This window comes from Salvia hispanica, chromosome 3, assembly GCF_029641045.1.
Source record: "Salvia hispanica isolate PSC_SH4W2 chromosome 3, Shi_PSC_v1, whole genome shotgun sequence".
Lineage (NCBI taxonomy): Eukaryota > Viridiplantae > Streptophyta > Magnoliopsida > Lamiales > Lamiaceae > Salvia > Salvia hispanica.
In genome coordinates this window covers 18,063,288-18,135,376 of record NC_142694.1, presented here as the reverse complement: position 1 = coordinate 18,135,376, position 72,089 = coordinate 18,063,288, and the positions used below count along the sequence as shown (strand labels likewise).

At 34.5% G+C, this 72,089-nt stretch overlaps 4 protein-coding genes and 2 long non-coding RNA genes across 16 annotated transcripts in view; 4 read left to right on the top strand and 2 right to left on the bottom strand.

Moving 5' to 3' along the window:
* The window catches only part of LOC125215878 (uncharacterized), a 4,755-nt gene extending 2,378 nt beyond the window's left edge, over nucleotides 1-2,377 (bottom strand). For 4 of the 10 annotated variants that reach the window (XM_089067682.1, XM_089067683.1, XM_089067684.1 and 1 more), the window contains exons 1-10: nucleotides 2,027-2,376; nucleotides 1,386-1,638; nucleotides 1,266-1,313; nucleotides 1,129-1,188; nucleotides 976-1,059; nucleotides 794-898; nucleotides 622-711; nucleotides 449-549; nucleotides 248-365; nucleotides 68-177 (exon numbers count right to left, since the gene is read on the bottom strand). In XM_089067682.1, the coding sequence (XP_088923808.1) occupies nucleotides 68-177; nucleotides 248-365; nucleotides 449-549; nucleotides 622-711; nucleotides 794-898; nucleotides 976-1,059; nucleotides 1,129-1,188; nucleotides 1,266-1,313; nucleotides 1,386-1,598 (929 nt within the window). In that variant the 5' untranslated portion in view covers nucleotides 1,599-1,638; nucleotides 2,027-2,376. Of the gene's footprint in view, nucleotides 1-67; nucleotides 366-448; nucleotides 550-621; nucleotides 712-793; nucleotides 899-975; nucleotides 1,060-1,128; nucleotides 1,189-1,265; nucleotides 1,314-1,385; nucleotides 1,644-2,026 lie in introns of those variants that run through there. The other 6 variants (XM_048117461.2, XM_089067681.1, XM_089067686.1 and 3 more) reach the window with 5 other exon arrangements.
* A 12,056-nt stretch (nucleotides 2,378-14,433) lies between these two features.
* On the top strand, nucleotides 14,434-16,526 carry LOC148930305 (uncharacterized). The gene is made up of 3 exons (XR_016136204.1): nucleotides 14,434-14,550; nucleotides 15,795-15,856; nucleotides 16,318-16,526. It is a non-coding gene; the product is annotated as an uncharacterized LOC148930305 (long non-coding RNA).
* Nucleotides 16,527-40,373: 23,847 nt separating this feature from the next.
* On the top strand, nucleotides 40,374-41,243 carry LOC125215879 (large ribosomal subunit protein uL3-like). The gene is made up of 2 exons (XM_089069422.1): nucleotides 40,374-40,787; nucleotides 40,985-41,243. Exons 1-2 carry the CDS (start codon nucleotides 40,387-40,389, stop codon nucleotides 41,241-41,243), a joined length of 660 nt encoding a protein of 219 aa, XP_088925548.1. The 5' UTR covers nucleotides 40,374-40,386.
* A 2,550-nt stretch (nucleotides 41,244-43,793) lies between these two features.
* Nucleotides 43,794-48,232, top strand: LOC148930304 (protein FAR1-RELATED SEQUENCE 9-like). The gene is made up of 5 exons (XM_089066419.1): nucleotides 43,794-43,981; nucleotides 44,909-45,108; nucleotides 45,939-46,194; nucleotides 46,817-46,921; nucleotides 47,029-48,232. Exons 1-5 carry the CDS (start codon nucleotides 43,794-43,796, stop codon nucleotides 48,230-48,232), a joined length of 1,953 nt encoding a protein of 650 aa, XP_088922545.1.
* A 1,525-nt stretch (nucleotides 48,233-49,757) lies between these two features.
* LOC125215881 (uncharacterized) lies at nucleotides 49,758-50,878 on the top strand. The gene is made up of 2 exons (XR_007175313.2): nucleotides 49,758-50,214; nucleotides 50,483-50,878. It is a non-coding gene; the product is annotated as an uncharacterized LOC125215881 (long non-coding RNA).
* Nucleotides 50,879-62,159: 11,281 nt separating this feature from the next.
* On the bottom strand, nucleotides 62,160-64,204 carry LOC148930303 (uncharacterized). Of its 2 annotated transcripts, none has more exons than XM_089069480.1 (10): nucleotides 63,959-64,204; nucleotides 63,726-63,773; nucleotides 63,591-63,650; nucleotides 63,438-63,524; nucleotides 63,243-63,350; nucleotides 63,068-63,157; nucleotides 62,872-62,978; nucleotides 62,684-62,801; nucleotides 62,506-62,618; nucleotides 62,160-62,421 (listed from the first exon to the last, which is right to left on the bottom strand). In XM_089069480.1, exons 1-10 carry the CDS (start codon nucleotides 64,184-64,186, stop codon nucleotides 62,394-62,396), a joined length of 987 nt encoding a protein of 328 aa, XP_088925606.1. In that variant the 5' UTR covers nucleotides 64,187-64,204; the 3' UTR covers nucleotides 62,160-62,393. The 2 variants fall into 2 exon arrangements, with proteins under 2 accessions (XP_088925606.1, XP_088925607.1); XM_089069481.1 differs by having other exon boundaries at nucleotides 62,162-62,421; nucleotides 62,878-62,978.
* Nucleotides 64,205-72,089: the final 7,885 nt, after the last annotated feature.

The following is a 72,089-nucleotide window of genomic DNA, read 5'->3' as shown; positions in this document are numbered from 1 at the left end:
AAGTTAAAGCATTTGCCTCTCAGTGGATTTTAAGACAGTTACAAACAGAATGTATCTTCTAATGTACCTTTTGATGTTAATGTTTATGGCCTTCAAGATTATGACTAATATTCCTCCAATAAAACCAAGTATCCCCACCGTTATTGGTTGTTTTGGAATGCTAAGAAGTTGCTCAACCTGAAAAATTCAATCTAACAAGTTATATCCTTACATTTGATGTTTGTTGTATTTGGAATGAGCTGTTTACGTCGATAGGGTGTTTCTGATTCCAGTATTTTGTTATTCCCGGTACGTGGCCCATTCCAACGATAGCAACAACGGATTCATGCTGGACTGCGACTTCTAGTAGCTTTGTTGACATATATCTATATACAAAAATGAAAACAATCAAATGACCAGAAATAACAATTGGTGAAAATGAATTAGAAAGTTAATTGAGATCATAAACTGATCACGCTCATCCATGAAAGTTTGTGCCCTCGTAGGATCCTGCTTGGCATACTCCTCGTTGAATCGATCAATTGTGCCAGCATGAATCTTTCCATGGATCTACATAAAGGAATAATCCACTTTTCTAATATTTGCCACCCTTGTAGTATATAAATTAATTAATGAGCATGCCTTGTTGCGGTAATCTTCTGGCAAACTTATCTCTCGTGGCACCATCAAATGCGTGAGAGACGTCTTGCCTATATATCTCATCATTGTAACCTACCAAAAAAAACTAATGTCAACGGTTTTAATGGGAACAAAATATTGAGGTTGGGGCTTGATTAAGAGATAAAGCTCACACCGGATATGGTCGATCACCAAGTATAACCTTGGCTCCATACTTTATTGCTTCCTCATTTGCCAAGTAAAACTCTCCATTATATATACCATCCCATGATTCATCACACTAGCAAAAATTAAGGGACAAAGTCAAAAAGATTTTTCTCTATACTAACTTAATTAACCTGTAATATAAAACCATACCTTTCTAACATACCACTCGAAAAGAATAAACGAAGCAGTCATATTCTTCCTCCACATATCCACCATTTCTCGAATGGTTGGTACCTGCAACACTAAGGAAGCATTATTGATTGACTGAGTAACTCTTCACAAAAAGAAATCAAATACATTTACCTTCTTAGGTTGACCCGTTATCATAAATTTGCGAAAAGAGCACAACTCCAAGAAAACAACCTGCACTAGATGCATAATCATAACATTGCTCTATTAATATTGGAGAGAATGCAAATAATAAATCACTTAGAAAGTACCTCTGGCTTGAAGAATTTCACTGCAGCCTGAGCTAAACTCCCAGATTCCTGAAGATGAAGAACAATTGAATTTAGCAATATTATAATATGATAACAATACTACTGTATTAAATTAATTACCAGACAACTGTGATTAGTTCCAACCAAATAGACATTGCAGACGCCGCTAGGCGCAGATGACTTGCACGTGAGCTCCACCACACCTCGCGTGAGCTCCTGCGGCATCCATTTCTTCCTTTTACGTTCATAACCGACTCTCGATGCGGCCGAGGAGTGACTCAACCGCTGCTGACAAGGTGTGGTGATTTGGTAGAGACGCTTTGCTCTGTACATCTTTGGCTACTTCCGTTATTTTTGTCTTGTGCTACAAAAACTACCCTATAAATTAGGTTCTTCCAACACTTAGCCGGCGCTCATGTTTTGCAAAAATAAAAATTCAATTTACAAACAGCAGGCTTTGTGAAGCAATTCAAACTACCACAAACAAGGAGCAAATCAAATCACCACAAAAATTTGTTAACAAACTCATGGCATGTGCGAAATTCAGAACATTATTCTAGTATCAGTTTCAGTTTCAAATTACCACAGACAAATGAAAGCACAAACAACAAATAATTGTACACTAATGCGCGTACCAAAGGAAGAAGAGAGGGAGCAAGAGAAGAAGTTAGCTCTGGATAGAATTTTCAGTGAGTTTGGGATTAAATTGTTATATTTTTGTTTTACAATCGGCAAAATCTCAATTGTAGGCGGAATCTCACCGTCAAATCTAAAATGGAGGCGAAACAATCGGCGACGGCGGCGGTGGCTGTAGCTCGCGGTGGTTGAAGGAAAACGTATTTTTAGATTTTGGGGCGCTAGGGCGCGATATTCTGCTATTTTGAAAGTACAGTATTATTTATTTAAGCTGGATCTCATTCCGTCAGTAAATATTTAACATTAAAAATAAAAAATAAAATATCTATTCAGCTTAAGAATAAAATACAAGGATACCGACGGTGGTTTCGTCGGAATAATGGTAATCACGATGGATTCCATCCGTCGGTAATTCCCTCAGTAAATGAGCAAATTTTTGTAGAAAAGATGTGTTAAGTTTGATGAATTAGATATGGATTGCGGAAGGGATCACCTCATGGATTATATACTCCATTATATAATACATCATTAAAAAATTGACAAGTAGATCTTATTTTATGGAAAGAAAAGTTGTTTCTAATATAACCTGTCCAGTTAATTAAAGAAATTTAAACTACACTAAATATAAAAAACGTACAGAATCAAATAAATTTCAGTTAATTATGCTTAATTTTAATATAAAAAAAGTAATGTTGGATCACATTTTATAGAAAGAAAAGTTATTTCAAATAATTTTTTTTGCACTTCGTTTCTTCACATCTTTTAGTTTCACTAATTCTCAATGTATTTTAATAACTAATCTTGTTTCTTTTCAAAAGTTATCTCCTCATAATTTTGTTAGCTGCTATATCAATAATATATGCCTATATATATGTGTGTGTGTCTATTAATTTGTATGTATTTTAAACTAAAAAAACATCGCAATTAGTATTAGGAACATTAGTCCATATATTAGTAATTTTTGAAATAAGTACAAATACATCGCAGGAATATAAAAATCAAAATCAAAATATAATAAAAAGAAAAAAATATTGGAAAAACTTCAACTAACAAGAAAGAAAATAGTAGTACTAAAACGTAAAAAATATTTAATACTATACAAAATTTTAAAAGTTCATATTTTATTTATTATAAACATAGTTTCTGCATATAATATGCTTGTATCAAACAATCATGTTTGAGTTCTAGAAAAAACACAATATCAAGATAATAAAATTGATTGAAATTACTTTTTTTTTTTTATTAAAATTGAGCATAATTTACTGAAATTGATTTCAATAAACACGTTTTTGATATTTAATTAGTGTAGTTTAATTTCTTTACTGATGTGGAGAGGATATTGGAAACAATTTTTCTTTCCATAAAATAAGATCCACTTGTCAATTTTTTAATAGTATATTATGTAATGTAGTATACAATGCAATGTATGAGGTGATCCCTATCGGATTGAGACATACCAATATTGTTCAATTAGTTATATCATGGCATCTGCATGTTGTTCAATTAGGTATATCATGGCATCTGCATGTACTTAATAATCTTACGATTGTACCACATAATATTAGCGAATGGATAATGAGTTTTGAATGAATCAAATCTGTAGCAACCAAAACACTCCTAAATGTTGACATCCAATGAGAGATTAATTCGGTACATATAACTTGATTATTTTAAGAAACAAAAAGGTCTCTTTACTTCATTCATAAATGTATCCTTAATTTGATTGACTTTTTAAACAAAAAAAAATGCTAACAAAAAGAATATAGAAACACGGGATCTGAAAATGAGTTTCAAATTTTATAGGCCAACTAGTTATTAAAATGCAAATAGATTAAATAAACTAAACTAATAAAAATAATAGGAACTCCAAGTAATGTTATCCCTATGAAAAATATTGGACTTATCGAAAAAAATGGAAAATACTCGATCCGTAAATTCATGAAACTCTCATTTTCATGAATTTCATACCCTTAGCAGCGATTAACCTATTTTTAAATATGTAACAGACTGGTTAGGAAATTTACATTAATAGTCTCTAGTTAATAGCAAACAAAGTAATATACTTTCAGTCCCCTTTGAAATTAAACGTTTTCCTTTTTAGTTTGTTTCATTATAAATGGAACGTTTCTAAAATAAAAATAATACTCTCTCCACTTTTTCTTCTCTATTATTTTACTCTCTTTTCATTAACTCACAAAATAACACTACCGAAAATCTTGTGTTGAAAAGCAAATGTTGCATATTTAATGGGACAGATGGAGTATAAAGGAACTTAGTTTTTTATTCTATTTTGGAGTGTCTAGGAGCATCCATCGTCCACCCGATGCATAGGGCGGGCTATCGTCCGCCACTGTAGCTCTGCGCCCTATGCGATTTCCAGTGGCGGAACCAGAAAATTGAACAAGCCGGGGCTGAAATTTAAAAAAATATATATAATATATATATTAAAATATTTAATTTTACATGTAATGTATGTTCAACTTTTACGACACACTAGATGATAACTGTTTTCGACGAGTCGCCATGTCTTGAAATCGCCGAAGAATAGTCTCATTTCCAATTTTTTTGAAAATTCCCCTCTCAATGTATACCACCATGATATCATTCATCAATTCGTCTCTCATTCTATTGCGCAAATCGGTTTTAATAAGTTTCATGGAAGAAAATACTCTCTAGCAGCAGCGTGCGCATTTTCTCGCAAGTCGCGAATGTCCTCCAGCCTCCAGCTCCAAGCGTGAGAAAATTTAGGCTTAATTTTGTAAGGGCTTAGAGCTAGGACTGGTATTCTTAGTTAGTTAGTTAATTAAATTAAAAGCCCTCATGATAAAGGTAGCCCAAGTTGTAAAATAAATAGCCTAAACAATTAAACAAATAAGCCCACCAAATAAGCCCACTTTCTTCTTCTTCCCCAATTTTCAATTGCAGTCTGTAGAATTTTCGTTCTTCCCCAATTTTCAATTGCAGTTTGCAGAATTTACAGGGTAACCGGTCGACGGAGTCAGGGCTAGCTCCGGGGCGGAAATCGGTCGGATCACGGTGGTATAAGGGTGATTTGAGGTCTGGTGCCGGGCAAGCTCCCGCGGGGGCTTGGCACTGTGTGGTTCCGCCACTAGTGATTTCCTTCCTCAGCGCCCTATGCATCCTCCGCACACGATGAACCATTTTTTTCATCCTCCAGCCAATCTTCTATATATATCACCTATTTTTTTTACTTCATTTCACACCTTTCACTCCACTCTTTTGCCATCTCAATTTCTCTTTAAATTCAATAATGAATTCTGACAATTTTCCATATTTGCAAGCATAAAATATAAAAAATAAATACCAACAATAGGATTTGCCTTTAATATGTGGCGTTTTTATATTTATTCTTGCTAATTGATATATTTGCAAACAAAAAAATAAAAAACAAATACAAAATAGAAATTATAGGGCGAGCTATAGAGCGTCCCATTGCAGGTGAATGAGATGGAGGATAAAATGCTAATGCGGCGAATAATAGAGCGCCCCATTATGAATGCTCTAATACTTTGATGTAATAGCAAATAGAAATGCTCAAAAATGCTGAGCTCTGTATAGTTGCACTCATACAACAACTAATCTATAACTATCTAAAGTGGCAATTGTGGAGATATTAACAAAAATGCCACTGAAAGTAGTTTGGGCGGGAAAACAAAGTCTATTTATTAGGAGTAAAATATTCATTGTCATCATGAGAAATGCGGGGAAGTGTAGCAGCCTATACTTTAGTATTTTTGACACCACTTTCCGATAAAACACACCCGAGGTGCAGGCCTATTACAATGAGATAATAAAAAATATATCTGCTTCTTCATAGAGTACATATCACAATAAAATTGACATATGCTCTCCATTTTCTTCTCCAGATTTATTCAAAGATTAGATCTTTAGTTGCTCAAGTAAAAGGAAAGGAAAGAGAAAGAGAGAAGTTGACGCCGGTGATGCTCGACAGGTAAGATGGCGAGGCGGCGAGAGAGGACAAGTGAGGGAAAAGAGAAAAGCGCCGGCGTTGGAAAATGAGGAAGCTGGTGTTCAGCACGATGGTAAGAGGGAGAAGATGATTTGGTGAGCGCAGCAACGCGGCGTCGCCGGCAAGGTGGTGGGTGCAGTGGCGGTGGGCGCGGCGACGACAAGTGTGAGAGGAGATGTGGAGGCGTGGTTTAGTGTATTAGGTTAATTTGTTTTATATGGGCTTTTATTTTGATACATAATTTTAATTTTGGACTTATTTTTGGGCTTTTAATTATACTAATATATGGGCTTTTATTAATATACAGTACATAATTTCATTTTGATTGTTGCATGGCATAATAATATAGTAAGTACTAAATTTATATTTAAATATATTAATTTAAGTAAATATGTTGAAATTACTTATAAATATATATTTATAGTCCAGATATACAATTTATAAATATATTTATACTTAAATGACTAAAAATATAGTACTGCATGGCCTATGGTTTTCTATTTGTTTTTTTTTGTTTTTATCCATATTTTCCATTTTGTAAATACACCATATTTTACCTTCGTTTCTCACGCCTTCCAATCTCTTTCCTCAACTCACTTCCTATCAAAGAAATTTTGTCATGTAACCGTTGAAATTGTATTTTTTTTTAGTATTGCGCATTGTATCTTTTCGGCTTTTTATTGAACGAAGTTTTCCATATTGTGGTCTTAAATTTATATATAAGTTGTGTGAGTAATTTTTGTTTCTTCTCACAAATTACAAATGTACTTAAATTTTGTTACGAATATGATATTTTTTTGGATTAGGACTAGAGATCATTCTTTTTTTTTTTATAAAGTATATACAATGATAAAAAAATTTCCGGCTTATGTACAATTTGTATTCATTAGTTGAAAATTCTTTAGTCCGTGCATAGCGCGGGTGCTAACACTAGTCATAACAAAAACTAGAGTCTGGAAGGCGTTCCCCCAGCAACAATTATTGTTTCTCCGGTCACATAAGCAGCATCGTCAGAAGCCAAATAAGCTGTGACAACAGCCATATCTTGTGTAATTCCAAGTCGATTCAGCAATGTCTTCACCTCAGGGCTTTTTCCTTTGTAAACATAATGACAATAACGTGTGAATCCAGAGGAATCAATTTCAGAGCACTTAGGCCTTCTTGGTATAGTGGAATGGAATGGAAGAATAGAATGACATTCCTACCTGCATTCCATTTGGAATGGTCATTCCATTCCACATGAGAATACCCATTCCATCCATTTAGCTAAGGAATAGTCATTCCATTCCATTTTCCTTTCTTCTTATTTTAAAATTTAACAAAATTATATAAATATTACTATAATCCCTCCGTCCCATAGTAGATGTCACACTTGGGGATTGACACAAGATTTTAGGAGCTGTTGTTTTGTGCATTAAGAGAAAAGAGAAAATAATATATTTATATTAATGTGAGAGGGAACTTTTTCAAAAATAAAGAAATGTTACACTTTTGTGGGACAAACTAAAAAGGAAAGTGTGACATCTATTATGGACGAAGGGAGTAGTATTTTTAAATTTAATATCATCACAATTTTATAATAAGATTAAAATTTTTAATAATTGCAAAATCCACACACACACAATACACATTTCACATAGTCACACACTACACGCAATTCACATACTACACACATTTCACACACTACACACTTCAGACACTACACAGATTTCACATACCACAAACATTTCACACAGTTCACACATTCCACACACTACACCACACAGTTCACACACTACACACACTACACACACTATACACACAAAATACACACACTACACACAAATAATTACACTAAATACACTATACACATTGTCTACTCATTACACACACTTACAAATTTTATACGAAATACACACACTTCACACAAACTAAAATTTTAAATTTAGTACAGTTTTTCGGTTAGATTCAGTTTCAACTTTTTAAAATTTTCAATTTTTCGATTCGATTCGGTTTGAATAAAAAAAAAATCTAAGAGCTGAAAAAAAAATCAAAAATATGATGCTTGAAATGTGAGTCGTGTTTGTAGTGTGTGAATTGTGTGTAGCGTGTGAAGTGTGTGAAATGTGTGTAGTTTGTGCTGTGTGTGAAATATGTGAAGTGGGTGTAGTGTGTGAAATGTGTATAGTGTGTGTGGTGTGTGAACTGTGAAAAATGTGTGGTGTGTGTAGTACGTGAACAGTGAGAAGTGTGTGTAGTGTGTAAAGTGTGTGTAGTGTGTGTGTGTGCACGCAAACAATGTTAATACAACGCACCCTAAGTAGAAAATATTTCAAATGAATCAATATGTACCTTTAAGTTTTTGGTTTGGGTTATAGAAATAAATTTGCAAACAATGTTAACACAACAAATAAATTGATGGTATACATAGTTCAAAGTTCAAATTATATTAATCTCAATAGTTTTTGCCAATTATCTTTAAGTTTTTTGGTTTGGGTTATAGAAATACCATTCTATATAAGTTTTCGTTTCGTTTGAATTAATGAAATTATTTCATAAAAGATTGAATATGTTAGACTTTGTACAGTTTAAGATTATATAATAGGAATGTGATCAAATGAAAACTTTAAATATTGTACAAACTCAAAACTATGATTTGGACTATTGAAAAATATCAATAGATCACAAAAAAGCATTAATAGGAAAATGTCAACAGAATTTCAACAGTAGTCAATGATTGATATTGTGTTGATACTGTGTTGACATTAAAATCTTAAGATTTTACACTGTATTGATATTTTATTAAAACTGTGTTGAAGACTTTTGAGTTCGTACGATATATAAATTTACATTTTATCACTGCCGCTATACTAATATCTCTATTGCTCAAACGACTATATTTGTTCGACTTTTGATTGCCTAATTTAGAGTTTCTTCCCATTTAGACCTAAATATGTACTTCTACTATATTTTTCCTTTGAAAGAAAATAGTCAAATACACCCCCTCCAAATGTTTATTCCCAGATTAAATAGCTTCTAATATATATCTGGGCCCAAATAAGCTCCCAGATTAAATAGCTTCAAATATATATCTGGGTCCAAATAAGCTCTTAATGTTAAAATCGGCATTTACTAAAAAAAAAATTTATGACAGTTTTTCAATATTAATTTAATTTAAGCAAATTTTCATTAATTTCTCTCTATTTCTAGATGTAAAAAATAATATATTTTATTAATATAGCTATTAATGTTAAGTAGTACATTCTAATATATTTTACCTTGGATTATTGTTAGTAATTATTTGTATTTTAATCTTAGAAATTATTATAATATTGATTACTATAATACTCCTTCCGTCCGTGAATAGGAGTCTCATTCATTTCCGACACATGTTTTGGTAAATTCTAAGAATAGTTGGTGGAAGAAAGTTAGTGGAATATGAGTCTCACATGTATATATTAGTTTTAAATGATATGTGATGCCTCTTTACCATTTATGATAAATATGAACTGGGACTCCTATTCGCAAATGGACTAAAATGGAAAAAAACATGACTCCTATTTGCGGACGGACTAAAATGGGAAAACATTACTCCTATTCGCAGACGGAGTAAAATGGCAAAACGGAACTCTTATTCTTGGACAGAGGGAGTACTTTTTTAACTGGATTAAAATTAGATATATAAAAGTTTATATATGTTATCTAAAATTCTACTAATAATATCCAAAATATTTAAATTTGTCATAATTTCTCAAATATTACTATGGTTTACATCAATTTCTCAAATATTAGTATGATGATTTACATCTATATAAAACATTTTTAGTCCAATTAGTTTGTTGTTGTAGCATAATTTCAGCCCCTAAGTTTCTGATCTTAGGCTTACAAAAGTACATTTTTCCCATTGTGGGAGGTGATCAATCGGGAGGTAAAAACTAAGATCAGGGTGACAAAGAAAGAAGAAATTACATTCCAGAGTACTTACCCGGACCGGGTGAGTTTGTCGCACAAACCACTTGCCCTGGCAAAAAGTGTACGTACCATTACAGAAACTCTACCCGGACCATTGAGTTGATCTCACAAACTACCCAAGCGGGGGGAGTTGTTCTCACAAACTCAACCATTTGATAACTTCAATTATGATCAAGGGCATATTTCTCTCACTGGAAATTTGCACAAAATTATGCGAAATTCGCCGGTGACTGCGAAATTGCGTTGGAATTGGCCGTCGGACATCGTTTTAGGTAGGCCTGTAAATTAGGGTACCCGCGGGTATCCAAACCCGAAAATTCGGGTACCCGGACCCTAAATCTTAAAAATATCATATCCAATACCCGACCCGCATGTGAATTCGGGTTCCCGAACCTAACTAATCGGGTACCCATAAACCCGAAATTAGTATTTCAAATTTATTCTTTTATATAAATTATATTGGATAAGAATAGAAATTATTGAAAATAACACAATAATACTATTTATTGACTATTATTAAAAGTCTAAACTTCAATTCTAATGCTTTAGCTTTCTCTAGATTATGATTCTATGACTATATATATATATATATATATATAGGGATGTATTCAAATCCTTTTCATATCTTTTGTCCTTTTTCCTTCTTAATCTTAGCCCCACGATTTTGTCATCTGACGGTTAGATTAATGTCACGTGTCATTTAATAATACACATTTTCATTCTAATAATGCACAGCGGCTAATAATGCAACATTATAGACTAATAATGCACATTTTCATTCTAATAATGCACAACGACTAATAATGCAACATTATAGACTAATAATGCATTGATCACAACCATCCAATTCAAGGATCCAAGGGTTGAGATTAAGAAGGAAATAGGACACTTAGGGTGCAAAGGAGCCTAACGGGGAGTGATCAATTGCTAACTCATCCCTTAGTTGCTAACTACAACTAATTTAAGACCATAAGATTTTAGAAATCTTGTGGTCTACAATTTGCCATGTGTAATTTCGTTTTTTATTTTTTAATATTAAAAAGATAATAGCAACTATTAAATTTAGGGTTTAGAAATACAATGTCAATACAGTGTATGAAATACATCAACACGAAGACATAATAATGTCACCACAATTTCATATTTACATTTTACAAGCATAATGTTGACATATTATGTAAGGTGTATTGACATAAATCTGGTCGTAAAAAATACGAAAATTCAAAAAAAAAATTAATTTTTTTTTCAAATTTTGACGTCGGAACATATGCATGTAATATATCGTTGGAATCCTTATAAATTATCTTTAATTTGATAAATGTTATATGAATTTAAAGTTTTGGAATTTCTTTTAAAAGTTAGTTATAACTAACTTGACATTAATACCCCTATTGATTTTTATTGGAATTAATCCTATAGCCTTATTGACGTTTTTTGTTGATCGTATTGACATTTTGTGGTTGATGATCTAGGCCTTTAATTTGAATATCTAATGGCTATTATTGAGTTGTAGTTAGCAATTAAGCATTGAGTTAGCAATATAACACTCCCCTATATATATATATATATATATATATATATATATATGATTGTGATCAATCTAGATTATTTAGGCTAATTGAGAAATGAGATGCAATATCAGCCACTCATTTTTATTAAATGAGTGGTCCAGATTTTGCCACACAATAAATATTTTTAGATTAATTTATTATGAAAGGGTATAATAGTCATTTCATGTTTTAATTTAGGATTCTTCAGCTTTCATCGGCGATTTCGGTGAGATTTGCGATTTGTTTGAGTTCTCTGATCAATTGATTCCAAGGATTTATGATTCAATTGATTGAAAAATTAGAATTCAGACGATTTCAACGATTTCAACTATCTCTGATTCGACGATTCCTAAGCATATCAATTTTCAAAAAATAGACGACCAGTTCGACGGATTTCGGTGTTGATTTTAAAGTTTTTCGGTCGATTTTACCACTTTGATTCTGTTTTTATGTTTTATTTGTTGATGCCCAGTCAAATCTGTTCCTAATCAGTTTTTTTTTTCTTTTTCATCTTTAGCTTCGATTTCAGTTCATAATCAATACGTAAGTGTTATCTGATGGATTCTTCATCATATTCAGAGTCGACGTCGACGAATGGTGGAGGTAATTTTGTTTGATTTTCATTAACATGATTCTTTTGTGTTATGTTGGTGAATTATACTCTGTTGACATAAATGCAAATTTGTTGACTTGATGTATGTTAGTTGTTAAATATTCTATGTAGCTATACTCTTTGTTGACATTCTGATTACATACAAAATAGTTGTATCCAAAATGCATCCTCTGGCTGAAGACATAAATGCAATTCTGTTGACATGATGTATGTTACCTGTTAAATATTTATTTTATGTAGCTATACTCTTTGTTGACATTCTGTTTACATACAAAATAATTGTATCCAAAATGCACCCCCGGTTGTGGTGTTTGTTGGTGGAGGAAGGGGTTATGGATATGGTTGAGAGTCCATGGTAGGACTCTATGTTGAAATTTTTTTGAGATGTACTGTTGAAATTTTGATTCTGGATTTTAGAAACCCTCTATGTTGTCACTTAAGATATGATAGTTGACATTATATGTTTCAGCTTGTTTCGTCTCTCTCACATTCATATAGTGTCGCTCTTCTCAGGTGAATTATGTTTCACTGTTGCTTTTGTTTTAAAATCTTCAGATACTGTTGTTTTATTTTTTGGATAATAACTTGTTGGAGTTAATTGAATATTTGGTTGGGATCAATTGTCATTTATCAGCTTTTTGCCGAAGCCGTTCACACATGATTTTTTTCCGGTGAGATTTGTGCGTGTTGTTTCTTCTATACAGAGTATGTTTTTGGTTGTTACAAACGAGATTCTGAACAAAATTTTGCTCAGTTTTGTTATTCTTATGCTTGGAAGGCAAAGACGAACTGTCGAATTCCTCCGATATAATCGATCGCAGCTGGAGTAAAAATGCAATAATGAAATTTTGGCACAGTTTGTTGTTTTTTGTGTTTGGATAGGGAAAAAAGTGATGAGGTTCGTGAATTCACGAAGAAAATCATGAGAGAAGGAATCAGAGCTGTGCCGGCGATCTGTGGCTGATTAGGAGCTCGATTCCGTGACTCTGATGAGGAAGGAAGTTGCCGCGATCTGCAAAAAGGTTGAAATCGTGATGTGAGATGTGAAGATATTGGGGATCGACTGTCAGAAGAAGTTTTGATTTGATTATTTGATGATTTTTCTTATTCTATCTCTGATTTCCAGATTGATTTATCTCTTTCTTCAGATTTTGTAGGAGAAAGAGTATAAATAATCGGCTGAGGCTTTCGATGATAAGAAGGAAAAGGCGCAGCTCCTCGCGAAATTAGTAGAGGTAGATGAAGCTCTTGCTTTACTGATTTCAATTTTTGCAGATTTGTTGTTGACCTTGTTCAATTTTTGCAGTTGGTGAGTGAAAGCGAGAAGCTGAGATCAAGTAAATTAGAAGAGCTCTGCAAGAACATATAGTTGACGCTCCAGCTTCTCGGTGAGAGATCTGAAGGTGAGAGGGAGATCTGTGGAATTAGAGCTCCGGAGAGTAAGGAGATGAGGTTGAGAATTATGTTTGAGATGTTGGTACTGGTGTGTTGGTGCTGCATATTTTGAGACATAGTTTTTGAGATTTTGATTATGGATTTTGGAAATCCTTGTTGACACACTGTTGACATTTTGCTATAAGTTGTGGACATTTGATATTCTGGCTATTGATATATGAATTATAAGTGTTACTTTTTAGTTGTTGACATTTTAATACAAGTTGTTGACATTTGATATTCTGGCTATTGATATGTGAATTATTAGTGTTATTTTTTAATTGTTGACATTTTATGTAACACCCGTCTTTTTAGTACCTTTTCACGTTGATTTTTGTTTTGAGAACGAGCGAGTGATAGACCTTGATTAAAATACTGTCTTTGTTTTGACTAGTTGCGAATGGAAATAGTGGGTGCTTGTTTTGGTCATTGATTAATTATGTGGTGAAAATAAACGATGAGTTTGACGTGAGAGTCATCGGTGGAAAATTGTGCGTCCGTCTATGTACTTGGAATAACACTAAAGTACTTTAAAGAAAATACCACAATTTAATTAATATTCTCTAAATCAAATATTTGGGCATATCACTTTTATCTCTCTTATTCTAGCATTTTATTCTACTCCGTAGTAGTAGAATATTAATTAATTATTCTACTCCGCAGTCAAATTTTTGGTCAAAATATTTCTCCCAATTCCATCACCCAACGGTTTCTTCCATATCTCCACCTCCCTTGAAAATCTCCAACCAAAATCCATTCTTCTCCTTATAAATTTCTCCACAACGCAGCTTCATTTTGTATCTGCAGCTATATTCTTCCTCCCATCAAAAAGCTTGAAATCGAGAGTGCTGTGATCTCAATTCCTCCCGATTGCTACAAGTTCTGCTTCTTTCCAAAGGTATAATCTTTCCCTTCAATCCAGTGTTTACAACTTTCTGGATATTAAATCCATAGCACCATTTATGCCTTGTCACAGTTGAAAGGAAGAACAAAATCGAGCAGCCTGCAAATCCCAATTTGTTCTCCTCATTTCAAAGTTGAAGGAGAAAGCAAGAGAGTTGTGATTTTCTTCAATACCTTCTCTTCTGCAAATTTTGCTTCTTCGGGAAGGTATATCCACAATTTTTGAAAGTCTCTGCATTCAATTCCAAGTCATACTTTCATACATACACTTTAGTTCACTGGCCGAATCTGGAATAATTTATTTTGAAAATGTCTGCAACTTGTTGAATGATACTCCTTTTGAAAGGTTCGATCTTTAAAGCTTTAGAAGCTGCCTTTTGTTTCTCTTCGATGTCAAATTCTGAAAATTTCTTGCCTGCCCAATAATTTTTTGAATTGAACAAATGAGAAAAATTAATGTAAAAGTTTAGAATGAGAAAAAGGGATGGGACTTATCTGGCGCTGCTCGGCGACGGAGAGGCTGGACGGCAGCGGCGGGAGTGACGAACGGAAACGACAATAGTGATTAGTGAGAGAGGGGGATGAGATTGTGCATTGATTTGGGATCTGTAGCTTTGTTTTGATACTTAAAATTGGAGATAGGAATCAGGATTTAGGTTCTGCTTGAACGAGAATATGAGAATGAGCTTGTTGTGAGTGGTGAGTTACAGAGAGAATCTGAGTTTTTGCTGAAACAGAGATAGAGTTGAGAGATATGATACGTGTTGGTGGCAGGGAGTAATATAGTACTGTATTAAATTTTGTTCTTATTGAATATAGTTGTTTGAGGGAGGATATGTGATTTTTAAATCAAAGTGGTATTGAGGGGGGTATATATATATGTATATATATACACGTGTATTGGATTAGGGAGTATACTTTGGTATATTATTTTAAATTGTTCTTTCTTATTATATATATACGTGGTGGCTGGGCAGTATACATACAATACCTATTTTATTTCCTTTACTTTGTTTTACAATGTGGTGGAATGGGAAGCATATACGTGTAAGGATGAGGGAGTATGTAAATATTATTTTACCTTAGTTAATTTGCTACTTTATTATTAAATTAAATACTAAAGTTTAAGTGGACTACTTTAGTTTAGTTATATGCTTGAAGCAGTAGATGGATTTTGTTCTAGGCAGATTAGTTCTCGACGATTTTACTTAAGGAAAGAGTTTAATTTTGGGCTATGTGATTTAAATTCGTGAGTGTCCCTTGTACATGAGATTAAAGCCGACGGATGAGAGTATAATTTTAGTGATGTTGTTTTGTTTGATTGATTATATGAAAGTTCTTGATGGAGAGGATGAATGAATAATTTGACCACGCACACTTAGGATGCATGCATTGTTAAATTAATTTATTTTGCAAAGTCTGAATTTTGCATATCTTGTTATTTCAAAAAGGGTGAGCTTGTGCACGTTGGTTGCGGTTGGAATAAGAGGTGATTGAGGAGTAAGCTTGTGAGGTGGGCTTTCGTTTTAAATAAGGACTATGTCCTAAATACTATTTTATGTGAAAGGAGGTGAAAATTGTTTGTCTTGCCATGTTTTGTGTTTGAATGAACCTATCTGAAGTGGCTATGCCATGTATGTTTAATCGAATTCGGGTCCCAGTAGGGCCGCAAACCCTGCTCGGACTAGTGTACACCCAGTAGATCGTGCGCTATCTCTTTGGAGTTGGCCGGTCTAGTGACTTGGTTCGTGGCCACGTTCCTTGTCATGTATGTTCAGATATGGTGATGGTGATGGTGATGTGGATGGAAAATGGTTGCAACCGAAATTTATGTAAAGATGATTTTAGTGACTTGGGTTCTTTTCAATTAAAACCCCCAAGATCACTCGTTATGGCTTGACAAACTGATTTGGCATGTGTCCACTGAGTGCATCAAGTACTCAGCCCTGCATATTTGTTTTTCTTAATGTGCAGATTGAGCGACGACGGGCATGGAGGATGTTGAGCAAAATTCATGGATTATTTATGTTTGGCTTAATATTGTTGGATATGTCGTGTCTTCATACTCGGCATTTTCCGTGTCTTGAACGCTTCCGCTAAGTGTCTTTTCTTTAAAATTGTTTTAGTATTGAGAACCTAACTCTTTTCAAAATTGTCTACTTTCTAGTCTTTATTTCTTAGAATTGGTACTTTGTTGAATTGATACTATGTTGTTTTCTAAGTTATTTCAATTATTTAAATATTTTGGTCAAAGATGTGTGTTTCCCCCTTTCTTCCCCGCTTCTTTAATCATCCCCTAGTCGCGATCAACCGTGTTTTCTATCCTTAGAAAATACGGGCGTGACATTTTAATACTGCGTTGTTGACATTTGATATTCTGGCTATTGATATGTGAATTATAAGTGTTATTTTTTAGTTGTTCACATTTTAATACGAGTTGTTGACATTTGATATTCTGGCTATTGATATGTGAATAATAAGTGTTATTTTTTAGATGTTGACATTTTAATACGACTTGTTGACATTTGATGGATCTTATTTAATTTTGCACTTTAGGCACATAATTAATCATTTTGCTTATGGAAATTTTACTTCTGGCTATGCTTTTCATCTTGAATTATTGGTTGAGGGCTTTTCAAATGACAAAAAATGGTTAACTACATATATAATCTATGTCAACTACATATACAATTCATGTCAACTACACATATAATGTCAACTACATATACAATTCATATCAACTACACACATATAATGTCAACTAAACAGATGTAATTATGCCAACTATTAAAATGTATTGTATGATAATGATGTCAAAATTTGTGTCAAATTAAAAAAATAAGAAAAAATAGTTGTATATATTTTTAGTTACAAGGATTGTTTTTGAGCTGTTGACATTCAATTCAAGCTGTTGACATCTCAATTCAAGTTGTGGACATCTCAATTCAAGTTGTTGAACTGATTGACAGTTGATATATTATTATAGACTTCATGGTTTAAAAATCAGATGTGATAATTGTTTTACATATCCATCTAAAAAACATGTTAAGATCAAATATTCAAACCACTTTTTGTTCAAATCAGAATAAGGCAGTTGTTTACTTCTTGCTTCTATCGCTAAACCATTCCTTGTACTTGTTTTGTAACTCATTCAATCTGTGCCTATTTGCATTTATCCAGTTTTCAGAGTCTTGTATCATTGTCAATTGCACATACAAGTCATGTCAACTACAGTACATATCGTGTCAACTACACGTACAAGCCATGTCAACAACAATTATAATTCATGTCAACTAAACTGTCAAACCATGTCAACTACACGTACAAGCCATGTCAACAACAATTATAAGTCATGTCAACTACACTTTCAAACCATGTCAACTACACGTACAAGTCATGTCAACAATAATTATAAGTCATGTCAACTAAACTTTCAAACCATGTCAACTATACGTATAAGCCATACCAACAACAATTATAAGTCATGTCAACTACACTTTTAAACCATGTCAACTACACGTACAAGCCAGGTCAACAATAATTATAAGTCATGTCAACTATACATTCAAATCATTGATGTTTGTGTTAGGTTTGGTATACTGAAAAGCATGTTTCGAGCAAGTTTCACACGAATAGAATCTTGCTTGTATACGTAAAACTCTACAATCCACTTTTAACCCGATTCAGTATTATTCGAGCAGTCTCGCACGAATAGAATCACTATTATTATTACATTGTGTTTGCTTGTGCATTTATAAGATGTTATACAAACATTTAAATGCATAAGAAGTAAACAAAGTCTAAGTCTTTTGCTTAGTAGACCGGTTGTGGGCGTCGTCCACTTTAAGGTAACACGGTCCGATCTATGCAATGCTTTGCAAAAGAAAAAGAAGAATTTCACAACCTAGATAGACTTTGGCTACCTATCGTGAAAGGTTGCAATGTCAGTCCGCATATTTCTAAGCCTTACTGAAATAAGATGACATTGGTGTGGTATAGCACTGAACGGATCTAACAACAAGACATGTCTTTATGCTATCTACTGAAAGACTATGTCTTGATAAAATACTATTTCTTAATCTACATATGTTAGCATTGAGCATACGGTATTGATTATGCACTACTTTGACTTATCAAATGGTGCGGGTTTTTCGCAACCCAATAATCATGATATATTGGGTAGTGGTGATTAATATCTAGCGGTGCTAGGATTGCTATTATGTTGAAACGTGCGCGAGGTGAGTCTCGTTTGATAATGTCCTCAAGAAGAGCTCGAACAAGGTTTTATTATTCGAAAAACTGGCCAGTTGGAGTTTTATTACTCTATGAATAATAAATAAATGTTTCTTGCTAAGTCCACTCTTGGAATTAATAATACATTAATTAATTAAGTCCATAGCAGACATTAATTAATTAATGGACATTTATATCTTAAGCGCGGGAAATAAATAATAAAAGTGGAAACCCAGATTACTTGTAATTTCGGATTTGGATGGGGAGAGTTCAATATTACTTCTGTAGTGGCTGCTCGTAATATTCCAATTGAAATTGTGGGTTCAATTTAATTAGTAAAAAGTAAATTGGATGAGCCCATATCCAAAACCTTCCATAGATCCATGTCTGGGCCCAAAAGGAACTTAATATAAATAGGAGAATAAAGGAGACAGAAAGAACAAAAATTTCATTATTGAAATTTTTGAAAATTTCAGCTTCCCCAGCTGTAGGAATTTTCGAATTCCACTCCTATTCTCAAAAGGATTTCTTCTATCTTCTTTATTCGAGTCCTAGTATTTTGATAAGATCAGCCCACACTGATATTGGAGTACAGTTCGGGAACCAGAGAGAAGATCCGTGGTCTAGTATTGAAGATCATCACATGGAGAAGGCGCGAGCAATCGACGATTCTTTGGAGAATCAAATTGGTAACTCTAAACCGTAGTATTCATGTTTAGGATTTACTTTCAATGAGCATGAGTTATTTGCGTTCGAGCATGCAATTATCTGTTTAACATGTGAATTAATTAATCGCATAATCGGTCAAATAGATCCGTATCTGATTTATTTGTTTTGTACAAGTCTTCCGCTGTGCAAGGGGCACCAAACCCCAACAGTTTGTTCTTCAACTACACGTACAAGCCATGTCAACAACAATTATAATCCATCATCAAATTTTTGTACTCAATCATATAGTAGTTATAAGCCTCTGTTTTTATAAGAACAATTGCAGGGAATCAAGCACCATAAAAACCATCTCCATCAATCATGGCTTCAACATGGTCTCCTAAGTTAAAGACATGTTCAATCTCTGCTTCCACTTCAGGTGACAACTGCTGTGTTACAAGGCAAGAACATCTAGAGATAAGTCAATTTCAAATTTCACATTTGAGAAATATCAAATAACTGGTTGATTCAGTTACTAAGAAAACATTGGTTTAAGATACTTATTTACTTCTAATATGAAATCATATATATATATATATATATCTAACTTGAGCAATAGTTGTCAACAAAGCAAAATGGGACATCCGAGCATACAATAAATAGACTACAATAGTACTTATATTCACAACTTATACAAGTTCAAACAATTAATCATCAAGGCCACACATCACCAATTCGAATTCATAGAAGTATCATTTAAAGAATGCTTACATCAGCTTTATACGACGAGCAGGAGGGGTCCAAAGGGAGAACCCACCTCTTGTTGACCCATGATAAGGCTAATTTCATGCATCGGTAATGTGCGAAAAATGTTATAATTTGATGGGTCTAACACGTTTCCTAAGCCAGGTGTGTGAAGAAAATCGCTAGATCAAGGAAGTAATGAAGGAGATGGTCTAGCGAGAGAAAGGAACGAAATGAGCAGGATTTACAAGGAAAATTGGCGTGACAGAGAAGTCTACAGCTGAGGGCAACAAAGTCATTATCTATACCTCGCTGGGCCCACCCGAACGCCTATATATAGAGAAGAGCATGCAACGAAAGGAGATAGTTTTTTTCACTCTTCTTAGCTCACACACTTTACACACACTTGTGAATGGATCTGGGGTAATCGTGATCGGGAGGGTACTTTCTAGAAGATTTCGTGCTTGGAAACACTGTCCTAGTGAGGGCGAAGATACAATTACCTTTAATTTCAGTTGTTTTTTGCTAGTTTTCACCGTCGAACTTCACTTTTGGGAGTCGACCTTGATGTTGATGATGTTTAATTGTTTTATCGTTCGTGGATTTGCGTTTAGCTGTTTAATTTCAAGTCATTTTGCATAGATCTCTCTGTTGTTAGTTTATTCCTTCAATTGCTATGTCGATCTATGTTTATTTTGATGTTGAGGTGTTTGATGTGGAATTTGGTGACAGATCTGTGGTTGTTTGAGTATTAATCTGACGTGATGGAGAGTTTCTTATGTTTGGAGTTCATGTCGGACGCTTGGATCCGGAGTGGATTTAGCGTCTGAGGTTGGATTTGGCGTGTGGAAAGACAGTAGTTCGATAGATTTGTTTTATTTTTTTTCTTGGTTTCTATCTTACTTCGTCTAGGGTATGCAGATCTGCTAAGTTCTTCGTTTATTATGCATAAATTTGATTTCAAGTCAGTAGCTCTGTTTTTGTTTTGCTCATGCTGTTTTTCTTAAGAAGTTTTACGCAAATTTGGTTGTAGAAGACGATGTCACTGTCAGTTAGTACGAGAGTTAGTTATTCTGCCAACTTTTCAGTCGTACCTTGCCTTTTTTTTAGACATGGTCCCCACCGTAGATTTATTTCCTAGGTCTAGCTGTTAGTTTAAGAATTTTTAAAGGTTCCCAAGTCAAGTTAATTTTGATTTTTCTCAACCCAAGAAAATGCGTGGCAGCAGCCAACACCAAAAACACTCCCAAATCCTTGAACATGAGTATTACGCATCCTTCTCTGTGGGATCGATCCCTACTTCCCTATACTAGGTTTAGTAAAGTGGTTGAGGGTTTTTGAAAGAAAAAGTGCTCTGTGTGTCCGACGACCGGGATTCCTCGCGACCCACGAGTTCCTAGACCGAGTGATCTGGTGGACTTGCTGGATCTAGGGAACCTGCTATTTTCTTATTTGAACAACCATAGCACAAAATAAACCTTTCAACCCACTCGCGGTAAGGCCTCAACTGCGAGGGGGTGAAGGAAAGACGCTCCTCTGTCTTTTACAGTAACACCTGATTTCATCCGCCTCCTCCAATGTCTGGGTGATCTCTCCCTCAGCAGTAGAGACATGACTTAATCCATCAGCAGGGCCTTATTTGGCCAACCCAAAATCCGAGAGCTTAGCATTTCACTGCTCATCCAAAAGAATGTTTGAAGACTTGAAATCTCTGAATATAATCTACACGAAAAGCCATCTCTTTATATAAAGTTACGCTGCTGAGGTACGTTGAGGCGAATTTCGACAGAGAGAAAGTAGTTATACTTGAATTTTCATGCCCTCATGAAGATATGCTAGTCCTTTTGCAGCATCCTGCGCCACTTTTAGCCTAGTAGCCCACGGAAGAGATACATTTGGTCATGTTCATGTATTTGAGGAAACTTAATAAATTGTTATAATCATTTTTTGTGATGCAAATTGGTATGTGACTGCATTACTTTCCCAAATGAATAGCAACTTGTATCTGTTTGCACTCCCATCAATAATATTGGTTAAAACACCTTCTATGTTATGCCTGAGCAATCATGCATTCAAAACCATAAAACATTTTTCATAAATAACTAAACATGAATGGAAAAGAAAGAAATAAATGAAGATCAGAATTACTCTCTTGCAGAACACCACAGAGTAACCTCAAAGCGTTCAAAGCAGAACTTGAGAAAATCAGTGCAAAATGGCCTTTTAAAAACTGTGACATGAAAATACAAAATCAAGAAAAAAGAACATAATATCATAGAAAATATCAAAAGTGAGGAATAATACTGAGAAATTTTCCATAAACGACATCGGGGCGAATGCCTCGAACAGTGGCCTTATCCTTAAGGTGAACTCAGTTAAAAAGGAGGTCATTCCTCTTTATGTGAGTCTGTTCTTTATTCTAATTGTGCATCTCTTCATCTTCGCTGTTTATTCGTATTTCCTCTATACTTTTCTTTTATTTTTTCAAATTTTTTATTTGATCTACACTGCTAATCTCAATAACACTCCTAGTTTGCTTTGATATTTTTCTTTTCTCTGTTTTAAAATCAAACAGAATAAATCAATATCAATTATACACGATATCATGTCAATAACAAGTATACCCTGTTGACAACAAATGCATGTATGTTATTACGATTATGTCAATAGATAAAGTACATAATAAATCTATGTCAATAACAAGTATACCCTATCGACAGCAAGTGCGTGTATATTCTTAAAATTATTTCAATAGATAAAGTACATAATAAATCAATGTCAATAACAAGTATATCTCATATATAGCAAACACAATTATCTGGTTACTATTATGTCAATTTGACTATGTCAACAGCGATTCTAATAAGTATACACTATGTCAATAACAAGTATATCATGTTTAAAGCAAACATAAGTATCTTATTACTTTTATATCAATTGTTAAAGTTTATAATGTCAACAGCAATCCAAACAAGTATACACTATGTCAACAGTATACAATATCATCTCAATGACAAGTATATGTTGTTTATAGAAAACACAAGTCTATTATCATAACTATGTCAATAGCTATTGTATGAAATGTCAATAATATTAAAAATTTAAACAAATCCTTAACTGGAAGCTGGAAGCAGATGCATGTTCTCTTTCGTTTTTTCCAGCAGCCTTGTTGATTTCACTCTCTTCCGATTCTACCATCGCTAATCAACAAAAAAAAAATCAGCAGAAATCGAATTCAGAAGAAAACAAATCCAGATCTGTTTTAATACACTAAAATCGAAGCAATATGCTTAAAATTTGAATCAATTTCTTACCTGAAGAATTCGCTTCAACGACCGCCGATTTGGAATGCCTTTTTCTGGCTACAATCGGTGCTTCAGCTTCAACTACTTCTTCGATCCTCATTTTTGGAAATTAATTGATGTAGAAAACTGAACGAAGTCTAAGATTAGGAGATGAATTGCGACGAAGGGGAGAGAAGATGCAGAATTGTAGAAGAAATTTAGGAGAGAACTCAGAGAAATGTTCAAGAGTTTTGCGGCGTGTTTTGAATACAACTGAAACATTTTTTGAACAGAAATGACAAAAATACCCCCCTGTTGACATAAACCAGACGTTGTTGACATCGCACAAAGATTGTGAATGGGTGGCTGAGATTGCATCTCAATTCTCAATTAGGCCCAAAAATCTCAACCTAACAAGACCCTATATATATATATATATATATAGTCTCATAATCCACAAATCCACTCTTAAAGACCGAACCACCGAACCCTACCAAATTAAGGCTTTTAGATCTAGTTTTTTATGGATAAGATACAGAAATTTATAAATTATTTTCGCCTTCATCACGAGCCTATTTTAATTCATCCGAAGGTAAATAAGTCATACTAACATGTTACGAAGATTTAACTTCGTTCCAGAATATATTACTTCATTTTAGTAGGTTTTTACTTCATTCTAGTAGGTTTTTACTTCATTCCAGTAGGTTTTTACTTCATTCCAGTACGTAAATGTGGTTTCGCCGTCGCGTGCCGTTCTTTCTCTCTACAATATCTATCACCACCACCATGACGCTAATATTGGTTTAATAAACACATGGAATAATGTAATAAATTATTGGAATAAAGTATGTGTAGAAGCATTTGAAGTCCTACTGGAATGAAGTAAAAATCTTATCCAATGAAGTAATAATGTTCCTGAATGAAGTAATAAACTCACTTGAATAAATTGCATTTTTAAATGTTAATCAAGCAAAAACCCACGTCAATGAATTTGAATGAAATATATGTTGAATCATTTCAAAACCTACTGGAAGCAAGTAAAAACATGTTGTAGTTTCAAGGTATTAGGTACAGAATGAAGTAATAAACCTATACAATAAAGTAAAATGGGCTAGTAATGAAGCAGAAAAAATTTTCACAGCAGCACATCTCATCAAAAAAACTAGATCTAATGGCCCAGATTTGGTCTCTAGTTCGGTCTTTAAAATTGGTTCGACATTGATCACAACTATATATATATATATATATATATATATATATATATATAGGGGAGTGATCAATTGCTAACTAATTAGCAATCCCAAACTAAGACTAAATCTTAGCCATTAGATTAGAAGATCTAGTGGTTGAAATAATGCCACATGGATTATACTTTTAATTAAGAAAATTAATAAATAAAATTAGAGGGTATTAATGTCAATTCCTTATCATTAAAATCATCTTAAAACTTTAAATTTACGTAACTCTCTCGATTTAAATTATTTTTTCGCAAAAAATATATCAAATTAAAGATAATTTTATAAGGATTCCAACGAGATCTCAATTGCATATATTCCGACGACGTTCGGATGATGAAATTTGATATTTTTTATTTTAGTTTTCGTAAATGTTGATAACCAGATTTTTATCAACAAATACATCAAAAAATCTCAATAAAACCATGTAAAAATCTCAATAAATATGTGTTGATATTTTCTTGTACTAGTGTTGATATTCTTATGTCATATTCTTGATATTTGTAATACACTATGTTGATATAAAAAAACATTCACGAAAATTATCATATGATAACATAATGACGATATTACCCTTTTGTTGATATTTTGTCGACTATTTATTGAGATTCGTAAGATTTAATTTCATCCACTCATTTTAAAATCTAAGGGTGGAGATTTGGTCTTCATTTTGGAAATGCAGCCCAAATCTGGGCCATAGGATTAGATGATCCAATGGCCAATAATTAACCTAAAATACGAAATGTCATAATTAAGTAGTTTTAGGTCATACTATAAGATTTTGGTTTATGTCATGTTTAGATCATTTTAGGTCATGCTTTGTTAGCATGACATAAAAATAAAGTAACTATGACCTAAAAATGACCTACGTATGATCTTGTTTTTCGTTTCTGTATTTAAATCTAGTCTTTATGGATCAAAACCCTATATATATATATATATATATATATATATATATATATATATATATATATATATATATATATATATATAGGATAACACCATACCACCAATATAGTCCGTTAGATCTCATTTATGGACGCCTAGGATTATGTTTCGTGAAAAAACACGGGTTTGCAGCTGTATTAGATATTGCAGTCTACTGTATTAAATATTGCAGTCGTGGTAAACTGCAATATTGTTGTGGTAAGACTGCAATATTCAATGAACAACATTGCAATCTGGTAACGTAAAATTAGAAATTTCCTATTTTACCCCTTCGTGTTTTTACACGTGGCAGCATGACAAGCACACGATTTTCAGATCTAATGGCCTAAAATGGTGGTTTGATGTTACAATAAAGAGGGTTGTCATCTTAGTACATCCCTATATATATATATATATAGGTCCATGATCAATTGAGATTTTTTAGACTAATTGAGAAATAAGATGCAACATCAGCCACTCATTTTTATTAAATGAGTGGTCCAGATTTTGCCACACAAAAAATATTTTTAGATTAATTTATTATGAAAGGGTATAATAGTCATTTTATGTTTTAATTAGGTTCTTCATCTTCACCAAAAAAACCCCAATCCCTCTCCCCGCCACCCGCCACCATCTCCGCCATCGAAGCCCTAAAATCCAGGAATGAATCCCTCGAATTCATCGCCACCACCAACGCCGCGCCGCCGCCGTGCTCTGATTCTTAACCTGCGCTGCCTGATTCTGCCTCCGCCAGCGCGGAATTCGTCGCGCCGGGCTCAAAGAAAAGGCGCTCCGATCTTAGCCCGCTGACCACAACGGATTCCCTAGCTCGTCGTTAGACGCCTCGAGCAGATAGCCTAGATCCGGCCGCGATTCGCCGGAATCCGACGCCAATTCGACGATTCCTTCCTCAACCCCTCTGGATTCGCCGCAATCCGACGATTTCCTTCCTCAGTCGCTCCGGATCTGTGACCGGAAGCGGGAGATGCAGTGATTTCCTCCTCTTTGAAGGAGATTCTGTCGTCGCGGAAGGAGATTCTCCAGTACCTGTCGTCTTTGTTCATGCTGTACAATCTTCATTCTTTGTAGATGGATGAGGTCGGAGAGGGGAAATCACGCAGTGTAGAATTATGATTCTTGGCGTTTTTTGGATGAAATTCGCTTCAACTTGGAGATGACGCGAGTGTACAGATTTTCTGTTTGTGGATGTATGATCTCGATGCATACGTTTCGCACTATTGATTTTGGTAAACAAAGGCCTATTGATAATTGATGTATGTATACAATTGCACACGAGCAAACGAGGCGGAAATTATCACACTTGGAATTATTTGTGAAGGAGAGCTGCTGATTAAGTAGAAGCACTTTCTGCTGGTTTTAATCGATGCTTTTTTTTATTTTGTTGGTGTTTTTTAGTGGTTAGTTTGGATTAGAGGATGAATGTTTGTGTAAATTTTTTTAATCTATATATTGGGGTGATTTTTTTTATTTTCGTTGTTGACATGAATTATATGTAAAACGTTGTTGTTGACATGAATTATATGTAAAACGTTGTAGTTGACATAAATAATATAGGTTGTTGACATGAAAATATTTGTTGTTGACATTAATTATTTGTAAATGTTGATGTTGACATAATAGTTGACATAAATAACGTTTGATGTTGACATCGTGTTGCCATAAATAACGTTTGTTATTGACATAAATATTCGCTGTTGACATCGTAGTTGACATAATATCTCCATAGTTGACATCGAGAAAATGACAATTATGCCCCCTAGTTGACATAATGTCTGAGTAGTTGACATAGCGCGAAAATCGTGAATGAATGGCTGAGATTGCATCTCAATTCTCAATTTGATCTATGAAGACCAGATTTAAATACAGAAACGCAAAACAAAGTCGTACGTAGGGCATTTTTAGGTCATAGTTAGTTTATTTTTAGGTCATGCTAACAAAGCATGACCTAAAATGATGTTAATATGACATAAACCCAAATCTTATAATATGACCTAAAACTACTTAATTATGACCTTCCGTATTTTGGATTAATTATTGACCATTAGATCATCTAATCCTAGGGCCAAGATTTGGGCTGCATTTCTGGATTTAAATGCATTCTTGTTTTGATCATCTCCCTATATATATATAGAGTCTCATTATTCACAAATCCGGTCTTAAAGACCGAACTAGAGATCAAATTAGGGCCCTTAGATCTAGATTTTAATGGATGAGATTAAACCATGTCTTATGAATTTCGCTACTTCATTATGTAAGCAATATACTTCAAATCAGGGGTATTTCGGTCAAATTACATCTTAAGAAATATTCAATGTTGCTTCTCCTCATTCACGCTGCTACCCTTCTTTCTCATCTTTCTCGCTCTCTTCTTCTCCAAATCGAAGAATTCTTCTACAAATCGATGAATTTTCTTCCACAAATCGACAAATCTTCTTCTACAAAGCGACGCTCATCTTCTACTCCGAATCAACTCTCATTTCTACCGCAAATCGACGCTCAAACGCTGTTTCTCTGCCAAAATCGACGACTCCACAACTTCCTCTTCTACAATCGATGACATCTCAAGCTGATTCAAGTCGATTAGCCACAGATTCGAAATGGTTGACACACGAAAGTCGTTGACCGGTAGTCATCGATTAACCATAGATTCAGCATCTCTATCCGTCGATTTAAGCATCTCTATCTGCAAACTTCAACATCTCCATGGAAGGTGAAGGTTTATATTATATTGTTTTTCTGAACTTCCTATTTTGAAGTCTATGACTAAAATTGCTTCGATTTACTGTTTCAGATGGACGCCGATTGCGTTCTGGCAGAACGTTATGTCTCATGTAATACACTATATTGCAGTTTTATATTTTTCAAAATTCTACTTTACTTCATACTTTCTTACTTTTTTTTTTTTTTTTTTTCTGATTTTTGCGTAATTAGTTCATCAATCTGTGGGTAACAAGTTCAATTAGGGGTGAAATATAATCGTTTGCTGGTGGCTAATTTGCAGCAGGTCGACAAAGCTAATCTCGTGTGAAGTTCTTTTGCTGGTCGGCTTGAAGGTAAAAATGAAGTGATACCCTATTTGTTATGAAGTAGTAAACTCATGGACTGAAGTAATAAACAATGAGCTGAACTGCCATTGTATGCATAATTTTGCGAATAATTATAATTGTAATGAACTAAATAACATATCTGATGAAGTATTAACCTCATGTAATGAACTAATAACATGATCAGATGAATTTAACTTTGTTGTACACATAAGTTTCACGAATATCTAATATAATGAAGTAATAACATGATCAGACGAACTTAATTCTAGTTAATGAATTGTATTGTATACATAAGTATGCGAAAATTTGTACTAATTATGAGGCAAATAACCTAGTTGAGCGAAGAAATAACATGGTTGTATGATCTTAAATAATTTTTGAACGAAGATTTTTGTTTCTCGTGATTTTTGACTAACAACAGTTAATTTTTTATTACTTCGCAATACTTTTGATATTTGAGAGATTACTCCATCCTCTGGCCCCAACATCTGATTCAGGTAAGACACATTTGATTTTTTACTTTGATTTGTCTTTAGGAGATATTACTTCAACATTTGATTGTTGCATAAATCTATTACTTCTCTATACTTTTAATATTTGAGAGAAAATGTATAAAAAAAATTTGGGTGCGTAAATCGATATAGTTCATTTCACGAGGATATTACTTCATTTCACGAGGATATTACTTCATTTGATGAGGCTATTAGATTGGTGCTTGATTTTTTGTGTTTTTCCGATTGTATGTTGTTAATGTGTGCTTCTAGTTCATTTCTGGACTCATTTGAATTAAATGGCAAAAAATAATCTGCATCTTCTTAATTTAATTCATTACTTCATAATTTGGAGACATTGCTTCGTGGAAATCAAATCGCAAGGAAAGTTCATCTAATGTTAGTATCAATTTTATTAACTGTGTTGTATGCATATTTTGCTAAGAAATGGCATTGAATGAACTAACTTACCTATTTGATGAAGTAGTAAATTCATGGGATGAAGTAACTGTGTTGTATGCATATTGTGTGAAGAAATAACAGTTGAATGAACCAATTGAGCTATTTGATGTAGTAATAACCTCATGGAATGAAGTAATATAAACTGACCTGTTTTGTATGTATATTTAGCTGTGAATTATACTTTTAATGAACTAAAGAACCTAAATTTTGAAGTTCCGAACTATTTTAATGATGTAACATAAACTATGTTTCAGACGTTGAATTGTTGTTATGTGTTTCTTGTATATATAGGTGAAGAAAACGTTAGGGTCCTCCAACTCACAGCTGGGTGAGAAATCAAATTTGAGGAGCGAGATGAACAGTTTCGGGAGATGTAGTTGAGGCATGGTGACATGCTGATGAGGACAATTGTGCAGTCCGCCCCCACGCCTAACAAATGGGTGGTGCCCAGAATCACGACTCAGCCCATTGAGATGTGCTTGTGTGTCAATTTTGGATGATTTCTTGTATTGGACAAGTTTGTGTTTTTTCCTTTTTTGTGATGGAGAGTTTGTATTGGTTATGGGGTTTATATAGTGAGGATGGTTTGTTGCCGTTTAAATTTTTGGACGTAAAACAAAATTTCATTTCAAAAGCACATAATGAAGTAATACCTACTAGAATGAAGTAAAAATCAACTGAAATGAAGTAAAAACCAACTGGAATGAAGGAAAACCCTAGTTCAGTGAATTCGAATGAAATATGTGTTAAATCATTTGAAAACCTACTGCATGCAATGAACTAAAAAACCTTTTTGAATGAAGTAACGACTCATTTAAATGAAGTAATATGAAATGAAGTAAAAATCTGTTCATTTTCAATATATTACGTACTGGAATGAAGTAATAAACTTACTTGAATAAAATAAAAATCAATTGAAATGAAGTAAAAACCAACTGGAATGAAATAAAAACCTAGTTCAATGAATTCGAATGAAACATGTGTTAAATCATTTGAAAACCTACTGCATGCAATGAACTAAAAACCTGTTTGAATGAAGTAACGACTCATTAAGATGAAGTAATATGGAATGAAGTAAAAATCTATTCATTTTCAATATATTACGTACTGGAATGAAGTAATGAACTTACTTGAATGAAGTAAAAACCAACTAGAATGAAGTAAAAACATTTTCATTTTAAATTTATTAGATAATGAACTGAATTAATAAACTTACAGTAATGAAATAAAAAACTACAAAAATGAAGTAATACCTACTGGAAATAAATTACTTCATATTGATCTTTTTATTACTACAAGCGTGAAAAAATCGAATGAAACCTACTGGTGAAATAATTTACTAATGTTCTTCTTCTTCTTCTTCTTCTTCTTCTTCTTCTTCTTCTAACTTATATATACAATCCAGTACTGCTAATATTACTTCATTCAATCTGGTGATTACTTCATTCAGATAAACTATTACTTCATAGTGCTCTATACTACAAACGTGAAACAATTAAAAAATATACAACCGTGAAAACTTCAACAACAAAAACGTTACAGCAGCATATTACAAAAAGGAAAGCAAAAACGCACTGTAAAGATGTTGAGAAAATGATTGCAGCATATTTAAAAAATAAATGATGATTTTAGGAAGTTTTGGAATAGACATACATCTGTTTTGAGCAATTGAGAATAAAGTCCATGTTTTTTAATTTTGTTCATTATAAGTCTGAAATACTGCATTGCGTAACAGATTTAGTTCATTTCAGAGAAACTAATAAGATCTTAGTTCATTCATGTTGCTTGTTGCTTCATTTTTCAGATTATTCATTGTACTTCATTCATACCATTTATTACTTCATTCATGTTTCATGTCATTCGTACACTTCATTACTTCATTCATGTTGCCTGTTGCTTCATTTTTCAGATTGTTCATTGTACTTCATTCATACATTTTATTACTTCATTCATGTTGTCTATCACTTCATTCGTACACTTTATTACTTCATTTATGTTTCATGTTGCTTCATTTTTCAGATTCTTCATAGTATTTTCATTCATACACTTTACTTCATTCATGTTGCCTGTTACTCCAATTGTACACTTTATTACTTCGTTCGTGTTGCCTTTTACTTCATTTTTCAGATTGTTCATTGTGCTTCAATCATACACTTTATTAGGGTTAATTCTATTTTTGTTCTAGGCTACAATCGTACACTTTATTACTTCATTCATATACCTTATTACTTCATTCATGTTTCATGTTACTTCATTCATACACTTTATTATTTCAAAGATCTTAGTTCATTTCAGACATCTATTGACTGTTGATAGATGATTGACAAATGGAAAATATATCAAAGTAAGATTAATAATCTACTCCTACTATATATTTTTTCTATTATCTTTAAGATTAATAGCCATTATAAAAAATACTTCAATCTATTCTCTTTAAGCTTGAAAAAAGTTTAAACAAATTCAAATTCAAAATGTAAATGAAGTAGGAAACTACAGGACCGAAGTACAGAACCTAAGGAATGAAGAATAAAAATATCCGAATGAAGTAATAGTCTAGTTGAATGAAGTAATAATGTAACTGAATGAAGTAATAGTCTAGTTGAATGAAGTAAATATAGAAATCTAAATAACAATGATTTTTATACTTTTTCTTCTCCAAATCTGTAGCCAATAACAACACAATTTTCTCATAATTCTCAAAAACAAAAAACCCAAAACTCATCGTACCCAACCGCCGTTTTCCGTTCTCAATCAGATCAGCGGAGGCACCGATTCATGGAGAAATCTTCCAGTTTCTCGCTGTTCTTCAAGAGGCTGGACAAGAAGGGGAGTAGCAGCAACAACTGGAGCGAGAGAGGGAGAAGCACCTCCTCCGGCGGCAGCAGTTCGTGGCGGTGGAAGTTGAGGAGCTCCGTCGCATTGCGGTGGAAGAAGAGGTTCAATCCGCACCTTTGGTTTATAGATGACGTCCTTTTCAAATTCATCTCCGCCTTCGAGGCTGTGTGTTTGGTTTCCCCGCTCTGCTTCTTCTTCTTCTTCTTCTTCTTCTTCTTCTTCTGTTGCGGATGCCATTTCTGATTTCGATTTTTTTGTTCTCCCCTTCTCGAATTGAATCGTCGACGCACAAGCACGTGGTTCTTTCAGCGTAGTATGATGTCTGCTGTAATTCGATATCCGATTGAGGTAATTAATGCAACACAATTTTCCGATGATGGAGATCAATGAAGATTGAAGGAGATTACGAGAAGGAGATCGATGAAGATGAAGGAGATTGCGAGAAGGAGATCGATGAAGATTAAATAACAGATCGGCGATTGAAGAATTGAGAGAAGGGAAGAAACACGTATTTTATGTTTCATAATATTTTGATTTCCCAAAATACCCTTCAACAAGATTTTTCTGGGATAAAATAATGAAATAATGGTAAATTAATCCTAACCACAAGATTAAGAAAATGGATGGACAATATTTGGTCTCTAGTTCGATCTTTAAGAAGGGTTCGACATTGATCACAACTCTCTATATATATTGAGTTTTATACTGTGTTGACATTAAAATCTTGAAATTTTATACTGTGTTGATATTGTATTGAAACTGTGTTGACTTTGTGTTGAGTTTTGAGTTTGTGCAATATATAAGTTTGCATTTTATCACTAGCCTATATATATATATATATATAAAACTTATATATTGCACAAACTAAAAACTCAACACAAAGTCAATACAGTTTCAATACAATATCAACACAGTATAAAATTTCAAGATTTTAATGTCAACACAGTATCAACACTGTATCAACACAACATCAATCATTGACTACCGTTGAAATTCTATTGACATTTTCCCGTTGATACTTTTTTGTGATCTGTTGATATTTTTCAATGATCCAGATCATAGTTTTGAGTTTGTACAATATTTAGAGTTTTCATTTGATCACATCCCTACAATATATATATATATATATATATATATATATATATATATAGGATTGTGATCAATTGAGATTATTTAGGCTAATTGAGAAATGAGATGCAATATCAGCCCCTCATTTTTATTAAATGAGTGGTCCAGATTTTGCCACACAATAAATATTTTTAGATTAATTTAATATGAAAGGGCAGAATAGTAATTTCTGGTAATTTTAAAAAGCCACTCTAAGCCACTGCACCAGCTTCAGTCGCTTCTCCTTCAAGCTTCCGCCGAGCTCGCCTGATCAAGTGACGGCGATGAAACCGCACCGATCATCGGACTCCTCGTTCCAGGCGATCCGCCTGAAATCGAACCTCACGTTTCGCGATTTCAGTCTCGTGCGCTAGATCGGCAGTGGCGACATCGGCCACCTCTACCTCTGCCGCCTCCGCGGCGCGGCGGACGACGGCCGCCTCTACGCGATGAAGGTGGTGGACAACGACGTTCTCGTGTTGAAGAAGAAGACGCAGAGAGCAGAGATAGAGAGGAAGATCATGCGCCTCATCGATCATCCGTTTCTCCCTACACTTTTCGCCGAATTCGAAGCTTCGAATTTCTCCTGCGTCGTTATGGAGTTCTGCGTCGGCGGCGATTTGCACACGCTTAGGCATAAACAGCCGCATAAACGATTCTCTCTCAACGCCGCTAGGTAATATTCAGATTTTTCAAAATTGAATTCCACTTAATCGCAAATCCTCAATGAAATCAATTTTTAATTTACTAATTTAGTGTTGTTGCAATTATTTAATTAGTTAGAATTAGTGTATTTTTGCAGATTTTATGCTCCGATTTTGACCTCTCTCTATGCTCTGCCGCTGTCCCCGCCGTCAAGTACCCTGACTTCTCGCCGCATCTGCCGTCACCGGCGAAATCCTCCGCCGCGTCTGCATTGACTCCGTTCTCCTGCATCTCCAACCGCTTCATTTGATCTGTGATTTGGTGATGGTAGTGGGGAGGAATTGGATTGGATTGGATTTGATTTGGTGATGGCAGTCGGGAGGAATTGGATTGGATTTGATTGGAGAATCAAGCTTAATCATAATGCACTCTAGGTGTTTGGTGATATTCCCCAATTGGAAATTAGTTGCTAAGAGTTAGATTTAAGATTTAACTATCTCCCTTTTTTTAATGTTAACTAATGTCAACCACATACACAAATTCATGTCAACTATACACATATTTGGCTGAATTGAATTTTTTTATGCAGTTGTTCGAATTTCGATAAATCTCGTTGTATTTGCCTATGACTGAAGGTTCAATTCGTAGGAGAAATAGGCGTACATAGGAGTACACTGCATATTCGGTTCAATTCAGATCTTTTTGAGTTGTGTATATAAGGTGTTTGTGATATTGCCTAAAATATTATTGTTGACATAAATTATATAAGTTGTTGACATAAAGCTGTTTATTTTTTACATGAATTATATAGCTCGTTGACATAATAACGTTTGTTGTTGACATGAATTATATAGGGCGTTGGCATAAATTATATGTAAAACGTTGTTGTTGACATAAATAATATACGTCGTTGACATGAAAATATTTGTTGTTGACATTAATTATTTGTAAAATGTTATTGTTGACATAATAGTTGACATAAATAAAGTTTGTTGTTGACATGAATTATATAGGTGGTTGGCATAAATTTTATGAAAAATGTTATTGACATAAATTATATATAAAACATTGTTGTTGACATGAATTATATGTAAAACGTTGTTGTTGACACAAATAATTGTCACGCCCGCATTTTCTAAGGATAGAAAACACGGTTGATCGCGACTAGGGGAGGATTAAAGAAGCGGGGAAGAAAGAGGGAAACACACACTTTTGACCAAAATATTTTAGTAACTGAAAACTTAGAAAAACAAAGTAGTATCATTTCAACAAAATACCACTCTAAAGAAATAAAGACTGGAACGTAAACAATTTTGAAAAGTGTTTGACTCTCAATGCTAAAAGAATTTTAAGGAAAAGACACACTGCGGAAGTGTTCAAGACACGGAAAATGCCGAGTATGAAGACACGACATATCCAACGATACTAAGCAAGCCATAAATAATCCATGAATTCTGCTCAACATCCTCCCCGTCCGTCGCCGCTCAATCTGCACATTAAGCAAACAAATATGCAGGGCTGAGTACTTGATGCACTCAGTAGACACATGCCAAAACAGTTTGTCAAGCCATAACGAGTGATCTTGGGGGTTTTAGAAAGAACCCAAGTCACTAAAACATATTTCACAAGTTCGGTTGCAACCGTTTTCCATCCACATTCACCATCACCATATCTGAACATACATGACAAGGAACGTGGCCACGAACCAAGTCACTAGACCGGCCAACTCCAATGAGATAGCACACGATCTACTGGGTGTACACCAGTTCGAGCAGGGTTTGCAGCCCTACTGGGACCCAAATTCGTTAACATACATGGCATAGCCACTTCAGATAGGTTCATTCAAACACAAAACATGGCAAGACAAACATTTTTCACCTCCTTCACATAGTAAAAATATTTAGGACATAGTCCTTATTTAAAAGGAAAGCCCACCTCACAAGCTTACTCCTCAATCACTTCTTATTCCAACTGCTAACAACGTGCACAAGCTCGCCCTTTTCGAAATACCATCGTATGCAAAAATTAGACTTTGCATAATAAATTAATTTAACAACGATGCATGCATCCTATGCGTGTTCAATTTTCATTCGTTCTCATATAATAAAACATATTCATTATTTAAATACCAAAGTTCCCAGCATAGAAAACTCTCGGTCATCACCGAAATTAGGCAGCATGTAAACTTTCAATTAGCCCATGGCAAATCATGGCCCAACAAAAGTATTAAAAAATACCCAACACCTAAACTAAAGAAAAAGAAACAGCGCCTAAATACTCCCTGCCATTACACATATATACTCCTTTGACAACACATATATATACTTAACTAAATGCCTAGAATTTGTTAGTAAATAAAATGGCTCAAGCCATTAAACAAATGAACTAAAATATACTCCAAGCCATCATCAACGTATCTCCCTCCCTGCAACTCTCTCTTTCTCTCTATCTCAAATCTTCACTCTCTGCCTCTGTAAAACTCACGCCCTCGCACTCTCTATCATTCTTCTAAAATTCACAAATCATCTCTCAAATTTGGTGTCTCAATTTAGGAACTACAAATCTCCAAAATTAGAAGCACAAAGCTGACATCTTTCTTCCTCTCGGTCTCTCCTCATTCCTTACCATCGGTAAAACTCGCCGCCGCAAGCTCAGTTCGGCAGCTGCTGTCAAAACACTGCCGCCGCGGCCTACCGTCACCGAGCAGCGCCGCCTCTCATATTTTTTTTAGCCAAGCTTTCATATGATTTCTAATTATTGGATTTCAAATATTATATGGGCAGAAAAAGAATTTTAGAAATTTGGAATTGAAGAGAAACACAAAAGGCACATTCTAAGCATTAAAGATCGAAGCTTTAGGAGAGAGTATCATTCAACAAGTTTCCAAAAGTTTCCAAGATACATTTGTTCCAGAATCACAGTGTACTAAGTGTATGTATGTGGGTATGGAATGCAGGGGATTCATAAAAATAGTGGATTATACCTTTGGCATGAAGAGAACAAATTGGGATTTGCATGGTGAATTTAGATTCACAGGCTGCTCGATTTTTCCCTTTCAACTGTGACAAAACAAAAATGGTGCTATGTATTTAATATCCAGAAAGTTGTATACACTGGATTGAAGGGAAAGATTATACCTCTGTTGGAAAGAAGAAAAAAAAACTGCAATTTGTGGAACGACGCTGATTAAATTTAATGAGGTTGTGGGGGAGAGAAATATATGTATAGAGTTAATAGAGAGTATTTGGTTGGAGATCTTTTAGGGAGATGGAGATATGGAAGAAACCGTATGATGATGGAATTGGGAGAAATATTTGACCAAATTTGACTGCTGAGTAGAATAATTAATTAATATTCTACTACTGCAGAGTAGAATAAAAGGCTAGAACAAGAGAGATAGACATAATATGCCCGAATGTTTGATTTAGAGTATTAAATAAATTGTGGCTTTTATTTTTAGTACCTTGGTGTTATTCCAAGTACTTGTAAACATCGTCTAAATTTTTTCCATCGGCTCTCACAACAATCTCGTCGACTATTTTCACCACACAATTAATCAACAACAAATCAAGCATTCACTATTTCCAAATGCGACCAAAATAAAGACGATATTTTACTCGAGGTCTAACACTCGCTCGTTTTCAAAACAAAATCGTAATGTAAAAAGGTGATAATAATAGCGGGTGTTACAATAATATAGGTCGTTGACATGAAAATATTTGTTATTGACATTAATTATTTGTAAAATGTTGCTGGTGACATAATATTTGACATAAATAACGTTTGTTGTTGACATCGTAGTTGACATGAATAATGTTTGCTGTTGACATCGTAGTTGACATCGTAGTTGATATGTGAATTATAAGTATTATTTGTTAGTTGTTGACATTTTAATACGAGTTGTTGACATTCGATATTCTCGGTATTGATATGTGAATAGTAAGTGTTATTTGTTAGTTGTTGACATTTTAATACGAGTTGTTGACATTCGATATTCTCGGTATTGATATGTGAATTGTAAGTGTTATTTGTTAGTTGTTGACATTTTAATACGAGTTGTTGACATTCGATATTCTTGGTAATGATATGTGAATTATAAGTGTTATTTGTTAGTTGTTGACATTTTAATACGAGTTGTTGGCATTCGATATTCTTGGTATTGATATGTGAATTATAAGTTTTATTTGTTAGTTGTTGACATTTTAATACGAGTTGTTGACATTCGATATTCTCGGTGTTGATATGTGAATTATAAGTGTTATTTGTTAGTTGTTGACATTTTAATACGAGTTGTTGACATTCGATATTCTCGGTATTGATATGTGAATTATAAGTATTATTTGTTAGTTGTTGAAGATTTGAATGTTGATGATTTGAAGATTTGAATGTTGAAGATTTGAAGATTTGAAGATTTGAATGTTGAATATTTGAAGATTTGAATATTTGAAGATTTGAAGATTTGTATGTTGAAGATTTGAAGATTTGAAGATTTGAATGTTGAATATTTGAAGATTTGAATATTTGAAGATTTGAAGATTTGAAGATTTGAAAGTTGAAGATTTGAAGATTTGAATGTTGAAGATTTGAAGATTTGAATGTTGAAGAGATTTGAAGATTTGAATGTTGAAGATTTGAAGATTTGAAGATTTGAATGTTGAAGATTTGAAGATTTGAATGTTGAAGATTTGAAGATTTGATGATTTGAATGTTGGAGATTTGAAGATTTGAATGTTGAAGATTTGAAGATTTGAAGATTTGAAGACTTTGAAGCTAGAGTTGGCATAATGTCTCTGTAGTTGACATCGCGCGAAAAAGACAAAAATACCCCCTTGTTGACATGAACTACGCACTGTTGACATCGCGCGAAAATTGTGAATGAGTGGTTGAGATTGCATCTCAATTCTCAATTAAGCCCAAAATACTCAACATAACAAGACCCTATATATATATATAGGGTCTTGTTAGGTTGAGATTATTTACCTTAATTGAGAAATGAGATGCAATATGGGCCACTAATCCATAAGATTCATGTAATTTCAACAGATAACACATTATGTCAACAAGGGGGTATAGTTGTAATTTTATTAATAAAAGACAGAAAACATAAAATTATATTTCAAACCATTTTCTAAAATCTTCTCTAAAACTATCGCTGAAAACCTACAAATCTTCATACAAATCTTCATAAAATCGAAGACATGCAAATCTCGCTGAAAATCTGATCTTCAAATTTCAATTCGTAGACCTTCAAAATCGAAGAGCAAAATCGAACAGTTTCGTGCAATGACGATAGAAAAGCAAAATCGAAGACAATCGGCTGAAGCGCCAATTGTAGCTGAAGCAACGATCGAAGAGAATCGACATTCCAAATCGGTGGTGGTTGAAACGACTTCTTCAGGTTGATGAATTTTCAAAATCGGCATTCAAAATCGTCGTTCATCCGAAAATTGAAGAATTTTTTAACAACAGACAACTAATTCGATGGAGTTTGGTTGAATCTGAAGTTTTTAGGTTGATTTTATCGACTTCGATTCTGTTTTTATGCTTTATTTGTTGATGCCCAGCCAAATTTGTTCCTAATCAGTTTTTTTTAGGTTCGAGTACACTTCATAATCAAAGGTATTTTGGTTTGATTTTCATTAACATGACGTTTTTGTACTTTGTTGGTGAATTATACTCTGTTGACATAAATGCAGATTTGTTGACATTCTATGTGGAATTTATTGATATCATGTATACTCTCTGTTGCTATCATGATAATTTCTTGTTCACATAAACGCAAATCTGTTGATATTTGAATTGATGTGCATTTCTATTGACTTCTAATTTGTTTGTCATTCCAGTGGTAGACATGCTCTATTATATTACAGAGATTCTGTGTTGTACTAGGCTAAAGTTTTATTGAAAGCACGAAATGTGAATATTCTATATTGAAATATTTATTGCAGAACTTCACAAGAAGGAGACATGTGAAGCTGTCACCATGATTGAAACACCACCTATGGTAATTGTTGGTGCCGTTGGGTATGTGAAGACTCCTCGTGGTCTTCGCTGCCTGAATACAGTTTGGGCTCAGCACTTGAGTGAGGAGGTAAAGAGAAGGTTCTACTAGAATTGGTGAAAGTCAAAGAAGAAGGCATTTTCCAAATACTCGAAGAAGCTGGAGACTACAAGGGGAAGAAAGACACCCAGGCACAGCTAGAGAAATTGAAGAAATATTCTTGCGTCATTCGTGTCCGGGCTCACACTCAGGTATAAACTAATTTCTTTTTTTTGAAATTTTATCACTAATTATTTTTTTCATCAGATTTGACTATACGTTTAATGTTTTCTATTGCTATTAATTATTGTACAAATAAGAAAAATGAAGGGATTGAAGGAAAAGAAGGCACACATGATGGAGATACAAGTGAATGGTGGGACTATAGCACAAAAGGTTGATTTTGCATATGGTTTCTTTGAGAAACAGGTCCCCATTGATGTTGTTTTCCAGATGGATGAGATGATTGACATTATTGGTGTCACAAAGGTTAAAGGGTATGAAGGTGTGGTTACACGTTGGGGAGTCACCCGGCTTCCTGGCAAAACCCACAGGGGACTTCGTAAGGTTGCCTGTATTGGTGCAAGGCATCCTGCTAGAGTTTCCTTCACTGTTGCTAGGGCTGGACAGAATGGATACCATCATCGAACTGAACTGAACAAGAAGATCTATAAGCTTGGCAAGGTTGGGAAAGAAGAACACACACCCTCTACTGAGTTTGACAGGTTCCAACACTAGCATCTTTGCAATTTGCATTATATATACTTCCATCTGTCAATTCTTTCCATTGAAATTGATCATATCAGAATAAAAAAATAACGATTTGTTAGTTTGTAAATGAACAGATCCAAGTACAATCTAATGTATGGAAATACTATGTTTTTCTCGTTTATCTTATGACTTTTATGTTGATTGATTGCAGGACTGAGAAAGATATTACACCAATGGGTGGATTCCCTCACTATGGTGTAGTAAAGGATGATTACTTGATGATCAAATGCGGGTGTGTGGGTCCTAAGAAAAGGGTTGTGACTCTTTGTCAATCTCTCCTCAAACAGACATCTCGTGTTGCCCTCGAGGAGATTAAGCTGAAGTTTGTGGATACCTCATCCAAGTTTGGACATGGACGTTTCCAGACCACTGAGGAGAAGCAGAAGTATTATGGTCAGGTCAAGGCATAAATTATTTACTGAAAAGTAATTACATTATTTGGCATCTAATGGTCGGCTCATTTTTGCACTAGTCTTGGATAGCTTAGTTTTTTCTCAACTTGTTTTTCGTGATAGTTTGTGAGAGTTACATTGTTGTATTGAGTTGTAATCTTCTGATTGATTTTTCATTCTTTCCTATTGTTTTTTTAACCCAATTGTCTCGTAGATTTTTCAACTTTGCATGTTATGGCACATGACATAAAGAAATAAGGCAACAGGAATGAGTCAAGTTGGGCTGGAAACAAATGTCACTGAATCATATCAACTTTACATAAGAATACAAAATTTTCAAATATCAAATTATTATAAAATAGTCAAAAGCCCATGTTGTTGTGTTTGTGGGTGGAGGAAGGGGTTATGGATAGGGTTGAGAGTCCATGGTAGGGTTGCAGAATCACTGGAGAAGCTAATGGCTTGTATGTGCAGTTGGCATGACTTGTATGTGCAGTTGATACGATATGGCTTGTACGTGTAGTTGACATGGCTTGAAAGTGTAGTTGACATGGCTTATAATTGTTGTTGACATGGCTTGTATGTGTAGTTGACATGGCTTGAAAGTGTAGTCGACATGACTTATAATTGTTGACATGGCTTGTACGTGTAGCTGACATATTATATACCATAGTTGATATGACTTGTATGTGGAGTTGAGACGATATGTATTGTAGTTGACATGACTTATATGTGCAGTTGACACGATATGGCTTGTACGTGTAGTTGACATGGTTTGAAAGTGTAGTTGACATGACTTGTATTAAAATAACACTTATAATTCACATTTTAATACTGAGAATATCAAATGTCAACAACTAAAAAATAAAACTTATAATTTATATATCAATACCGAGAATATTAAATGTCAACAACTCGTATTAAAATATCAACAACTAAAAAAAACACTTATAATCCACATTTTAATACTGAGAATATCAAATGGTAACAGCTCGTATAAAAATGTCAACAACTAAAAAATAACACTTATAAATAGCCAGAATATCAAATGTCAACAGCTTGTATTAAAATGTTAACAACTAAAAAATAACACTTATAAATAGCCAGAATATCAAATGTCAACGGCTCGTATTAAAATTTTAACTTCGTATTAAAATGTCAACAACTAAAAACTAAACACTTATAATTACATATCAATAGCCAGAATATCAAATGTCAACAACTCTATTAAAATGTCAACAACTAACAAATAACACTTATAACATATCAATAGGCAGAATATCAAATGTCATCAGCTCGTATTAAAATATCAACAACTAAAAAATAACACTTATAATTACATATCAATAGCCAGAATATCAAATGTCAACAACTCTATTAAAATGTCAACAACAAACAAATAGCACTTATAATTCACATATCAATGGCCAGAATATTAAATGTTAACAACTAAAAAATAACACTTATAATTCACATATCAATAGCCAGAATATCAAATATCAACATCTCGTATTAAAATGTCAACAACTAAAAAATAACACTTATAATTCACATATCAATAGGCAAAATATCAAATGTCAACAACTCTTATTAAAATATCAAGAACTAAAATAACACTTATAATTCATATATCACTAGCCAGAATATCAAAATGTCATTAATTTATAGCAAAATGTCAACAGCTTTCACCGACGACGACTTCTATTGGCGTGCAATCAAAAAACTACAATTAGAGTTGAAAGACTAAACAAAACTGAACAATGTTTGTATAAAATAAACCTTGTTTGGCTACAAACAATGGTCAGTATAGCACCACTAATTCACAAACAGAATCATCATCTACTTTACTCATACCCTCAGAATCTGTAGCTTGTTCGAAAATGCAATCGCCACCCAATCCGGCTGCGAAGACGACCACTGCAGCTGCTCAATCTCTGCCCCGGCAGTTTACGTCACAATCGGGACCAATCCGTCCTCCACCGGCTGCCCCATCCACAAGAGGTCCCAAATCAAAGCCTGCGAATCATCTCCCACCGTGCAAATGAGACAGGAGCTATGCGACGCCCACGCAATCGCATTCACACCGACCTGATGCCGCTGCAGCTCCACCATCGGCAGCGTTGGGAAGATTCGAATTGAACTGAATATGAAGTGTACTCCTATTTCTCCTACGAATTGAACCTTCACCCATAGGCAAACGCAACAAGATTTCTCGAAATCTGAACAACTGCATAAAAAAATCAATTCAGCCAAACAAAAATTAATAAACAAAGACGGAATTTGCAGAAAGATCAAAGCAACAACAACTGGTATATCCAAACGAATAAAGAAGCCTCAGATCTAGGAAATTTATGCAGAAACAAAACCTCTCTTTACTGTAGAAGTATTCAATTGAAAACATAGGATACCTTTAACAATATGAAGATCATCAACACCACATTATCATCATGGTAATTGATTGAATTAAACAATTAATTAAACTCCTAATTCATCGAATATGAGATTCAATTTACCACAAGAGATATTCCTCGCCAGATCGGAGATGACAACAGCACGATCGAGTGGGCGATGGTGGAGCTCCTCCGCCACCCGGTGGCGAAGGACGAGTTCCGCCGCATCGTCGGAGAAGGCAACGGATTCGAGGAAGCGCGGATCGACGATTTGTCGTACCTGCAGGCGGTGGTGAAGGAGACGTTGCGGCGGAGAAGGAGCCAGCCTCGGTTTCATCGTCGGAAGAATCGGTCAGGCCAGAGCAGGTGAAGAAGCGGACGATTGCGTACAGATAAGCGGAGAAGAAGCGGAGATTAGATTTTTATGAATTGACGAAAAGGTGAAACTGAGAGATGAAGACGACGCTGGTGAACGAGAGCAGTGTTTGACGGCGATTAGCAACGATATGGCGGCGGAAATCGCCATTATCGTCGGCGAAATTGGAGGGATTAAGATGAAGATGGAGGGCGATTGGTGGTAGCGATTTGGGAAAAAAAAGAATTTTGAGAAGAGGAGAGATGGATGTGAATTACCATTATGCCCTTTCATATTATATTAATCTAAAAATATTTATTGTGTGGCAAAATTTGGACCACTCATTTAATAAAAATGAGTGGCTGATATTGCATCTCATTTCTCAATTAGCCTAAATAATCTCAATTGATCACAATCCTATATATATATATATATATATATATATATAGGAATGATCAAGGTCTAACTATTTTTAAGTATATAACTAGAGAATAAATCTCAGCTATACATCTTGTTAATCTAGACTAATCCTATGGTTTAAACAAACTTTCTTTCAGATTTTTATGAAAAAATACATGTCCAAGGGCATTTTGGGAATTCAATATCTCAACATGAATTAATGAATAAAAAAGAATATCATCGTGAATTCAATCTTCCGAATTCAATCTTCCCAAATCATGCGCAAATCTGAACCAAATTTAGCTAAGGATTTCTTCCAAAAATATGAGATTCCCAATCGAATTCATTCACGATAATCAAGCATGAATTACTTTGAGATTTCTAAACCAAATTCATGCGCGATATCTCAAATCTGAACCAAATTCAGCTTCCCGATCCAATTCATTCACGATTGATCAGCTACGTTTTATTCATCGTGAATTCATTTAGGATCGATCAGCGTGATTTGATTCTGATTGAATTCATTCTTCTGTGATCAGCGTGATCGTTCAGGATCGATCAGCGTGGCAAACCGAAGGTATCAAATTCGCTAACTATTTTACTCATTCTTCACGTTCATTCCTTCATCGCGACGTCTGGATTCCTTATCCCATGGATTCAATTCTGATACATTCATCGGAAGATTATTTCGATTCCGATTCCTCTTCATCGGGAGAGAAAAGAGAAACTGAATCTAAAGGTAATTATCAATTATTATCAATTAAGTGTTGTTGCTCAGCATGATTAGATTGTGTATGATGTGAAAAACGTTAGAATGAACTATATGTGACGAACAGTGAAGTAAATATGCTCAATATGCGTTGTAGTGTAGAAATATGTTTTTTAGTGAGTAAATATGTACTATCGTCTATTAAATATACTTTATAGTGAAGTAAATATTGTTTGTAGTGAAGTACATTATGCATTTAGTGATCTGTTTTCATTTTTGTGAAGTATATTATGCATTAGAATGAAGTAAAACATCATTTAAGTGAAGTATTTCAGTGCTAGAGTGAAATATTTGTGATTCATGGTTAGAGTGAAGTAAAACATGATTTAAGTGAAGTATTCCATGGTTAGCGTGAAGTGTCTGTGATTCATGCTTTAAGTGTTCTATTTTTTCATTTTAGTAAAGTAAAACATGATTAAAGTGAAGTATTCGAGTGTTAGAGTGAATTGTTTGTGATCCATGCTTTTAGTGCTCTGTTTTATCATTTTAGGGAAGTATATTATGCATTAAGTGAACTATTTTATGCTCCTAGTGGTTAGAGTGAAGTTTTTATGATTCATGCTTAAAGTGCTCTATTTTTTCATTTTAGTGAAGTAAAACATGATTACAGTGAAGTATTTTATGCTTACAGTGAAGTATATATTTCTTACAGTGGTTTACGTACCAAAATGTCCCGATGATTTGAAACCAAAAATTGGACAAAGTTTCATGACCCTTGATCGTGCATTGGACTTCTACAACAATTATGCTCGGTCCAACTTTAAGTTTTAGCTTACTCAAGGAAGTTCTTGGTGGATTAGATTATGTAGGGTGTACTGTTTTAGAAGTGCGCAACTACAGACGCGACCTTAGAGCATACGTGGAAGGAGCCGATGCACAAATGCTATTAAATGAGATGCGTAAGAAGAAGGAACTTTGTGCAGCATTTACCTATGAATTTGAGGTCAACTCAAAGGATAGACTGACACGTTTGTTTTGGTGTGATCCAACTGCCAAGAGAAATTATCATTTGTATGGTGATATTGTTTCTTTTGATACGACATACTCAACAAATAGGTACGTGCACACTAATTATATTCATATGCCTCATAGTTTACTGTCTTTCACTTCAATGAAGTATATTGAGCGTATAATGATATATATTGCTCATATAGTGAACTAGTATATGATTATAGTGTATTGTTTATTTCTGCATGCTTATAGTGTTGTTTTTCAATTCAGTGAAGTATATTGAGCATTTAGTGAACTACAATAAGCTTACAATGAAGTATATTGAGCATGGCTCATATTGTACTGTTTTTATTCATTTTAGTGAAGTATATTGAGCATTTAGTAAACTACAATATGCTTACAGTGAAGTGTATTGAGTATTCTTATATTGCTCTGATTTTTCATTTCAGTGAAGTAAAATGTGCTTAGAGTGAAGTATTCCTCGATTAGAGTGAAGTGTTTGTGATCCATGCTTATGTGCACTATTTTATCATTTTAGTGAAGTAAAATATGCTTAGACTGAAGTATTATAGAGTTAGAGTGAAGTGTTTGTGATCCATGTTTAAAGTGCTTTGTTTTTCCATTTCAGTGAAGTAAAACATGCTTAGAATGAAGTATTTCGTGCTTAAAGTGAACTGTTTGTGATTAAAGTATATTCTGCATGTCTTATAGTGATTTTAACATGTAGGTACTGCATGATATTTGCTCCTTTTACGGGCAAGGATAATCATGGTTGCCCTGTGACATTTGCTGCTGGCCTTTTGTCCAAGGAAAATGCAGACTCCTTTTCATGGTTATTTAAACAATTTGTGAAATGTATGGGTGTGGCTCCCAAGCTAACCGTAACCGAGCAAGACTTAGGAATGAAAGTTGCTATTGCAGAGGTTCTTCTTAATACAGGTGCATGTGGCATATAATGAATAAAGTTGCTGACAAATTGCCAAAGAACATGCTTGGTAGTGAAGAACTAAAGAAGGAATTGAATGCATGTGTTTGGTCGGAGTTGATAGAGTCTGATGCATTTGAAGAATCTTGGCATGCTATAATGGAAAGATATGGGCTGGCCAATAATGACTGGTTTTTATCAATGTTTGCATCTAGAAAGTTTTGGGTTCCAGCCTTTTTCCGTGATTTTCCGATGAGCTCGTTGATAAAGACAACATCTTTGTCCGAATCACAGAATAGCTTCTTTAAAAGGTACTCAAACTGTCGGGCTAACCTTATGCTATTTTATACGAACTATAACCATTCTTTGGAGGCTCAAAGAAGTAATAGTGCAAAGCTTGAATACTATGATTCAACAAAAGTGCCTATTTTGCGAACAGAATTGGAAATCGAGAAACATGCATCAACAATATATAGTGGTAGTGCTTTTAATGCAATTCAAGAGGAGATAGTTTATGCATGTTTCTCTTTGTCTTGTGCAACTCTAGGAGTGTCTACCAATAGAGCGAATGAAGTATATAACATAAATGACAAGGATTCAAACTCATGGACAGTGACTTACTCCATTGGCGATGACACCTATTTGTGTGGATGTAAAAAGTTTGAGAGACTTGGTCTATCGTGCCGCCATATATTTTGTGTGTTGAAATATAAGTTTGTTAAGTTGATACCCGAGAAGTTGCGTGGATGGAGATGGTTGAAGTCACAGTTTGTGAAGCCAATACATGGAGGTTTTTGTGATGATCATGAAATATTCTCTGCTGTAGACGAGAAGAAGATTGCATTTAAAAACATGTATGCATTATTCTTTGAAATAACACAAAGTATTGAAGGGAACATTGACCAAATCAATGCTTTTGCTGCAATTATTGAAGAAGGTAAGAAGCAGCTTCTTGGAGAAGGTGTTGTTCTGTCTTCAATAGAGAAGAGAGCATTGATTGAAAACTTCTACGGCTCACAAGTTCCAAATTTTATTGAAGTTCATCCTCCTAATGTTGTCAGTACAAAGGGAAGTGGAAGTAGGAGGAAATCAAAGAAGGAGGCAGCAATCAAGTTAGCAAAGAAACCAGGCCGAAAGTGTGGAAACTGTCATGTGATAGGACACCATGATTCGAGGAACTGCAAAAAGGAGAATGAGAAGACAAAACAGAGGCAGTGAGGATTTGGAAAGAAATAGTTCACTCTGGTTTTAGGAGGAGAAGAACAAGAAAAAGAGTAGAAACCAATGTTAAAGCTGGTTGTTTTGTTCTATTCCAATAGTTCTGTTCCAAAACTTATTACTTCATTCGGATATTTCTGTTCTTCATTCCTTTAGTTCTGTACTTCAGTCTTATAGTTTCTTCATTTACATATTGAATTTGAATTTGTTTAAACTTTTTGCAAACTTAAATAGAATACACTGAAGTGTTTTTATAATGGCTTATTTGTCACGACCGCACTTAGCTAAGGATAGCAAGGTCGGCTTACCGTGACAAGGGGAGGATTTAAAGAAGAGGGGAAGGAAAAGGGAACATCGCGCAGTTGAACATCACTCGAAATAATTGGAATAGCATAAAAGAATCGTAGTATCATCTCGAAAAAGTATAAACTCAAATGAAGTAATAAATCAACGGAAGCATTCAGGATAAAAGGAAATATGTCATGTGTGAAGACATGACATATTCAGAAAGTTAAGACAAATTCTTCATCGGCTTTGCTCAACACCCACCCGCCCGTCGCCGCTCAACCTGCACATTTAAAAAAAACATGCAGGGCTGAGTACTTGATATACTCAGTGAACAATTGCCAAAATATACTTTACATTAAAACTAGTTTTGTCAAGCCATCACTGAATGAGCTCGGGATTTATCTTAAAAAGGCCCGAGTACACTATACTATTTTCTTTTGTAAACTGTGACTAGTCTGTCTATTTTCCTGTAGCATATACCATATTTGAACCTGTGTGAACCAGAAATGTGGCCACATTCCAAGTCACTGGACCGGCCAACTCGAAGGATGGCTCACGATCCCCTGGTGTACACTAATCCAAGTAGAGTTTGCGGCTCTACTAGAACCCGAATTCGATTAACTGACCTGGTCTAGTAGGGAGGCTCCCCTTGCTAGACAAACAAATAGGTATTGCTAAAAACAGAATATGGCAAGACAAAACATACTTAGAATTTAAATAACTGAAATCATACTGAAAGAGATCTCATAATAATATGTTGGGTTCAAAAGCCCACAAAATAACTGAATAGTAAACAGAAAGCCCACCTCGTTAGCTTAGTTTCCTTAACTTGAATTTTCTTATTCCGACTTTAACTTGCTCGCAGAAATAGCCTTTTTAAAACAACATGTACCTAATTAGACTCAAGAAAATTAATACTTGGAATGCATGCTAAAGTGAGGTTCTGGTTTGTTCTCTACTCTTTCTTAAAAGTTTTTTTTTTTTTTTTTTGAATTTATTTTACAAAATTAAACCGTCACTGTGCTACTATATTAAAACTCAGCTTTCCTTCGAATTAATTATTTCGAAAATTAAAACATCGTCTAGGATATTATCAGAAAGTCACCACAACTATTTATTTTGATCCAAAGATATTCCTGTGCAACAAATAATTCTCGGCCTAAAGTAAATTTCTCAAATTACACTAATATTTTGGCCCTAAGTCCCAAATTAAAATCCATAGCCCATCTTAAAATGATATTCCTTAGCCCAACCATTTAATCCGTTTAGTCAAATCCTCTTTTCCCTAAAACATACCCAATTAAAAATTCAAAATAGAGCAGCCACTTTCCCACCATCGTCACCCCCAAATCACTCATATTCCTTCATCACACAAAAATTCCCAAATTCTAACTCCTCTCTTTTATCCCTCTTTCTCCCAACTAAATCAAAATCCTTGAACAGAAGACTTCATCTAATCCCTTCTTCTTTCTCTCTCCAACAAAACGCAGCACCGCCACTGCCGGACACGCACAGGCAGCGGCGCTGCCTCCCCTCAGCAAACTCCACTCTCTCTTTCTCTAATTCTCGCTGCCGGAAACCCATTCGATTTAGAGCCCCGTCGGAAGTCATCTCTGGACCGGTTGCTGCCGTGCAGGCGCAGGTGTCGCCGTTCAAGGCATCATCGGCGCTGCAACTGCTCTTTCCGGCCAGCGGTAATTCCTTTCCCCCTTTATTTTCTATTCTAAGTTTCATTCATTTATGAGTTGTTCTCAAGAAATTGGAGTTGACTTGGTTTCAAGAGGTTGAACTTATTTCAATATTTGCACAAAAATCTCATGAATTAACTACTGTCAATGATGAAAAGGTATGCCATGGAAATAAAAACATAGATACATGAACTAATAGAAGGTATACCATGTTGTTGGAGCTCACTGTCTCTATTTACTTTTTCTATTAACTCTTATTTTCTTCTTCTCTCAGAATTTGGATGCGGTGAAACTGGAGAATAACTTTGCATATAGAAACATATACGACGGCTATTGTTGGGAGTGATGATATGATATATGCTTTGCTGGAAATTTTTCAAGGCGGTGGAAGGATTTGGCAGATTCTACGGAAGACACGTTGAGTTGGGAGTTAGCATATTTGAAAGTTTATTGGGCTGTTAAATAAAAATAAAGAGGGCATAGAGATGGGCTCTCCCGAAAGTGGTCTTAAAAATAAAGATTGAGCTAAAAATATTTCATAGGCCCAACAATTACATGTAAATTTTCTTACATTTTATTTAAATGGGAATGTAGGGATGTTCATGAATTTGTAAACTCATGTGTATTAGTGGTCTATCAATTACTTCAAAAGTGAAATTCATTTTATTTTTTTTTCATTCATATCTTTTAATTGATTTGATTGAGGAAACGAGAAATTAATACACAAAAGAAACTTGGGATTTTAGATAATATTCTACTAAACATTTGACATTTATATATATAACACAACTAAAGGATATTTGGAAAAGTCGGGGCGTTACATTATTTGTTCTTTATTATGACGTTTATCTTAATCTTACTTTGATATATTTTTCATTTGTCAATCACTTATCAATAATCAATAGATCTCAGAAATGAACTAAATATGGTACCCAATGCAGTATTTCAGGCTAACACTAAACAAAATTTAAAGAGGAAAAACCAATGTTGAGGCTGGTTGTTCTATTCTGTTCTAGTAGCTCTGTTCCAAATGTTACTTTATTCGGATATTTCTGTTCTTCATTCCCTTACTTCTGTACTTCAATCATGTAGTTTCTTACTTCATTTACATTTTTGAATTTGAACTTGTTTAGACTTTTTGCTAGCTTAAAGAGAATAGACTGAATTGTTTTTATAATGTCTCATTAATCTTAAAGAGAATAGACAAAATATATAGTAGGAGTAGATTATTAATCTTACTTTATATTTTCCATTTGTCAATAGATCTTTGAAATGAACTAAGATTTCTGAAATGAACTAAATCGGTTACCCAATGCAGTATTATAGGCTAATAATGAACAACATTACAAAGTGTGGTATTGTATTCAAAATTGCTCATAACAGATGTATGTCAAATACAAAATTTAATTCATTATTTCTTCTTTAAATATGCCGCAATCATTTTCTCAACATCAATTTCAATGTGTTTGCTTTCCTCTTCGTAATACGCTGATGTAACAATTTTGTTGTTGAAGCTTTCGTGGCTGTTTTCGGCTAACAGCAGTGTCGAACAATATTTGGCCCTCAAGCTCTGAAGCACACCTGAACTTGATTTCTACAAGCCGCAATTCCAGCAAACTTCACGTTCACCCTTGTACGTTTCCATATGCCGCATCAGAAATACTCCACAGTCTTCAACGTTATCAACTGTCCTCCATGGCATTTTCAATCTCTCCATTTTGGCGTTGGAAACGATCTTGCAATATGCGTGGAGACCATTCTTGGTGAGGAAGTGACAAAAATATGATCTCTGCATGTACAAAACAAATACATGGCATTTGTAGTTGTGTGTATTCATATGTATGTGCTATTCAATCATAAGAGAAGAATACGAACCAATGTTTCTGGAATGTGAGGTCGGTGTCATCCCCGTTTGCAGAATTGTCTATTATAGCAATAGCATTTCTCTTGAAGCAAAAACATACAGCATAATAATGCTGATTTGCACATATGGGGAAGAACACCTATTGAATGAAGTAACAAGCAATATGAATGAAGTAATAAAGTATACAAATGAAGTATTGAACAATCTTAAAAATGAAGTAACATGAAAAATGAATGAAGTAATAAAATGTATGAATGAAGTAATATAGTGTAAAAATGAAGTACTAATGAAGTAATGATGCTTGTACCGTGTTCACATCTTTCCATTTGAAATATGGAATTTCCTTCACCTCTCTGTCCAAGTTGTTACAGAAGTTTGCAATAATTGTGTTGACATCCATGGATTGAGGCTTTGTCACAATGGTGTACAACTGCATATTAATATTAATGTAGTTAGGATCTTCATAACATACAATCTTATTATATTTCAATAATTTGTACTTACACATGGATAAGTGGTGAAGAATAGCCGCCTTCATGAGTATGGTGATCAGATTTCTTCCATGTTGTTGAGGTAGGAAGCCCATGCATCTATAACGCCAACCACAATCAATTGTCGAGGTATCAAAGAACACATTTCCATCTTTGTAACTTTCAAAACATGGTCGTCATAAACAAGTACAAATCTGCACATTGTGTAATACATGTTAGAATTTCACATTCTATTGTTGGATATGTTAATGGTGTGATATACTATTAGAAAACAATATTAGAAATCATACCCATCTCTTTCATGTGTTACAAGAATCCAGTTATATGATTATTTCTCATCTTTACTGAGCTTGTTTGTAATCTTAACTGGTATGTCAGCGAATGGAGATCGCAATGCATGAGAAACAGTTTTCTCTGCTCTAGTACGTACCTCCATTCGACCCTTCAAAGTTTTGATCTATTGTTTGCAATAAATAAATCACTTGTAACACATTATATATTAACCACAAGATAAACTTCAGATTATATATTATTAGATTCTTAATTTGCACAGGATTACCTTGTTAGCATTGTAAACAATGATCTCAGTCCCCACCAGCTTACCAACTAGAGGACCACTATCCATGATATCATCATCAATGTCTATATCCTTGTAAGCATCAATAACTGACTATATTTCCATGTTGAACTGTATATCCTTTATACCTTTGCTCCATCTTAATTTGACTGTATATCCTTTATACCTTTGCTCCATCTTTTGGCTCATTATCTGTATGCGATCTCATATTTGCTCCATATTGAACTACACACGACGTATTATAATCCTGGTAGTTGCAATACGTCCATTCAAAAAATGATTCATTCAAGGATAATTTACTTCATCATATAGGAGGCATACTTCTAACTATTGTAGTATTACATCTGCCACTAGATTAGCTTCTAAGTTTCCTCTAAGTCCAGCATCAAGATTGAAGATTGATGGTGGAATATTCTGCCATTAGTATTATATAATCAGATAGTTCATTCATTAAGATGTTTACTTCATCACAACTATATATTACTTCATCCAGAATGAATAATTATATAATTAAATAGTTCATTTAGTGAAATTTTTACTTCATCCATAATAAATTTATACCTTTGCTCCATCATCTTTTAGCTCATCATCTGTATACGATCACATATGTGCTCCATGTTGAACTACACACGGTGTATTAAAATCCTGATAGTTGAAATACGTCAATTCAAAAAATGATTCATTTCAAGGACAATTTACTTCATCATATAGGAGGCATACTTCTAGCTATTGTAATATTACCTCTGTCACTAGAATAGCTTCTAAGTTTCCCCTAAGTCCAGCATCAACATTGAAGATTGATGGTGGAATATTCTGCCAGTAGTATTATATAATTACATAGTTCATTCAATGAGATGTTTACTTCATCACAACTAAATATTACTTCATGCAGAATCATTAAGAGCCAAGAACAGCTTCTTACCTTGTCCAAATCTTGGACAGGCATGAATTGCACAGCCTCAAAGATGTAGCTTCCGGGATTTATGTCCCTTGTTGGTGTAGTATCAACATGTATATAATAAACAGGAATACAAACAAAACCCAATGAACAGGCACTCTTCATTTTAAAACCTCATTATGGAGAAAGTCAGTTAGTTACAAAAACCATATAATACAACAAAAAGGTTTAGTTCATCCCAAATACATTCCATACTAATGTGTTTCATAAATTATATCCCAATAACACAAAACTCCAAGCACAACATTACGACGCAACCCATCATCAACTTACGTTTCTTTCATGAAACTCTAATCCTAGATCAAACGATGGCCCTTCTGTTTGCCATTTCTTTCTTTGTTCAACCACCCTCATTACTTTTTATACAGCCTCAATAAACTCAGGATTGTTGAGGTCATCTTCTTCCATTGCTTGAGACATGGACTGGACATCATTGGCATCTTCTTCCGGCTCCGTCTTATTCAACCCCATCATCTTCATTGTGCATTTGGCTGCAACTTTAGAGCACCCATCATTCTTTAGCTCATCTGCACCATCTTTCAACTCCTTCATCAGTTCCCCAAGGACATCAGCAGCCTTTCCCATAAGTGTGATAACTGTAGTTCTACGTTTGGTTGTCTTAGAGATATCTTTGGGCTTTGCCCCAGAGGAGGACGCAATATTGACCTTGACAACCTCTCCAGACAGGTAGCTTGTTCGGGGATCAAAGATTGGCTCCTTAATGTCTCTGCCGAATGGCCCGGGCTCAAGCTCCATTTTCGGGCGTTGGTGGATTAACGTGCTTGTCCAGCCCTTAATGGTTGGGAATGTTCGGGTAACAAGCCTCGATCGAAGCACAATCCTATCAATATAACATGGCTACAAAATGAAAGCTATCATTAGTAAAGTTCATATTTAAAACATATTTATTCAAGGTGAATAAATTTTTGAATTTAAAACTTACCACCAGAAATGAAATTGGGCCAGTGAATGGTGTGTCCTTGTTTTGAGCCCATGTATTATAGGCCTTGAGTAAGCTATCAATGACATAGCCACACCAGTTGTATTCCTTGACATTATCAATGTCATGGATTACCCCTTCAATTTGCGTGCGCAAGTATCCATCCCCCTTAGGGTTGATCAAGATTGTATCAACCAAAATCAGGAATATCTCCCTGAACTTCTCCCCTCCATGGACATCACTTAACATCTCTTCTATAAGCATATCTGCACCCATTGTAGACCTCTTTTGACCTCCAGATTCTGCAATCTCATTTATGAACTTGTTGGTCTTTTGACGTCCATTATGCTCTAACCTCAAACTACCATTTGGCAACCCCAAGGTAGCCCGCACATCATCATGCCCAATATGTAGTATACCATGTTGGTATACTACACAGCATGTATCTTGATCAAAATGATCAAGAATCTCAAATGCGAGCTTCGCTGGGATATAGTTCAAGTTGAAGTGCAAAAGACTTCCAAACCCCATATCTTCTACAGCATCTCTTTGATCACCATTAAGCAATTCAATCGCTTCAACAAATTTCCTAGGTCCTCTCTTAAGACATAGGACTCTCTGGACAGAAGGTCTACTTGCATCTTCTTTAGCATCATTACGAGCAAACTTTTTACCTTTCTCTTTTCCTTTTTTGGCATCATTCCTTTCTATATTTGCCGATTCTGCAACTTTGTTAACAATCTTCTTTCTTCGCTTCTCCTTATCCTTATCTGTCTGTACCCCATCAGGTAAAGCACCTTCTGTTTCCCTGATTCTCTTTGTGCCTAACATATGCAAGTAAAATTATTTAGTTCATCAGTTAACTTATTTAATTCATTACAACTGAAATTTATTTTAAAACGAACCTTGGTTCTCTGTATTTGGCAGCTTATCATGCTTATTTTTTGTCCTCCTTTCATCATTAAAGTCATTACCACCACATGCTTGCTTCAGATTCATCATTTCTGAAAAAAGTGGACTATTTTAGTCAATGAATTAAATTACATGTTGTATTAAATAAAACCATAATGGAAGTTTTGGAATTTAACCTTGAAGCTTCTCAATAGGCGTAATGGTTTCCTCTATAGCCTTCAATTTCTTGTCCCCTGCATCAGCATCATCATTAATAAATACAATTAATAGTACTAGTTAACTACACCATGTCAATTTATTATTTCAAAACAAAAATAGCTTAGACTTCACTTTTTACCATCCAGAACAGAATTTTTGAGGCCTTTAGCTGCATCCAATTTCTCTACAGATGAACCTTTGGCTATATAAAAAGTACACAACACATTAAAAATTAGATAATGATCAAGATCTTACTTAATCATATGGATTCAATACTTCATGCATCTATGCTTTAATTTCATTTTTTACTTTTGGTAGCAGGGATTTCAGAACTACTTGCATTCTTGCTAGTTGCAGAGGAATTTTTATCTATACATAACAAACACGGAATTAATATACAACATATCATCCACAGTTATAGATAATTCACTTGGAATACTATGTTACCTCATTTATTATGATTTTCACTTTATATTACTTCATTTTTAGAGTCTGATACTTCATTATAATGTTATATTACTTCATTTTTAGAGTCTGATACTTCATTATAATGTTATATTACTTCATTTTAGTAATAAACCCTATCGTATAAACATAGCATTTATATTACTTCAATACAGTAAATAGGTAGTTCATAGTTAGAGTCTGTTACTTCATTATAATGTTCTATTACTTCATTAAAGTCTGTAACAGGGAACATGAATAAAGTAATAAAGTGTATGAATGAAGTACTTGCCTAAGTAATTTGAGAGGATTTCCAAAGAAATCCTTGAATTCATCTTCTTTCTAGAGGAATTTTCACCTATACATGAGAATACATAATAAATTTACAACATATCATATACAATTATAGATAGTTCACTTAGAATAAAGTGTGTGAAACATAAGACACAACTAACTTCATTATATCAATTTACTACTTCATATATAATTATAGATAGTTCACTTGGAATACTCTGTTACCTCATTTAATATGATTTTTCACTTTATATTACTTCATTATCATAACTTATTACTTCATTATATGAATTCAATACTTCACAACAACTAGATTATAGTTAATAGGAAAACAGATCAGTTGCATTACCTCATCACATAAAATATGTAATTCATTTGAATATGCAAACAATGCAGCAGTTAATTTTAGTTCTAAATCCTAAACTCATACAAAACAGTAAACATATACTTCATTTTTAGAGTCATTTACTTCATTGTAATGTTTTATTACTTCATTTTAGTAATAAAACCTACTGTATAACTTATTACTTCATTATATGAATTCAATACTTCACAACAACTAATATACAACATATCATCCACAATTATAGATAGTTCACTTGGAATAATACTATTTTAATTCATTAAGTACACATTAAATATCAATTCATTTTTTACCTTTTGTAGTAGGGATTTGAGGAGAACTACTTGTTTTTTTCCTAGTTGTAGAGGAATTTTTACCTATACATAACAAACACAGAATTAATTTACAACATATCATCCACAATTATAGATAGTTCACTTGGAATACTCTGTTACCTCATTTAATATGATTATAGATAGTTTAATATGATACTTCATTATCATAACTTATACTTCATTATATGAATTCAATACTTCATAACAACTAGATTATAGTTAATAGGAAAACAGATCAGTTGCATTACCTCATCATATAAAATATGTAGTTCATTTGAATATGCAAACAATGCAGCAGTTAATTTTATTTCTAAATCCTAAATTCATACAAAGCAGTAAACATATACTTCATATTTATAGACTATTACTTCATTATCATGATTTATTACTTCATTTTGGTAATAAACCTTACTGTATAAACAAATCATTTATATTACTTCATTATCATAATTTATTACTTCATCTTATCAATTTACTACTTCATTAAAAATAATATATAGTTCATTTTGATTAAGAACACAACAGTTAAGTTTAATCCAAAAATCCTAAACACATTAATAAGAAACACAATATCAATATACAACATATCATCTACAATTTTAGAAAGTTCACTTGGAATACTTTGTTACCTCATTATCATAATTTATTTCTTCATTTTCCAAATTTAATTCCTAGGTTTTACCTTCTGGATCTGGAATTTTGTTTCCAGCATCTGCATCGAGGTTCCGAGTTGCTTGTTTGATAGTTGGCTGCTTGCGAGTCGATTTTTGTACTATTTTGACAAAAATCATAATCGAAGTTAGGAATGAGATGAACTTAATGAAATAAATTAAGAGTAAGAACTTTGAAAATCTTCAGATATGTATTACCTTCACTAGAATTTCAGCCAGAACGCAAATTGCGGCTAGAATTTTCCATTGAAGATTTTCGAGTATCAACCATTTTGTAAATGTGGATTCGATGTAGATGCTTAATGGTACAAATGTTGAACAAATGTCGTTGATTTCAGTCGTAGATGGCCGGAGATGAGTGCTCAAGATGAAGATTCGTCGTTGGTCGTAGGGTTTTGTGAGAGAAATTTTGAGATAGAAATTTTGAGAGAGAAGTAGGTTACAGCGGAATACCCAAAGCGGGAGAGTAAAATTTTGGGATTTTTTATTTTTTACCCTAATTATGAAAATAAATACCCCCGCTGAAGTAAATTGTGTATATAATGAACTACGAAAAATAACCCTTGCTTATTTAATCTAGCCCTTGATTTTCTTGATCTTGTGGCTATAATTTGTTCTCTAGTTATGTACTTAATGGGCATTTGCCCTATATCACTACTCTATATATATAAGTACATAACTAGAGAACAAATTGTAGCCACAAGATCAAGAAAATCAAGGGCTAGATTAGATAATTAAGGGTTATTTTTCGCAGTTCATTGCATACACAATTTACTTCAAAACACGGGGGTATTTACGTCATTTCATAATTGGGTAAAAAATTAGAGTTCACAGATTACCAAAAATCAACTCATTCACATTCCGCCTCCCCGCCTCTTCTTCTCTCAAAACCTCTCTGAAAAGGCAATGATTCTTCATCTTCATCCATCATCTCCTATCGATTAAACTGATATCAAAGATAACCATCTCCATCGATCGATTCATCATTTAAACCCGCCGATTCAGCATCTCCATCGATCGATTCAGCATCTAAATCCGCCGATTCAGCATCTTCATCTTCGTGGTACAGACGTTGTCGCCAGCGTGAGGCGGCATGTGCTGCCGCCAGACTCTCACGGCTGTCGCACCCCTTCAGCGTCGTCACCTCACTAGAGCCGCTGTCGAAGTGCCATTGTTGCAGATTTGCCGCCATGGCCACCGTCGGTTTGCGCTCGGAGTTTTCTAACTCCACCGCTGCCTATGTCCGCTCGAAGCTACATCATCTTCATCTCCTTCGCGCTACCTCTGCTCACCGTGTTTGTTTCTGCTGCCGAGTCACCACCTTGGACAAATGCGCCTTGCTGTTGTTGCTTAATTAAAGACACAACTAGCTTCATTATATCAATTTACTACTTCATTAAAAAGAATATGTAGTTCATTTTAATGTGCAAACAACACATCAGTTAAAGATGTTACTTCATTATAATGTATTATTACTTCATTATTAGAGTCATTTACTTAATTATAATATTTTATTACTTCATTTTAGTAATAAAACCTACAATGAAGACTCCAGGCCACTCTTTCACCTTGACACCAAAATTAATCATAACTATCGACGATGATAAGACGACGACAAGCCAGAGCTGCACCATCATAGCGAAGAGAAGGTGGACGAACCTCGACATATGGAACTCATTATATTCACATTATACATCACTATATGCTCAATATACATCACTGAAAGCATATACTAGTTCACTATATGCTTAATTACTTCACTGTAAGTATATACTAGTTCACTATATGCTTAATTACTTGACTGTAAGCATATACTAGTTCACTCTATGCACAATATACTTCACTGTGGGCATATACTAGTTCACTATATGCACAATATACATCACAATATTCACTTCACTATAACAAATATTCACTTCACCATAAGAAATGTTTATTTCACTATAACAAATATTCACTTCAAATGGTCTCAGTTTAAGCCATATACTTATGCACCATTGTACTTCACTATAAGAAATATTTATTTCACTATAAGAAATATTTACTTCATAATGTCTCAGTATACGAGCTAACTATTATACTTCACTATAAGAAATATTCACTTCATAATGTCTTAGTTATTGATATATGCCATACACCTAGGAACCGTTATACTTCACTATAAGAAATATTCACTTCATACGAAGATGAATAAGATTCGAGTTAGGCTTCTTATAGAATTGATACCGAGTCCATTTGATCAATTGAAGAAATGTGGCATGTGTGAAATAGCAAATTTGCAGATCGTGAAATTGACAGTTGACGATAGAGAAATCAGTTCTTGCGATGAAGAATCTGCAATTGATGATGGAGATTGTTGAACATGAGCAGAGCTATGTAGATTGTATAATTGGTTAGGGAGATCACAACAAATCAACGTGAGTGATGGATATAGGAAAAATCTCAGCATTAGCGATAAAAATCTATAGAATCTGCGTGAGTATAACGAATTTGCAGATTCTGAAATCGATAATTGACGATGGAGTAAATCAGTTCTTGCGATGAAGATTCTTCAATTGGCGATGGTGATTGTTGAGCATGAGTATGTGCAATGGAGATTACAACAAATTAGTTGGGGAGCAGGAGGCGACGAGGGAACAGGTGTAGAGATATTGCCGATGCCCGCGAGAGGAGGTGAGTCGTACTCCGCGAGAGGCAGACCGGAAGAGGGGGCCACAGAGAGGGAGGCAGTCGTTAGAGGCAGGCAGGCCGGAGGAGGGTGTCGCCGGAGAGGAGGTGCAAGTGTGCTCCGCCACCTCCGTCGTGAGAGAAGGAGAGTGTGTGTATTTGTGTGTGCAAGCGTGAATGGTGTGTGTATGTGAAAATATGAGAACAAAGTTGATTTCCTAAAATACCCCTATGCAATTTTTATTAACTAAAGTTATTTACTTATTTTAGTCATTGGATTAAGATAACATGTGGCTGAGATTTATTCTCTAGTTATACACTTAAAATTAGTTATATATATATATATATATATAGTACTCTCCCAGTTCCATAGTAATAGAGTCATTTTGTCATTTTAGTACGTTCCATAGTAATAGAGTCATTTCCCTTTTTAGTAAAAGTCAACACATTTTTCAACACCTATTTTACTCTCTCTTACTTTTTTCTCTCTTCATCTCTCTACATTTTTCATTTTTCACTTTATTCTCCCTTTACTTAACTCACCTAACACAATTTTTCTTAATTTCCGTGCCAAAAAGAAATGTCTCCATTAACGAAGGGAGTATATAATAGACATTAGACAATAGACACTAATTAATTTAAAATAAAGAAATATTTGGCATAAATCTACATTTGATTAAATAAATTTACTCTAGATTTACCCTACAGGCCATAGGCCCTATACTAAATAAAAATATTTATCACAAATACATAATTAATCAGGTTTAATCGGGTATTAGTCGGCTACCCTAATACGGATTTCGGGTACCCTAAACCCGAAAAATCCTAACATTAACTATCCAAACCCGTACCCGAACCCATAAATTCGGGTTTCGGGTACCCAAAACCCGTTGGATGTTGGGTAGGGTTTGGGCATACCCGAAACCCGCGGAATAAATTTGCAGGTTATAGGGAAAAAAAAAAATTCAATTTACGTACTGTTTTTCCAAACTTATACTTAATTTACTAGTTTTGATTTTATTTCCTTTAGGGTCACTAGGGGGATGTATTTGTTTGGAATGCAGATTTTGAATAATACTCCCTCCGTTCCACAGTAATAGAGGCGTTTCGTTTTGAGCTCTCGTTTTGAAAAAATGATAATAAATAGTTAAAGTGGAGAAAGAGTAAAATAAGAGAGAGAATAATGTAGTGAAGAGTCTTATCTACAATATTCTCTCTCTTACTTTACTCTTTTTCCACTTTAACTATTTATTATTATTTTTTCAAAATGAGTGCTCAAAACGAAACGCCTCTGTTACTATGGAACGGAGGGAGTATAATACTATTTCGTCTTCAAGAAACTAGTATTGCTCCGATTACAATAATTTTTTACACCATCACATTCTTTGCTCAAACACAAAGTAAAATGTCTTTATTAACAACATACTCTACCAGCCACCTTCATTCTTCGATGATGCAGATTAAGGAGCGGCTCGCTCGACATGTAACATCTTAAATCTTGCTGAGCCTTAGCTTGCGCCTGATTATGAGTAGTGGAAAACAACTAATTAAAGCATTAATTGACTCTCAATTGAAATTAAGACGGTTCGAAAACACAATGTACCTTTTGTAACTGGTGCATATGATCCTCAAAATTATGCCTAATATTGCTATAGTAAAAGAAACTATACTGACCACCGTTATTGGTTGATTTGGAATGCTAAGAAGTTGTTTAACCTGAAACATTCACATTCTTATATTCGATAATAAGAGTTTTTGAAATGAGATAATAAAAAACTTACGTCGATAGGGTGTTTCTGATTCCAGTAGTTTTTGATTCCTGGTACATGGGCCGACCCGACGACCACAACCACAGACTCATATTGGGCTGCGACTTCTAGTATCTTTGCTGACATGTACCTATATACGAAAAATGTACGAAATTAAGCACAATTGGTGAAGATGAATTAGAAGGTTACTAATTGACAACACAAACTGATCGCGCTCATTGATAAAAGTCTGGGCCCAGATAGGATCCTCCTTGGCTATCTCCTCTTTCAATCGATCCACTGTGCCAGCATGAACCTTTCCACGCAACTACATAACCCAATACTCCACTTTTCAAGCACACACACAAGTAGATTATAATATATTGTAGGAGTTTAGTATAAGGTAAATAAGCATGCCTTCTTGTCGTGATAAATTGGCAAATTTGTGGTCTCAAAAGTGATCAAATCTAAAAGAGACGCCTTGCCCATATATCTCATGTATGTAACCTACCAAAAAGATTTTAAAACACTATGTAGAATAATTTCTGAGTGAAAATGTGGATTTTGGTAAAGAGATAGTAAAAGCTCACACCGGAATTGGTCGATCACCAAGTATAACCTTGGCTCCATATTTCATTGCTTCCTCATTTGCATAGTAAAACTCTCCACCCCATATACCATCCCATGATTCATCTTGAACCTAGGAAAATTAAGGGACATGCCAAAAATTAAAGTTGTTCCTCCACATATACTAAATTAGTTAAAATTAATATTGAACCATATATACCAGCTTGCAAATGTACCACTCGTAAAGAATAAACGAAGCTGTCATATTGTTCCTCCACATATCCACCATTTCTCGAATGGTTGGGGCCTGCAACGCAAAATTAGAAACATCTTTTGTGGAGTGACTATATATATAACTCTTCACAGACAATACCTTCCTAATCTGACCCATCAAAATAGATTTGCGAAAAGAGCACAACTCCAAGAAAACAACCTGCACTAGATGCATAATCATAATCATAACAACATAGCTATATTACAAAATATATATAGCTAATTAAGAAACTGCCTCTGGCTTGAAGAATCGCACAGCAGCTTGGGCTACTTTCGCACATTCCTGGAATAGAAGAAAATTTGAATTCAGCTTCACATTCTATTTCACTTTTTTCCAGTTACATTTTTTTAAAATATGTGACAATATTAATTTATAATTTATGATAAAATTTATACTAATTTTTTTCGCTGCAATGTTGCTATTGGTTGATCAACATAATACGATTAAAAAAAAAAACAGTAAATTACCGGAGAACAGTGATGAGTTCCAACCAAATAGACATTGCAGACGACGCTAGGCGCAGATGATTTGCACGTGAGCTCCACCACACCTCCCGTGAGTTCCTGCGGCATCCATTTCTTCCTCTTACGTTCATAACCGACTCTCGATGCGGCCGAGGAGTGACTCAGCCGCCGCTGACAATGTGTGGTGGTGAAGAGAGCGACGATTTGGTAGAGACGCTTTGCTCTGTACATCTCTGGCTACTTCCGTTTTTGGATTTTTTTTTTTTATCTATTTATATGTTAAAAATATTTATTTACTGACTTATTCAACCGTTTTATGAATTTTGACCCATTCCATTAATTCTGTTGCATTTCAAGAAAATTTTCTCTAATACTACTATCATTTTATATACTACATCCATATGATTTGAAATTAGTACTACATCCATATGATTTGAAATTAGTATGTCTGTTTTTTTATTTTAAGATCTGTGTATTATTCCTTAACAATAATTCACTCAATTTAAAAAGATAATATTTACTTTAAAGTAAAGGTCAATTTTGATCCAAACGTATGGCTGATATACAAATTTGGTCCAAAACATTCACTTTTAGAAAAACGGGTCCATAACAAATGAAATTCGTGTCGATCCAGTCATTATTTGACGGTTCCGTCAATTTCCGACGGTCAACCATTAATTAGTGTTTTGTTGACGTTAATTAGTGTTTTGTTGACTAGATTAGCCATTTTTTATTACTGTAGCTAATTTTAATTTTTTTAAAATTTTCTCAAATATTTGTACAATAGAAAACCCTTAAATAAAAACCTGAATCAAAATCATTTTTTTATTCTCCCTCTCTTTCATTTCTTCTTCCCCACACCACCAAGAACCTAATTTTCTTTTTCCGCAACTTGGTCAAAAACCCGTCGGACTTGTCGGATATGAAGAGATCGCACTGCTGCAGGAGTTCTGGCAACAATGGCAGCCCATCGACGAGACAAAGCCGTCACCGTCAACCTCAGTCGCCATTTCCGACGAAGCAATTGAATTTCCATTTTGAATTTAGGCTTTTGAATTTTGAATTTTGATTCTTGAATGTAAGCCCCTGAATCTATATTCTTGAATTCCGACAACGTTTAAATGCATATCAAGGTTTTGAAACTAGACTTGAAACATCCATATAGCATTATGGACTACAATGTCATCAAAGATGAAGTAGAAAAATAGAACAAAATACCGTCAAACTAGTACAACATATTCATTATCAATATCAAATACGTCCTGAACGTTTGCATTAATTAGATGACTAATAATCCGAGATTAAGCCTAATCGGCTCTAAATTTTGCTAAATTAACGGAACCATTAAAAGAACCGGATCGACACAAATTTCATTTGTTATGGACCCATTTTTCAAAAAGTGAATGATTTGGACCAAATTCGTATATCGATCATATGTTTAGGACCAAAATTGATCTTTACTCTTTACTTTATTAGTAGTATTTTGAGTAAAGGCCAAAATTGGTCCTGAACATATGATCATTTTATGTTTTTGTCCTAAACATTGTCTTTTGGATTTTTTGGTCCTGAAAATATGGAAATTTGATCATTTTGGTCCTGGACTAACTGTTCCGTTAAAAACTTACGGTCAACGGGTTTAAACCCGATTTTGGCCAAATTAAACTTTTAATTCTGATTTTTTACTCCCTAATTAATTCCCTAATTATTTTTATAGATATTCTTTTAAAACTAGAATTAAAAAGAAGAAAAAAAAGGTAAACATTTACACAGAAATCGATAACTAGGGTTTCTCGGAATAGCCTGGCTCAGCCCGAATCCGAACTGCCCGGTGCCGTTCATCAACGGCAGGCCGTCGTCGTAGACGTAGCTGACGAGCTTCCCGCAGCTATTGCACTTGATCTTCATGCGCTTCTTCAGGATCCCCCAGTAATTGACCGTCTCGAGAAAGGGCGGATCTTGTCCTCCTTCTCGAATCGTTATTTGGACGGATCCACGGCGGCGAAGGACAGGGTTTTCTTGTTGCCGGCCTCGAATTAAGTAGAAGTCCAGTGCGAAGAGATCGGACGGCTGGAGGTTCAGATTGGTGCCGCACTCTCTCCAGCTGTAGATCGTCGCCATTGAATCAGATTTTTTGCTTTTTGGTCGGTTTTTTGGTTGAATTTGGAGGTTGGGGTTTTTGTATTTGAGGAAGAGAAGAAGATTCAAGAGCGCGTTAGGTTGAAATTCTAATTTTAAAAGAATATTTATAAAAATAATTAGGAATTAATTAAAGAGTAAAAAATCAAAATTAAAAATTTAATTTGGTCAAAATCGAGATTAAACCCGTTAATCGTTAATTTTTAACAGAACAGTTAGTCTAGGACCAAAGTGATCAAATTTCCATATGTTCAGGACCAAAAAATCCAAAAGATAATGTTTAGGACCAAAAACGTAAAATGGTCATATGTTCAGGACCAATTATGACATTTACTCTAGTATTTTTTATAATCAATATATTGTCGATGTCCCGCATGGAATGATCAACTTCTTTTTGCAAGGATTTAATTAAGGAAACAATATTTATTGAATTAAGTGGAGAATAATGTAAGTACGAGATAAATAAAAAATATGAAGAGTAATAAAGAGATAGTAAAATATTAGAGAAGATGTGTTAAGATGAATTAGATAAGATTGAAACATATCAATATTGTTCAATTAGGTATATCATGACATCTGCATGTTGTTCAATTAGGTATATCATGGCATCTGCATATACTTAATCTTACGATTGTACACATAAGATTAGCGAATGGATTATGAGTTTTGAATGAATTTAATCTATAGCAACCAAAACACTCCTAAATGTTGACAACCAAATCAAACATACCTTAGCAGTGATTAACCTATTTTTAAATATGTAACCGACTGGTTACGAGTTTTGCATTGATAATCTCAGTCCAGTGAATTGCAAACAAAGTAAAATACAAAGGAACGAAGTTTTTTAGTCTATTTTGGAGTATCTAATACGCTGCTGTAACAGCAAACACAAATGCTGAGCTCAGTTTAGCTACACGGCCCTTTTATTCAGATTTTTTCACTCTACTTCGTAATATTTTTATGGTTATTGTATTGATGAAAGAAAAAAAATTCCATCTTTTCATATCCCTCATTTTCTCATGAGAAATTTGCAAACAATGTTAACATCCTATGTAGAAAACATTTCAAATGAATTAATATGTACCTTTAAGTTTTTGGTTTGGGTTATAGAAATAAATTTGCAAACCATGTTAACACTACACAATAAATTGATGGTATACATAGTTCAAAGTTCAAACTATATTAATCTCAATAGTTTTTGCCAATTATCTTTAAGTTTTTGGTTTGGGTTATAGAAATACCATTCTATATAAGTTTGCGTTTGAGTTAATTAAAGAGTGAACTTTGGGTTTATCTCGAATATGGTTCCTGGACTTTAAAAATATCACCAGTAGTCCCTGTACTAAGGGTTAATATCAAAAACGGTCCTTTTGCACTGTTTCAAGACGAAAATGCTCTTTTGAGGGGTTTTGGGGGGTTTGGGCAATTTGGTCTTTTTACACTTATAACATTTTAAATCTGTTATTATTTCAGTTATGTACTAAATCTGATATTATTTCAAAATTATCATTCTTCTTCCCTTTTGTCATCCTTCACTTTGTTTCTTTATTTCAATTTTAGATTTATTTTTCCAAATTAAATTTTAAATTTCAATTTTTAAATATCAATAAATTTTTTTAATTATAAAAATTAATAGTCATAATCAATATTTGATAATGTCTAATATTTAATCAATAAGATATGACAACGTCTTAGTTTTAATCAGTATTTAATAGATTTAATCATAAATAGATCATATAACACGATTTATTTTGAAATAAATATGCATCTAATGTAAGACTAATATAATTTTCGTTTATTAATTTGAAAACAATCAAAATGACTAGAAAATTTCAACAAAAATACTCCTATATAAATTTTTTTAGTCAACTTCATAATATTCAATCACAAGCAATTATAACAACCGAACAAAGGCTAAATAGAATAGTTCTTATTTTTCTATCATGATTAATATTATTTTTCTGTACTCCTTCAATTTTACTGAATATTATATTCAATAACAAATATTAATAGTTTTAATCAATATTTATAGTGTCCATGAATTAATAGTTTTAATTTAAAAAATTTATTTATATTTCAAAATCAAAATTTAAAATTTAATTTTATAAATTAAATCTAATATTAAAATAAAGAAACAAAGTGAAGCATGATAAAAGGGAAGAAGAATGATAATTTTGAAATAATATCAGATTTAGTACATAACTGAAATAATATTAGATTTAAAATGTTAAAAGTGTAAAATGACCAAATTGCCCAAACCCCCCAAAACCCCTCAAAGGGGCATTTTCGTCTCGAAATAGTGCAAAAGGATCGTTTTTTATATTAACCCTTGGTCCAGGGACTACTGATGATATTTTTAAAGTCCAGGGACTATTTTTGAGATAAAGCCATAGTCCAGGGACCATTTTTGAAGTTCACTCTTAATTAAATTATTGAGGGAACATCTTTTTTGGTTCACGAACTTTGTCAAGTATCATTTTAAGTACGTAAACTTTGAAAATATCATTTGAGGTCCATTGATAAGGCTAATTTCATGCATCGGTATGTGCAAAGTAATGTTATAATTTGCTGGGTCTAACACGTTTACTAAGCCAGGTGTGTGAAGAAAATGGCTAGATCGAGGAAGTTATGGAGGAGATGGTCTAGCAGGAGAATGGAACGAAATGAGCAGGAATTACGAGGAAATTGGCGTGATAAAGGGAGTCTACAGCTGAGGGCAACAAAGTCATTATCAATTCCTCGCTGGACCCACTAAAACGCCTATAAATAGAGAGGAGCATGCAGCGCAAGAGATAGTTTTTACTCTTCTTAGCTCATATATTTACACACACACTTGGGAAAAATTCTGGGGATAATCGTGATAGGGGGGGGTACTTTCTAAAGATCTCGAGTTTGGTAACACCGTCCTAGTGAGGGTGAAGATACAATTGTTTTAATTTCAGCTGTTTTTGCTAGTTTCCACCGTCGAACTTCACTTTTGGGAGTCGACTTTGATGTTGATGATGTTTAACTGCTTATCGCTCATGGATCTGAGTTTAGCTGTTTAATTTCAAGTTATTTTGCTTAGATCTCTCTGCTGTTAGCGTAATTCTTAAATTGCTATGTCGATCTCTGCTTATTTCGTTATTGAGGTGTTTGATGTGGAATTTGGTGACAGATCTGTGGTTGATTGAGTGTTCGGAGCTTAAATTTGTAAATCTGACGTGATGGAGAATTTCTTCTGTTGGAGTCCGTGTCGGACGCTTGGATCCGGAGTGGATTTAGCGTCTGAAGTTGGTTTTGGCGTGTGAAAGAAACAGTAGTTGATAGACTTGTTTTATTTCCTTTGTTTTCTATTTCACTTCGTCTAGGTATGCAGATCTGTTAAGTTCTTCGTTATTTATGCATAGATTTGATTTCAAGTTAGTAGCCCTGTTTTTGATTTGCTTATGTGTTTTCTCAAGAAGTTTTATGCGAATTTGGTTGTAGAAGACGATGTCACTGTCAGTTAGTACGAGAGTTAGTTATTCTGCCACTTTCCAGTCGTACTCTGCTTTTTCTTAGATGTGGTCCCACCGTAGAATTATCTCCTAGGTCTAGCTGTTAGGTTAAGTTTCTTTCTAATATTCCCAAGTCAAGTTAATTTTAATTTTCCTCAACCCAAGAAAATGCGTGGCAGCAGCCAACACCAAAAATACTCCCAAATCCTTGATTACGAGTCTTACGCATCCTTCTCTGTGGGATCGATCCCTACTTCCCTATACTAGGTTTAGTAAAGTGGTTGAGGGTTTTTGAAGTGGGGAAGTACTTGTGTATCCGACGACCGGGATTCCGCACAACCTACGAGTTCCTAGACCGAGTGATCTAGTGGACTTGCTGGATCTGGGGAACCTGCCTTATTTGAATATCGCAACACTGCACACACACTACACTTGTACTGTCACATCCCTAGTAGGATCAAGCTAATTGGGGAAACAAAAATCAAAACAACCCAGGAAACTCCTATGTGCCACCTCACCAAAGGAATAACCAAGGCAATTTTCAGAATTCCCAACAGAACCATCAAGGGAATCAAGGGTCTGGTGGCCATTACAACAATCAAGGGTCGAGTAACCAATACAACAATCATCAAGGAAATTTTCTACAGAACCAAGGTCAAGGACAAAATTTTGGTCAATTCAACTTCAGACCACAACGGAGTTTGGATGACATGGTCCATGATTTGGTAAATTCACAGCAGTTCATGCAAGGTAACCTACATTCCAACAATGACATGGTGCACAAGTTACAGGATGCTCAGTCAGAGCAAAAAGCCGCCATGGACATGATGGCAAAACAACTTTCCCAGATCGCAGTATCTTTGAACGAGATGCGAGGGAATGAAGGTAAACTTCCTGCTACCGTCAAACCGCCAGACCGGGCAAATATTAGTCAAATCACTTTGAGATCTGAGCGGGGTTACGAAGGGCCAACGTTGGGAGCTGATGAGGAAGCGCCTATGCAAGCCAAAGAAGGGAAACAGAGTCAGAAACAGCAAGAAGGAGGCGCTGAACCAAGGGAGATCATTGTTCAGAGAGACCCCCAGAAGGAAGATTTAGGGGGATCTCTACCTCGACCAAGGGACCCGTTCTTCTTAGACCCCGAACCTGAGGAAGTAAGCAGGGAAGGAAACAAAGCAGTTGATGAAACCCAGGCTGGTACTTCCACAAATGCAGTAAAGCGAGCAAAACCATTTCCATATCGAGGGGAGGCGAAGAAGATAAAGGATGACACAGAGGATCTCATGGAGATTTTCAGCAAGTTGGAAATCAACTTGCCATTCTTGCAAGCCTTGAAAATGCCCACCTTCAGTAAGTTCATCAAGGAGTTTATTGCAGGGAAAACCAAACTAGATGGGAAGATTGTGATTGGAGAAACTGTGTCTGCTGTGATACAAAAAAGAAGGATGCCCTCAAAATGCACGGACCCAAGTATGTTTACATTACCCATTTCTTTAGGGGATATCAAGGTTGAGCATGCCATGTGTGATCTAGGGGTGTCAATAAATGTTTTGCCTCTTTCAATCTATAAAAGGTTAACTGGGGTAAGAATGGTTGATACCAAAGTAGTAATCCAGCTAGCAGATAGAACTTGCATTTGCCCTGAAGGAGTGTTGGAAAATATTATAGTCAAGGTGCATGAGTTTCTATATCCTGCTGATTTTTACGTGATCAAGATGAATGATAATGAGTCCACTGAGTCCAGTGGGGTACTTTTGGGGAGGCCATTTTTGCGTACGGCTAAGACCATTATCGATGTGTTTGATGGAACAATTTGCTTGGACTATAATGGGGAAAAATATACCTTTAGCATAGATGAGGGGATGAAAAGACCTTTAGATGTTGAGAATCTCTATGCTATTGATGTTATTAACCCTTTAGTCCAAGAATATCTTGAGACAGAATTGATACAGGAACAGATTGATAACTCGGAGTTGAGCCATTCGATTGACAAAGAAGTTGTGGGATGGTGTGCAGCAGTGATCACAGAGGAATTGACAGATGAAGAGCTCATGGAGGCCATTATGGAATTCTGCAGGAACCCGGAATCAGCTAGGTCCAAGGGATCGGCTTATGTGGCCAGTTTGGAAAAATCTCCTGGGTTAGGGAAAGAGACTTCACCAGAAAATTCAGAAAAAAAACCCTTGTCCCAGGAGACGAATGGAACGAAAAAAGAGCTGAAAACACTCCCACCAGGCCTTAAGTACGCTTACTTGGAGAAGGACGAGACATTTCCAGTAATAGTCAACAACAACTTGACCAAGGAACAGGAGAAGGAGTTGTTAGAGGTCATCAAAAGGAACAAGAAGGCAATAGGATGGACTCTCTCAGATTTGGTGGGAATAAGTCCAGATCTTTGCATGCACCACATCCGTCTGGAAGAAAGTGCAAAGGCTCATCGAGATGCACAACGGAAGCTGAACCCAAACATGCGAGAGGAAGTCTTGAAGGAGGTATTGAAGTTGCTTGCTCTAGGAATC

Bases quoted from the DNA above. Each gene is read 5' to 3' on its own strand.
- LOC125215879 (XM_089069422.1), top strand. From the start codon at position 40,387: ATGAAGGGATTGAAGGAAAAGAAGGCACACATGATGGAGATACAAGTG. The intron at 40,788-40,984 runs GTTCCAACACTA...GATTGATTGCAG, and splicing joins CCCTCTACTGAGTTTGACAG to GACTGAGAAAGATATTACAC.
- LOC148930304 (XM_089066419.1), top strand. From the start codon at position 43,794: ATGGTGGAGCTCCTCCGCCACCCGGTGGCGAAGGACGAGTTCCGCCGC. The intron at 43,982-44,908 runs GTGAAGAAGCGG...TTCTGTGATCAG, and splicing joins AATCGGTCAGGCCAGAGCAG to CGTGATCGTTCAGGATCGAT. The intron at 45,109-45,938 runs GTAATTATCAAT...TTGGTGGATTAG, and splicing joins AAGAGAAACTGAATCTAAAG to ATTATGTAGGGTGTACTGTT.
- LOC148930303 (XM_089069480.1), bottom strand. From the start codon at position 64,186: ATGTACAGAGCAAAGCGTCTCTACCAAATCGTCGCTCTCTTCACCACC. The intron at 63,774-63,958 runs GTAATTTACTGT...CTTCTATTCCAG, and splicing joins GAACTCATCACTGTTCTCCG to GAATGTGCGAAAGTAGCCCA. The intron at 63,351-63,437 runs GTATATATGGTT...TAATTTTCCTAG, and splicing joins AGTGGTACATTTGCAAGCTG to GTTCAAGATGAATCATGGGA.